We start from the raw sequence: 72,089 nt of genomic DNA on the forward strand, positions 1-72,089 counted from the left end.
AGTGCCGTACAGTGTTAAAAGTGTACTTGATATATCGCCAACCCTTGATTTAAAATCATCGGCAGGAACCCGGAGAATTTATCTTCAAATGGAAATAAGGATTTTATCTAATCCTTTAGGAACGTGAACAGAGGCTGGACGTCACTGGCTCTCATTAGTAACTCATTATCTCGATTGTAGTAGCCCAGGCGATTTATTGTACCTCTTCTGGATGAATAATATTGGCATATATACAATGGGAACTTCCTTAGCTTATCACTGAGGACTCTTTCTGAAAATAGCTTTGGAACACTGGACAAAGCAATTTGGGGGTAAAGAACTTAGAAGTAGCTCACCTTGACCTGTTCAGAACTTGAGTCCTCTCTGTGCATCTGCATGCTCATTGAAATCATTCTTCAGACATCAATAAATGTATTTTACTTTGCTTATGAAAACTGTATAAAATTTGCATATAACATCTGTCATGGGTATTGTACGAATACAAAATATCTACATAAATTAAATGTTGAATAATCCTGTTGCATGAAATCCCTAGACAGTACATCACTACGTATCATAAGTCATTCAAATTTATGTTTTAACATGCCTCAATTGAATGCCATCCTCCCTCTTTATTGAGCCAACTACACTCAGAACAGACGATGGCGTTGTAACTAGCATAGCTATAGTTACAATACTTCCTGTTCCCTTGCATTTAGATAGGTGCAATTACTGCTTTCGTCCAATTAGAAGGTACTTTTCTAATATTTCATGCTGATCTGATTACTCTATGAAGCCCTTTCATCCCTGCCTTCCCATTAAGATCTACTTGCATCAATTTCTATTGAATTATTTATTTACAAGTCCTTCCACTTCCTCAATCGTAATTTCATTAACATCATTGCCCGTTTCCCTATAAGCTCGGTTGTCCACCAAAATCAACAGAGACATTTCCATTTACTTTGGGAAGATTTTCAAAATATATCTTTCACCTGCCCAGTGATTCCCCGGGATCTACTACGAATTCTTCTCATTAACCCAAAATACTATTCATAACATTTTTCCCTCCCTTTCTAAGATTATTTATTACTGTCCAGAGGGGTTCCTCTGCCGCTTGATCAAGTCCTTAGAGGTTATTACCGAAATCTTCCCATGACTTCTTCTTGGTTTCAACACTTATTAGTTTCGCCCCGTTTATTTCATCTACGTGCAATTCCCTCTCCTCATCAGAACTTGCTTGGAGCCTTATATCATGCAACCTCGTTTACGTTTACAAGCTGCCCTTATTTCATCATGATGTTTGCTTTATCCCATTTTTACACACACCAGTTCCTAGACTTTCCCTTGCTGTATCTACTACAACTGCTTTGTATCTCACCCATTCTCTTTCTATATCTTGAACCTGATTACTGTATATTGTTTGTAAATTTCACTTATCATATCCATGTTTAATTGTTTCGCTCTGAAGATTTTCTAACCTTATTTGTCTGCGGACATTTTTCTTTTTCTCTATCCTAGGCCTAGAGGTACTCAGCTCATTACAGATCAGATAGTGGTCTGTACCATAAAAAACTCCCCGGAAAACCCGCATATACCTAACAGAGTTTCCTGAATTCGAAGGCAGGTGTGATATAGGGCCTAGTCTATAATGGATCTGGTACCCATACCTTCGCAAATGTATCGGTGAATAGCCTTATGAGTGAAGAAAGTATTCGTAACTACCAATCTTATACTAGCATATAAGTTCAACAAACGCTTCCCATTTCTATTAGTTTCCCCACCTTCCCCACATTTACCTCACCTTATTATATCCTTCAGTTCTCTGCCAAACTGTCGCTTTAAGTTGCCCGTTAGCACCCCGCTCTCTTTGTTGTTGACCCTCAGCAGTTCACTTAGTGGTTCATCCACATCCTCACATGCTGATTAGGCTGAGACAATGTTTGTCTACCCACGTCATTACGTGCCTATCAGAAACTATGGTGCGTTCAATAATATTTCTGATGAAGAGTTCTACCTTACACTCTGCCCTTCCGTATTTTGACTCCTGTTAAGAACACTTTATAATCACCTACCTCTTTTTCGTTACTCCCCCTACCCGAATATCATTAAGTCCTAATATTTCCTGACAAATCCCCTTGACTGACTCAGCCAGTTCTACTTCCTTTGGGCCGATGACCCTTTAAATAACAAACATCTACTTTCTTGCTTCCAGAAGCCCCATAAATTTAACAGTTCCCCATACAGTTGCATTTCGTTTGGCAAGTTGTTTCCAATGTGTCCCTCGCCTGTCAATATTAAGAGGGACACCCTAACACCCATAAGTCTGAGGCTTGCTTAAGACGTTTTTAATGTGCTTGGTAAAAATTCTGTGAAGCTTGCTGCTACCCATCTTGCACATAGTACCAGTGAGGAACGCTCTTCTAACGGGTTAGGGGCAGCGTTGGACTCTATAGTCCTAGCTGCCTGAGCAAAAGGAGGGCCATGACTCGGAATATATCCGAGATGCCCGGTCATTTTCCATAGCAAATGGTATCCTGATTCTCAGAAACACTTAATAGGCCACTCAGCCGTTGCCCTTGGTTCACGAGCTACGACCTTACCTCATCGGTATGCCATACTGAAAAGAATGAATGTCAAAATTACAGGATGAATTACAAGTTATTTTTTTCACACTGAACGGAACCATATAAGGCTTTTATTGGACATTCATTTCCCACTACCCATATATTGCAGAAAATTCCGTCACCAGATGTTCAACTCTTGCAATGTAGAATAAATCACTTTATCTTTTGCACAGACTTTCGGGTGTCACAAGTGTTATCAAGTATTCTGTACGAACATATGACAAATTATGATGTGTTTGAGAGGAACAGTGGAATACTAAGATGTCTACCTACCTGAAGTTCATGGACCTCAAGAGGCGTCACGTATTTTGAAGCTATTTACTAACACACATTCATGTCGACCAGTCTAGTTGACGTTATGTTCGCGGATCTTGTTGTTTCCGTTTCCCAAAAGCATACGGCTGTTCATGCCAATATTTGTAACAGAACACATCGTCAGTTTAAATATGTTTTCATGTAACTTTTTGTTGAATTCTCTTCTTTGCTATCCATACATAAATTAGCTGGGTATATTTGATATTCTCGGCATGCTAGCGGGATTTAAAAATCCTCGTCAGTATTCGAATGTTTCCCCACCTATGCAACTAGCGCACAAATTGTCCCCAAACTCAGGGATTTAATTAGAGGCATACCAACTTGGTAAACGATCCAATTTATCAAGGTTATCTACTGGTGAGCACACATCCACACTTAAACGAATTACAAGTTGTGCGATGGGAGAAAATGGAGTACAAACTGCATTACATTCTGAAGGCTATTGTTACCTCGTCGATGAATGTATTGCTCATCTCGCATAAAGCGACACGCGTTATTGGTATGCAAATGCCATGCCGCATTTGAATTATGTTTTTCTACATGATTAATTAACACTGGTACTGGAATTCTGAAAGTAATTTTCTCAGTTGGAATGATGTTCATCACCACAACAAACAATATGATAGCAAGGAAAATGGATACTGGGCTTCAAAATGAAAATAAAATACTGTATATGGACTGAGTGACAGAGGATGTGAATAATAATAATCATCAGTCAATAAGAGAACAAACTCCTCTCTAAAATACTTCTACAGTATTACAATTTCTATCTCACGCTTGACATACACACACACATTTATCGTCCTCAGTTGCAAGGATGGTTTGACAGTATCTAACGCGAAGTGTTCGATTCCGGCTGAGGTCTATGGCATTTGAGTGCGTTTAAATGCCACAAAGAAGAGTGATAGGCCTCCATCTCATTCAATAACGATATTGAGACATTATTTTGACACTTTAGCCTATCTCGAAGTCTATTATTATTACCATTACATTTATCAATTAAGAAAGGACTGTATTCTCAAACTAAATTACAGTTGCAACGGTCGGTTTTCAGGCCAACATTACTTTACAGGCCCAGAAGTTGTGTGAATAAAGATATCTTATTCATACGTTGGAAGTAACAGACATGAACATAGTTAGTGTGATTGCTGGTACACTCGAAATCTTTAGTATCTCGTAGCCAGAAATATTAATTTCCGGCAAGAAATCAGTACAGCCTTCAGAACCACCCAGTACACACTCTCTCTCATTGGTGACATCCATCAGACGCGTTAACACAAGCACACATCTGAATAGAGAATGGAGGTAGAGAAAACGGTAGTGGGAAGATATCTAGCAAAAACGAAACACACGTGGAGGGGAAGGTACTTGCTTGCCCGCCTGCCCACACGTCCCACTGGCTCAACAATGAATGGAGAGGGGAATGAAGGGAGGAATCACATTCTTCCTTCAAGGCAACAGACGTAATGTGTACGTCAACTCATTGAGGGTCAAATTCTCAAATTTCTTTGTAATTCTTGTGTGCGAGGTCTGGCTGAAATGTCACTCGACTTTGACTTCATTATCAAATGGCATCGCACTCAAACACTTTAAGAAAGAATGACCCTTACATTCGTCAATAAAGGCCCTATTAAATACTACTACTACTACTACTAATACTGATACTGATAACCTGGCATTAAATAATTATGATTGTCAGAGACACAATGGCGTTTGAAAAACCGTTCGTATGAAGTTATTGTCAGCGCTGATCAAACAATTAAATGACATATATCTTACTGGGGTGGGATTAAATCGTGCGCACTTCATCGCAATGAAATTACAGTTAATGAATTGTTTTCCTTAATTAGGAAAAGCTTGTGTATCCAGAATGTTTAACCATAGAAACATCTTAATCATTTCCCGAAAAAATGGAGTTTGGAGTGGCCTCTGAGTGCGCAACGTCGCAAGCCACACCTCCTGGAAGACAGACACACGTGGCCTTGTCTTGGTTACTTCTCCTTCATCCTCAGGGTTGGCCAAAATCTTCGCCCAAATGTTGCCGGTTTCTTTCTTACCCGAAATTCTTGTCATCGTGACTGTACGAGCAGATATGAACAATGGCAGCAAGTACTTGGAATGTGGAGATAAAGACCTAGATATAAATTAACTCTATGCATGATCGTGTTCCCAAAAACCAACTTCAGTGTTAGGACAATGTGACGGATGAAGGGGAGTAGGTTAATTAGAAAAATAATGGACTCAACCACGGAGGGTAAGAGAAGTGGAGTGAGACAAGGCGAAGAGTCTGTTTCCCCACAGGCTTACAGACGGAGTACTTAACGGCACAACAGTCTATATTGAAAGTGTATGTCGATATGTATATGCACACCTATGTATGCTCGTATAGCAAATTCTCATTATTAAAGGATAAGAGGTAGAGAACTAAAAGAAGCCACAAGGCTAGTTACAAATAGAGGATAGTGGCAGCCTTTTGCGCTCCACTGAGGTTGAGGTTACCCAAAACCTGTTATAAAATTTGCCTGTGTGTGTACGTTTAGCGAATAGAAACCTGCATTTCCTTTTCTAACTATGACAAGAACAATGTGAGTGTTTTAGAATAAATCTTAGTATAAATTATTTGGATATTTTTTGAAATATGAAACTATATCCTGGAAGTTTCGACATGATGTCATTGCCAACCATTTTCTCTCTACATTAGTACAGGTTTAGTTAAAATAGGGTTGTATGACATTGTACACGTTCTAACTTCTTTGCCGTTTGGAATATCATCTTGACGATGTTGTTAGCATGATAGAGTTAAATTTGCGCAGTCCTCCTCACTGTACAAGGAAGGATCTCTAACAGATTGCAACATCTAAAGGACTGTGGCACTTATCCCTCACGATACGAAGGTTCGCCCACAAATAGCTAACGAGAAAATTGGTTTCGTGCGAGGCAAGGGCACAAGCGAACAGATCTTGGACGTTCGACGGATCGTAGAGAAAGTCCGAGAGTACAACATCCCGGCAGCCTTGTACGTTGTTGACTGCAGAATGGCGTTTGATTCCGTGAAATTAGAGGCTTCGTGGGACATGCTTCAGAACATGGAAGTTCTAAATCGTCTGACACGTCCCATTAAGGCCCTGTAGACTAAAAACCGTGGGAAGGTATGGGTCAAGGGAATGTTCTCCAGCACCTTCGAAACCGTAGCAGGGGTCAGGCAAGGATGCATTTTGTCGCCTATACTATACTACATCTACTCTGAACACACCGTAAGGAAGGTCCTGGTTGGAAGGGAAAGTGAATTCAGACCGGGAGGCAAAACTACCAGAAACCTGAGGTACGCAGATGACACTCTCATCATAACCACACGTGTCAGGGAGCTGGAGATACTCATAGATCGGCTAATGATAACGAACAAGGAGTAAGGCCTCGAGATCAACAAGAGCAAGACGAAAGTCATGATCGTGGACGCGGCAAACAATAACCTGCCACATATGAGTAGGGTAGCTGGGTTTGAGTTGGTGGGGAGGTTCATCTATCTGGAACTCTAGTCTCGAACAAAGGAGGCTGATGGGATTAGATAAGTAGACGCCTTACCTTGGCCCGCGTGGTGACTGCCAAACTCGGAAAGCTATGGAGGTCCAGGACCGTCACCGTAAATACGAAATTGAAGCGCTGATATTTCCGATCGTGAAGTACTCTGCTAAAGGCAAGGGCAGTTAAAACAGCTGACAAGTAGGAGATAGGAGCACTAAAAATGTGGATCTACCGTGGAGTCCTGCGCATACCATGGACGGAATTCCGAACAACCGCTTCAGTTCTTCAGGAGATTGGAATCAAGCAGAGACTCATTAGTAAGATCAAACGAACATTCTTGACAAAAATTTGACCATATTTCAAGGAGGAATGAAGTCATGGAGAAGATGGTTCTAGAGGGGAAGATACCAGGAGGGAATCTCAGGGTCGGGTACCGACAAGGTGGGTCGATCGTAAACGATAATAGTTGGAAAGTCTTTATTCGAGGCTTCGCAACCGGACAAAGGTCGATCAGCATGGAAAAATCTCCAACTGCTAGTGACAACACACCGCACCTTGTCAAGGAGAGAATAAGAAGAATAAGAAGAAGAAGAAGAAGAAGGGCGAGAGAGTTGATATTATAGTTGTTGATTTGCGTGAACTCCATGGTATATTTTGTTTGACGATATATGGTGTCTATGATACAGTCGTTTGACCATCAATTCAAATTTTGAAGCAGAATTTATAATTGAGAAGGACATTAAGACTTTTCGTGTATTTTGGCTCATTATTATTGCTGTTGTTGTTAATTACAGCATGAACTGTTGAGATTTGTCACACGATGCGACGGAGAGGACAATGCCTACCCAGGTGAGCAAAATTTAACTAAGGGATTGCTAATCCTTCATATATGCGTCTTGAACGGAACCACTTTAATTATCGCGTGCTCCGACTATATTTTTGATAAATTGTTACTGAATGTGATCAGTTCATCTTAATATTTTATGACCATGGGGGCGGATTTTTTCACGTGTGGACTTAATATTTTGTATCATACGAGTAAGTTACTTCAGAATTTGATAATTATGAACCGGTCTGCGATGTAAATTTATAGTAATGAATTACGGGTCTTTTAGGCACCAAGGCTAAATGGTAAGCATTCCGGCCATCCGTCCAAGGTTCCTGGGTTCGACAACGGGCGTGGTCGCGGATTTTAAAGTTCATTGTTTAAATCTGGTAATTTGGAGTCTGGGTGTGTGCTCCGTCTTCATCACTAGAATTCATCATAGGCAGAAATCCATCTTCACAGACGCGCGAGTCGTTTGTACAGAGTCAACTCAAAAGACCTGCACCAGGCCTCTTTGGAGTACTCACGCCATTATATTATTATTACAGGACTTCTTGAAATAATTAACGGGAAACCTCATGTGGGTTTTCATTTTGATCTTCTTGTGCATGCTAGTTTTGGATTCCTTGGGAATAATATTCAGAAATGGTTTTTACCATTAATCACATTATACTGAACGTTTCTATTCGTAGAATGTTGGAGCTCACGACTGGATCAAATTCTGTCGATTTCAGGCCGTAGCCTAATTCTATTTCACGTTATGATGGTTAACTGAATATCTTGTGTCACAGATTGCTAAATATTTGCTTCATGCATATCTTCAGCTGTTAAATTGGCCCTTGACAAGAAAATACCTGTCGTACCCTATTTCAGAGAGGCTCTGCTTCATTGGAAAACACTATTATGCTTGGGAATGTGAAGGGGTCTCGAAGACGAGGGCGGCCAGCATTGAGCTGGATAGACTGCATCAAATCCAACGTGGATATGTGATGGATCTGAAGACCGAAATATCTGGAGGCAGTCCATCCATGTAGTCCACAGGAGTCGACGTCGACTTGATGGCACCTCATCACCATCCCTTCACTTTTATTCTTTTTTACTGTAGTAATGAGTAGGAACTCATAAATAATAGAATTCTTCCTACAGTCTCTACGCCGTTCAGAACAATTTTACAGACCGTCATACCACAGTGATTTCATAAATGCCATAAAACCTTAGAAAGGAAGATGGGGAAGGATCATTAAAACACAACATTTTTTCCATCTGCTGTATGTTGGACCGTCACAGATAGTTATTATGGCGACGATGGGAGAGGAAAAGGCTAGGAGTGGGAAGGGAGCGGCCGTGGCCTTAACTGAAGTACAGCCCCAGCATTTGCATTTGCGTAGTGTGAAAATGCGGAACCACTGAAAACCATCTTCAAGGCAGCCGCCAGTGAGGTTCGAACCAACTATCACACGAACGCCGGATACTGGCCACACGTAAGTGGCTGCAGCTGTCGAACTCGGTAGAACAATACTACTAAACACAGAAATGGTATTATTTGTGGAATAAATTATCGTGGCCTCTCATTACCATCCATCCATCCACCCATCCATCCATCCATCCATCCATCCATCCATCCATCCATCCATCCATCCATCCATCCATCCATCCATGCATTCCTGCATGGATATATTCATAACATGCTGCACTCTGTTTTCAATTATTAAATATTCATCTGGTACTGGTCAGTTTCTCTAAAATCATTTGAGCGACAAAATATATAGATACTAGCGGGAGTTGTGTTTCCAATATACCGGGTGATTCACGAGCCCCTTGCGATTTAGTTTTATATATCTCGCCGCGTTTATTACAATTCTGACACACATCGGTCCCACTCCCTAAACCGTAGTAATATGACGAGATGTGTGCTTCTTTCATTCTTAATCCATTTTCCGTCCAGGTTTGGCTCTCCCCTCTGAATCAGCGAGGGATCCTATCTTGATCAGATCAAGGGCAGTGTCTTGGAGCGTGAGACTTTGGGTCGGGATATACAACGTTTGAGGAGGTAGGTACCATCCTGGCATTTGCCTGGAGGAGAAGTAGGAAACCACGGAAAACCACATCGAGGATGGCTGAGGTGGGAATCGAAACCCTCTAAACAGTTGACCTTCCGAGTCTGAGTGGACCCCGTTCCAAACCTCGTACCACTTTTCAAATTCAAATTTCGTGGAGGAGCCGGGAATCGAACCTGTGTCTCCGGTTGTGGCAGCTAATCACACTAACTACTACACCACAGAGGCGGCTAGGTTTGAATCCAACGTAAGTATTTGCTTCATTTTTCATTTTGGCACCAAAATTCTTGGATGTGGTAAGGTTGCGTAGGCCTACACATACTGATTTGTGTATTTAGCCCTATCATGGGCCTTATGTAACGTTACATACGGTATTGATTTGCGTTGGTTGAGGATGGGGAGATGGTCTGTGGCTAGGACACCTTCGAACACTGTCAGCTATCCCAATTCTCATCGCGCCCCTGCCAAGAGAGCTATTGCGAGGCTTCACATGCAGCGCACAGTTTCCGGTCTATACAATACCTGCTCTTGGTCTATGTGTGCACCCGTTTTTGTAAGCTACGTGTGCTCGTTTTACAGGTTCATTCGTTGTACCAATAATCATTTAACAGTTGCGTTCACGATTCCTGCAGTCTTCTAGCACGTAAACACACATCTCATTATATTACCCGGTTTAGGGAGGACCGATGTAATTCAGAATTGTTGTAAAAGTGACGGGATGCATAAAATTAAATCGCAAGGGGCTGCTGAACCACCCAGATATAGGCTATTACGTAGTCTAGGAACGTCCAGGATCACTAGGAACAGTGCGTTTATATGGCATTGCCTAGTAATAGGTCGATTGCTTGACGAATGAATTTGCCTTTATTTGGTCTGTAAATGATTCGCCCAGGTGAGTGGGGAAGCCAAGAGGAACATTATTGAGCCGGATGTCTTGCTACGAGAAGACTCTTCCCAGTCTGAATCACGAGTTTGGGCAAAAATGATATACTCTGCGTTATTTTTATATTATTAGGACTATCCACGGGCCATATTTCATATACTGTAGGTCAATAATTGGCCGTCGTTTCTGTTACTTACCTTAGATGATTCTTATTGTACTTATCTATCAACCTCATTGAATAGAATACTGACAACTTTCAGTTCCTACAGAAAGCTATAATTACTCACGGACCGTATTCCAAACCAAGTGATTCTGTGTCCGTGTGTATAACAGTGTATTGTTTATCTTGACATTCCTTTAAAGTGGTATTGAGTGAATTATGCAGTCTTTTCTTGTTGCTGCGTCCAACTGGTTTTTTCCCACGAACAATAACGGAAAGAAAGTGTCACTTCTACGAGACAAACACAATGTAGCAGTTTAGATACTTGTTAACTAAGAACCACAACAGTGCAATTGACAATGGCATTCCTCTTTTCACGGTCCACTGACTTATTGTAGGCGGGGGACGCGGGGCGTCAGCATTGCTGGACGAAACCAATACCACGCTTGTCCGCATCCCAATGGTCGATATCTTTTATTGACATTATTAAATTGAGGATACGAGTGTGGGAAGGTAATAATGTGTACATATTTTCTGATAGAATGATACTAATGGCACTCGAGACCTCGTTGCCAGTTAACGCTTTTCGATCTGATACAACTTCCAGAACTATACTTAATGGCAAATGACTTGGATAATGGCACTGTTGCCATAATCAGTGTTACTTATTCAAATCATAATTTGTAAATATTAATAATATCCCGCACCATCACCCCCTTGTTGATGAATTCAACATTGAGAACGTGCAAATAAAACTAGGTTTACTGAAATCTCAAGCTCATAATTCCTTCGATTCTCCTTTTATTTAGAAAATATTTTAAAATAGTTCATGAATTTGTGTCCATGATGCATCTCTTAATAGTATTACTTCGCTTAAAGAACCAAGTGTTCATACACTGAAATTACTAACCTTATTGACAGTTTCTCTTCACGAAGTGCAACTCATATGCGGTTGCTCGGCTACTTTATTAGCACTTCTTGTCCTTTAAATCCACATAGCTCATAAATAAATTCAGATGTTCTCAAATGAACCTACACTGTTCATTACAGTGAGTGCTACCAGTATAATGCCAGTGATTTCACTACTTGCTAAGTGAAAAGATACTGAAACAGAATTATTTATATAGGCTGCAATGAAGAAACTGGTACGAAAATTTCCTCGTAAACTAAAATATTCTATTTTAATGTCTACAGAGAATTTTAATAATACTAATAATATTAACTAACCAAAGTTCGATAACAGGGTGCATTTGTAAATACTCCAAAGATGCAGAAAAAATTATTAACTTACTAATTTATACACCTGTAGGCACTCCGCTCTATAAAAAGTTGTTTCTGTGAAAAAACTAATACTGTTCGGCGAAACTGGTGTGTAGAAGACAGGCGTTTGTTTGTAAACTCCTATGCATACCGTCTGCGAGCTTTGGCTGCATTCCGAACGGATTCTCCATAGATTAAAATAATGTCTGTGTAACTTATTCGTCGTTGTTTAACATATTAGCCATTGCCGATATTCAGATAGCAAACGTAGAGCTAGTGAACCATACACCAGCCTAGTACGATGCGGTCGAAAACGAGGTTTTCTAATCCAAGGGGTTCCGTTAGACGGGTAGCGCTGAGGAAATGCTGCGAGTGACCGTCCGGTTGTTAGAGTACATCGGGGGAAGATGCCATACTTTTTGGTTCCACATGAAGTTAGAAGGGGAAATACTGCGATTTTCAAAACGAGATTTATCACACATGTTTGGCAAGGTTTTTTCAAACTGAAAAACCACTGTATATGTTAAAAGCATAATATCTGTATCCTGTAGTATAATATTTTTTACAGGTTAGCGTACTAGGCATCTCACCCCGAAGATGGCAAAATAAATTGGATAGAAATATATGAATGTTACCAATTTTAGTATGTGATTTATGGTCAAATAATACAAAATAACAATAATACATTGTAATTACCAACCCTTCTACGGTTGATGTTTACTGTTTTTAGCGCAGTCTTTACACATATCTGCTTCATCTGTGCATGTTTCATGAAGCTCTTTCTTACAGTGAATGTACTGAATTCAGACCACTTGTGGTTCATTTCTTTCGTAATAGTTTCTTTTGCACACAACACAGTTATTGTCTTCAGCAGTCGATTTTCACTTTCTCTCTTTTTTGCTGGTAGGAGGAGTTTTTTTTGGGCCGGTCCTTCTGTGTTGTGCTTCTTTCGAACATTTTAGGTTTTTCTGGTTTGTCAACACACATCTAGTTTTCCTTCTTTTTTCGAGTGGTTCCAAAATTGGTATCGGTGCAATCTTTTCAAACGAGGTCCCTGGTTTAGCTGCAACACTTGTAGTAGTTTCAGTTCCCGACCAGGCTGTTGAGAGCCGTTGTTCTGCAAGAGAACATCCTCTAATAATTTGAAATAATTTCCAATGTCTTCTCTGTTGGGTCCCATTACCCTATCGATGGAAAGACCTTGGGGTTTCCTCTTCACATAATCATGAAAACGTCTCAAGTATGACTGCAACCAATCCTAGCCTGCCGTGCAAGCATCCTTTGTTGAAGTGATAAGGAATATTATTCGCTTCGTCAAATTGAAATGCTAGTTTTCGCAAACCTTCTCCGGTAAAGGGAAATCCGGAAGCCTGTAGTCTCTTAATGTAGAGTACAAGTTGTTTCTCATTTTCTGCTCCAAGGCAACCTACGAAACAACACACAATATTTATTACTAAAAAGTAATATGGTTTTATGATAATTATTATTATTGTCATTAGTTCTGACTTTTATTTTATTATTTATGTATTTATTTATTTGTTTATTTATTTTCTTATTTTTTATTTTTTTATTTATTTATGGTTTGACACGTTTTTTGCCATTGTTTTTCCCTATCCGCCTCTTCACGGTCCGGTATGGAATGTCATACTCTTGAGAAGCTCGAAAAAAGTTCATGCCACCAGACTCTACACGGTCCTTTGCACAATGGAGACTTTCTTCACTCCACTGACCTCTATTTGTGATCTTACATAATTTCTAGGCAAATTAATATATATATGGTAAATTATTATGAGTGTCCATCTTGCCCCGAAAAAAATGGCGTCTTTCCCAGGGATCGGGGTGAGATGCCAGTTGAAATATGTGATCCAATATGGCAGGAAACAGGTAGTAACTTGACACACATACACTTCAAGATATACAGTACATGATAAACACATTGTTACAACTGGTACAGGGGTACATAAATCACTATTATTGTTTTTAAATGCATCTGAAAATATTTCACAGCGTAAATTTTAATACTTGCCACCGATTTTAAGCTCACAAAGGCGGAAAATGACTGTCACAACTGCACTGATCGCTTGCCGTTCGAGACACTGACTCAAGGAAGTAGTGGACTGATCAGTGCTGAGCTCTCTCGACACAGTGAAGCAACAGGAGCAAATAGGCATCATACCCTGATTACCATCTTACCCCGATACACTATATCTGTTCATATTCTGACGTAACCTGCTTGCTGGCATTACTGCCCCTGTGAAAATCAGTTAGTAGACATTCCATTCGTCATTTGTGTATGCGGGACCTTTATAAGTAGAAAGTACGGCATTCGTGAGCCGCCTGTTATATATACTCCCGTAAATATACGTAAAATTAAGCTGTGCCACATACTCTACAAAGAGACACATTAGTAATATATGTTTCGACATAGACCTTTGCATATGTTAGTCCATATATATGCATTAAATGCATTTTGTACTAATGGAATAAGGTTCCTTATTCATAGATAACGCTATAGCTTATGATATTAATGAAATTAATTATTTTGGTTCGTTGGTTGGCCGTTTTGTACAATATCTAATTCCATCAGGGGCTGCCTGGCCGAGGCGGTAAAGGCGTGCTCGGTTCGCGCGGAAGGACGTGGGTTCGAATCCCCGTCGGGAAGTCGTAAAATTTAAGAAACGAGATTTCCACTTCCGGAGGTGCATATGGTCCTGAGGTTCACTCAGCCTACACCAAAAATGAGTACCAGGTTAATTCCTGGGGGCAAAGGTGGTCGTGCGTAGAGCTAACCACTCTACCCCATCATGTGCCGCGGTTAACAATGGTGGAAGCCTTTACCTTCCACTCCGCCAAGGGCCTTCATGGCCTGTACTAAGGTGTCTTTGTCTTATCTAATTCCATATTCTTACTTTCGCTGAGTGATATATCTTGTTATTTTGTGATATCGGAAGCTACTTTTTTTCAGTTTCGCCTCAGTTAATTTACAACTTAATACTATAAATTAGAAAGGGTCTATGCGTCAAGAATAAAGAACTGAGAAAAAGCTATAAACATGTTTTATTTCAATACAAGCTGGGTAGTAAGAAAATAAACTACATGTTGTAACAGACATGCTTCATAGGAACGTGTTAAGTAAGAAAAAATCAATAATATACACTGTTCCACTGGAAAAACCTATCTCGAAACTGATATTTGAATAATTGTCATGTACCACGTGGACTAACATATACAAAGGTCTATGTCGAAACACATCGTCGTTGCCGGGACAAAACCTCCTATGGGATAATACTTTTCTAGTTATACTGACCTGCAGCACATGCATTATGAAAAGCGAGAATGTCTTGACAATATTCACACAATATCGCACGTTAGATGACAGAACTTTACCGGCCAAAGTTCTAAGCTAAAATATTTCACATAGAAGGTTTTGTCCCGGCAGCGACGATATGTTACTACTGTCTCACTTTGTACAGTACGTGGCACAGCTTAATTTAACGTATATTTACTGGAGTCTACTGTGTCATACTGTCATAAAATTGATTGTGTTCATTTGATAAGTAGGGAATTATTTACTTCAAATCAGTTTTCTTTTCAACTGTGAGGCGATTTCTGCACTCCAGTGGTGTAGTTCCATCGTAAGTAGGTCTTCTGACCACTGTTCCTTAGACTCTTCCTTTCCTTGTAAACACTTTTAGAGCCCGTCTTTCTCCTCATTAGAATTTTACCATCACCACTGGACGACATTCTGTGTTATACGCGGTACACACACTGCTATCAACTGGTCAGAACAAGCGGCACTTTGACCCTTATTAACTAAAGCCGCTGGAGATACGGGTCCTGCCATCTTCTGAGAACATTAAAAACTACGAGACAAACTTTGAAGCTATAAAACCCTTATAAACGCATTCCGCTAGGCACATAGACCTCTTTAAACCATTTAACTCAAATGCGCTTATATTGGCACTTAGACCCTTTCTAATTTATAGCATTCCTGAAAAAGATGTTACTTTTTCTGGTATAACTCTCTTATCATATGTTTTCTTTTTCAAATATTTTAGTAAATCAATTTAATCAGAATTAGCTTTAGTACACTCAAGAATATCCGGTTACTCTCATGGCATTGGAAAACTGTCTATTTCTGGTTTACCATTAATGAAACAATTATGACATACAGTAGCATCCAGCATTGTTGCTTTACATACAGAATTACATTGATGTCCACTCCTTAACTCAGTTATAACTACATCACCCTCTGAGGTGGTTATATCAGTGTAGAGTTCAATGCTCTGTAATTTCTGTGGAAGTTTAGTTTTATCTCAGCGAGTAGCTTTCTTAGAAACCATCATGCCTACAAGAGGTCGTCGTAATTCGTCAGATAACTTTTTTATATACGTATTTAGAAAATTCGTGTTGAATAAACAGCAGAGAAACATTATAGTCTTCGTTGAAACAGCATATAAGCCGTATTTTCTAATACAACTTGATGATTTTGATACATCCTGGGTGTCACCTGAGATATATTCCTTTTTTTGTGGAAGAACTCAAGAATGGTTCTACGGTAAAAAATAATCTTTCTGTTTCCAGGTCCCAGTGATGTGGGTTGATGACTGTTATTATAATACCAATATAAATGGTCCGTTATTGGACATTATAAATTCTCCAGCTAACTCATTCCTAGTTGCCAGCGTTTCGCCCCCGTGTGCTAGGTTGGGCTCATCAGTTGGTACCTAGCACACCTATCAAGACGCATGGCCAGTGCATACCGTGGAGGCAAATGCGTAGGCTACTTGGAGCCACCAGCAGTGCCAATGCACTATGAGAGACTTTGTCTCATTACCAAAAATTCATGCCTGCAACGCTGGCAACCAGGAATGAGTTAGCTGGAAAATTTATAATGTCAAATAACGGACCATTTATATTGGTATTATAAATTTAATCATTCGGGACAAATATTTCAGATTCCCTACGGGAACTGGTATTATAGTTCAAGTTATATAACAGAGCTCTACGATGAAAAGAGAGAAGGCATTTTTATCCCAACTTTTTGGTGACTTATAACATTACTTCCAGGGAACGTAGAAGGCACATCTTAAGACTCTCAGAATAAAGATGTGGATTCCGATTAGGAGATTGGTTTAAGAACTACATAAATTAAACGCATTCCACCATCTGAATTAAACGATGTTGGCAAAGGTTTGGGAATTACAGATTATTCACCAGAACTATACTGGTCTAGAAAATTAGACTAAAAGAAAGACCTCTCTGGGCTGTCGTACTCGATTGCTTGTTTAAGAAAAGGGAAATAAATTACTATTCATAAATTTCACTAGGAAATTATTAGGTTTATTCTAGTGATGTTGCCATTTTCCCCATCAGTTTGTACCAGCAATTATTCTTGCTACATTGGTGTCTGTTACTTCCAATTGATGAATAAGACAATACAGAATGAGCAACATTAAGCGGAACCAGTCCTGCATCCCAGCAGCGGAGCCTTCACGCGGGATGTGCGTGCGTGACAGCAAGTCCGGAGTAAATACATTATCGCGTAAGCTATTTCTAACAAACAAACAAACAAGCAAAAAAGCAAACAACACACAACACAAAACACTAAATTACTAACATATATCACGCCAGGAGATGTTGAAACCGCCTCCCTTCGTTGTTCAAGCATTTCTGGCACCTACTTAGGAAACTGTTCATCACTCTCTGCAGTTCCCTCAGAGAAATGGCGGCAATTCCTTCACGAATGTTAATTCGAAGTTCATAAAAATGTGTGGATTTGCTTTGCACACTTTCTCTTTCAATGTCCCCCAGAGATAAAAATCGCAGGGGGTTAAATCAGGGGGCCTAGGAGGCCATATGTTGTTAGTGATAACCTCCATGGCACTGCAGCCCATGAAGGGCCTTGGCTCTCCAAGCGACCGCTGCTCAGCCCGAAGGCCTGTAGATTACGAGGTGTTATGTGGTCGGCACGACGAATCCCCTCGGCCGTTACTCTTGGCTTTTTAGACCGGGGCCGCTATCTCACCGTCAGATAGCTCCTCAATTCCTATCACGTAGACGGAGTGGACCTCCAACCAGCCCTCAGGTCCGGGTAATAATCCCTGAGCTGGCCGGAAATCGAACCCAGGGCCTCCGGGCAAGAGGCAGGCACGCCACCCCTATGCCACTAGGTTTAGTGATAACTCTATCATCAAACACTTTATGGATTTCCTGTAAAGAGAAGTGGGATGTATGTGCTGTCGCAAAGTCTTGCTGGAAAAACGCGATACTTCATTCCCTCTCAGTTAATTCTCCGAAAAACGTCCGAAAAATGGTTTGCACATCGATAAAATTGGGCTTATTATTCTCTCGCCACTAATAGCTCACCACACTCTAATTTTTGCATCATGCAGGGGCACTTGTTGAAGATGATTGGCCTTTCAGTACTCCGATAACGATTATTTTTGTATTAATATATACCCATTTATGTGAAACAACGATTCGTCCAAAAAGAACATTAGATTAGGGTCAATTTCTCCGTCACGTATCACATTCAAAACCCATTCACGAAATCGCATTCGTAATGTAGTGTCACCCTGTTTAATATCTTGCAATGCAGTAATTTTATACTGCTTTAACTTCAGTAACATTTTACCCGTACGAATAGAACCATTGGGAATTTCCATTTCCTGAGAAAGTCGTCGAAATTATTTTTAGAAGCGCTTTTCAGAGCGTTACCAATGTTACCTTCAGTTTCCTGTGTGAGTACTGTGCGTAGTTTATTACGTTTCTCATCAATATGGCTTCCCCTCTTACGTAATTGAATTACTAATTTATGAATCGAAGTTCGACCTGGAACTTGAACATCCGGAAACTTCTCTTGAAAAAATCTACTTACGGCCCTCGCACTTCCGCTACGGACTATGAATCGTAAATGTTTACTCTTTGGGTAACACAATATCGATACCCGACTTGAGCCACCTGAGCCATTTCACTGAAATCACACACTATATTAATGCCACCAACGAAACACGTGTCACGTTTACAAACATTCATCAAAGAAAAACCTGGTCCGGCAACGCGGTCTTGAGTACATCCGGCATTTTATTTCATCACCGGTCGATTCACTCACTCAGGAATTCCCGCTACAGAATGGACTGGTTCCGCTTTATTCTGCTCACCCGGTTCAATGAGCCCATTCAGTCTTCACTCCAGCACAGCTGGATCAATTTGGAAACATGGCGTAATTTCTTACATAATACAGTTGGTCGCAACAGTGTACTCACTGTGTTAGCTTTAAATATCTTGATTTGACTTCGGTTAGTTTATTGCTCTCGTGGGAAAAAACTAAGAATATCAAATAATCCACTCCTCCAGTTTATCATTCCCAGGTCTTATTTATTCCCGTCAGTTTTCGTTTAGATGGCATCACTATGACATGGAAATGCTAATTTTCATACCACACATGGCAGTTTATTTTCAAGTTCCAAACAACTAGATGGAAAGTAATTTCAGGATAGTCTGTCACTAACACCGCGTAATATGCCTAGGCCAAAGTGTTTGCCAAATTTCCATCTAACTGAATCATTCTCTGTCAATTTACACCTTACACTAAATGATCCATGTGAACTATAACCAATAACATAGATAAATTACAGTTTTTCCTAACACATGTTATCCCCTGGAACCATGAACGAAAATGAATTCATATTGTAGCCAAATTTTAACATAATTTGACACTTTGCCCATCGTAAGCCACCTCCAGTCCCAAAATCCATGAGTTCGATCAACATCCTTTCTCTTCGTATTATACCATTCCCTCTCTCTCGATCTACGAAACATAAGATTTGCTGCCTATTTTAGTAGGACCATTATTACATTCTTTATAACATATTTACTGTTTGGTCCTGGCACCCACCCTAGGGTCTGAAACAGAACTGGATTTTCATTCTTGTAATTTTCTGATTCTAAAATGTAAGCTACATGGAAGTACTTATCCACAATGGGAGCAGGTATACTTAAGTACCTGTACGACATTCAATGAATCGGAAAGGATGGAAATCAAGTAAGGATGACATAAAAATGTTACTGCTCAACTGTAGAGGTATTGTAAAGAAAGGAATAGGATTAAATAATTTAATAGATATATACCTACCAGATATTGTAATAGGAGTTGAATGAAGGCTGAGAAATGCTATAAAGGATGCAGGAATTTTCTCACGGAACTAGAGGATGTATCGTAAAAATAGGATAGGAATGGTAGGAGGGGGAGTATTCATTCTGGCGAAACAAGAATTTGTAAGCTACGAAAAATTTAAAAATGAGAAACATGTAATTCTAGGGGTAAGGCTCATATCTAAAGATAATAGGCAACCTGATGCCTTTGGAGTGTACAGACCAGGAAAGGGTAGCGCAGACGCTGATTCAGAATTATTTGACAAGATAATCAGCTATGTGGGAAACGATAAGGAAAGAAACGTGATTGTAGCGGGTGATCTCAATGTACCAAATGTCAATTGCGAAGGTAATGCGAACGACAGGGAGCATGACCATCAAATGGCAAATGCCAAATAAGTTAATATGGGAAGGGCACCTGATTCAGAAAATGATGGAACCAACTAGAGGGAAGAATATTCTAAATGTGGCGCTGGTAAAATCGGATGAGCTCTATAGAGAAACCGAAGTAATATATGGTATTAGTGATCACGAAGCTGTTTTTGTGGTAGTTAAAAATGAATGTGAAATAAAGGAAGATATTCTGATCAGGAGTATTAGGCAGTACCACATGGCTGATGAAACAGGCATGAGAGAGTTTTTAATAAGTAACTACGATTGGTGGAAAACGGTAAATAAAAATGGAAACAGACTCTGGGATGGGTTTACAGCAATTGTTGAGGAATGTGACAACAGGTTTGTACCTTTAAAGGTGGTAAGGAAAGGTAAAGATCCAGTCTATTATAACAGAGAAGTAAAGAGACTAAGATGGAGGTGTAGGTTGGTAAGAAATAGAGATAGAAATGGCTGTGGAAGTAAGGAGAAATTGAAGGAACTTTCTAGGAAATAAATCTATCAAGGGAGTCAGCTAAGGATAACCTGATAGCAAGCATAATTGGTGGCCGTACAAAGTTTAGTGAAAAATAGAAGAATATGTATAGATATTTAAAGGCAGAAACAGTTTCCAAGAATGATATTCCAGCAATCATTGACGAACAAGGGGGTGTGTATGCGAGGATGTTCAAAAGGCAGAAGCATTCAGTCAGCAGTATGTCAGGATTGTTGGTAACGAGGATAATGTCCAGATAGAGGAGGTGACTAATACTAAGGAAGTATTAAAATGTACCTATGACAGCAATGATTTACAGTAAGATACAAACGTTGAAAACTAGAAAAGCAGCTGGAAATGATAAGGTTACGGGGGGAATATACTAAAGACAATGGCTTGGGATATAGTACCATATCTGAAGTACTTATTTGATTATTGTTTGCATGAAGGAACTATACCAAATGAATGGAGAGTTTCTATAGTAGCCCCTATGTATAAAAGAGAGGTTGATAGACATAAAGCTGAAAATTACAGGCCAGTCAGTTTGACATGCATTGCTTGTAAGCTTTGGGAAAGCATTCTTAAATATTATATAAGGCATGTTTGCGAAATTAATAACTGGTTTGATAGAAGGCAGTTTGGATTTAGAAAAGGTTATTCCACTCAAGCTCAACTTGTAGGATTCCAGCAAGATATAACAGATAACCTGGATTCAGGAGGTCAATTGGACTGTATCGCGATTGACCTGTCTACAGCATTTGATAGCGTAGATCATGGGAGATTACTGGGAAAAATGAGTGCAATTTGACTTGACAAAAGAGTGACTTCATGGGTAGATCTGTTTCAGGAAAACAGAACTCAGACAATTAGAGTAGGCGAGGCTTTATCTGTCCCTGTAATATTTAAGAGGGGAATTCCTCAAGGTAGTATTATTGGACCATTATGTTTCCTTATATACATATATCAATGATATGTGTAAAGAAGGGGAATCAGAGATAAGGCATTTTGCAGACGATGTTATACTGTACAGAGTAATAAATAAATTACAAGTTTGTCAGCAACTGAAAAAATGACCTCGATAATGTTGTGAGTTTCACAAATAGGAAAAGTCCTCTCAGATTTAATTACTGCGTTGATGGGGTGAAAGTTCCCTTTGGTGATCACTGTAAATACCTAGGTATTAATATAAGGACAGATCTCCAGTTGGGTAATCACATAAATAGGATTGTAAACAAAGGTTACAGATCTATGAACCTGGTTATGAGGGTATTTTGGGGTTGTAGTAAGGATGTAAAGGAGAGGGCATATAAGTCTCTGGTAAGACTCCAACTAGAGTATGGTTCCGGTGTATTGGACCCTCTCCAGGATTACTTGATTCAAGAACTGGAAAAAATCCAAAGAAAACCAGCTTGATTTGTTCTGGGCGATTTCCGACAAATGAATAGTGGTACAGAAATGTTGCAAAGTTTGGGCTGGGAAGACTTGGGAGAAAGGAGACGAGTTACTCGACTAAGTGGTATGTTCAGTGGAGAGATGGAGTGGGAGGACATCAGTAGACGAATAAGTTTGAGTGGTGTCTTTAAAAGTAGGAAATTCCGTGGTTTCCCATTTTCACACCAGGCAAATGCCGGGGCTGTACCTTAATTAAGGCCACGGTCGCTTCCTTCCAATTCCTAGGCCTTTCCTATCCCATCGTCGCCGTAAGACATATCTGTGTCGGTGCGACGTAAAGCAAATAGCAAAAAAAAAGTAGGAAAGATCACAATATGAAGATAAAGTTGGAATTCAAGAGGACAAATTGAGGCAAATATTCCTTTATAGAACGGGGAGTTAGGGATTTGAATAACTTACAAAGGGAGATGTTCAACAAATCTCCAGTTTCTTTGCAATCATTTAAGAAAAGGCTAGGAAAACAACAGATAGGGAATCTGCCACATGGGCGACTGCCCTAAATGCAAATCAGTAGGGATTGGTAGTGATTCCTATGAGAGCGTTGATTGTCAGCAAACTGAAGTACACCGATCAGAACTGGACAATATGCTGCGATTGATGGTTCTTGACAACCTTCGTGTACAGCAGTAGAATCTGTAAACAAGCAGTAAGTTCTACCATGCCCTATCATACTGGAAATTTGAGATAGGAGCCATCATTGGATACGAAATGTGGTGGTGAGTGTAAGGGATAATAGGATATAAAAATTTGTTTAATCGAAAGAAAGTCCTCCTTTCTTCCTTTGACATAACTTTTGGGATTCATGAGATGAATTTTCAAATTCCAGTAACTTCAGTAAGAATCTAAGTGCAAATTAAAGTGGCAGACCTACGAACCTTACCCAAGCAGACTGTTGGTATATCTGATGATTCTATCATTGATAAAAGTGTTCCAGGGCAATTGGAAAGTAACCCATACATGAAACAAGTTAGAACGTTCAATAAAATTTCATTCTGTTTCAATTCTTGTTTTGGATAACTATCAACTCTGAAATTAGGAAATATTTCAAGCTACGTGTGTTATCATACTGAGTTTTTTAAAAATTGAGGCAAAACGTTATAAACGTTAGTTTAAAATGAGAGTGATGAGCTGTTGAAATGTTCCCCTCTACCCCAACATATTGTACAATAAAAGAGTTCTACACTGACTGACAGAGCAAATGCAACACCAAGAAGGAGTGGTCAGAACTTTATGCCAATTGCAGGGTAGACTGACGTCACTGAGGTATGCTCATGATGTGAAATGCGCCGCTGTGCTGCGCACGTAGCGAACGATAAATGGGACACGGCGTTGGCGAATGGCCCACTTTGTACCGTGATTTCTCAGCCGACAGTCATTGTAGAACGTGTTGTCGTGTGCCACAGGACACGTGTATAGCTAGGAATGCCAGGCCGCCGTCAACGGAGGCATTTCCAGCAGACAGACGACTTTACGAGGGGTATGGTGATCGGGCTGAGAAGGGCAGGTTGGTCGCTTCGTCAAATCGCAGCCGATACCCATAGAGATGTGTCCACGGTGCAGCGCCTGTGGCGAAGATGGTTGGCACAGGGACATGTGGCACGTGCGAGGGGTCCAGGCGCAGCCCGAGTGACGTCAACACGCGAGGATCGGCGCATCCGCCGCCAAGCGGTGGCAGCCCCGCACGCCACGTCAACCGCCATTCTTCAGCATGTGCAAGACACCCTGGCTGTTCCAATATCGACCAGAACAATTTCCCGTCGATTGGTTGAAGGAGGCCTGCACTCCCGGCGTCCGCTCAGAAGACTACCATTGACTCCCCAGCATAGACGTGCACGCCTGGCATGGTGCCGGGCTAGAGCGACTTGGATGAGGGAATGGCGGAACGTCGTGTTCTCCGATGAGTCACGCTTCTGTTCTGTCAGTAATAGTCACCGCAGACGAGTGTGGCGTCGGCGTGGAGAAAGGTCAAATCCGGCAGTAACTGTGGAGCGCCCTACCGCTAGACAACGCGGCATCATGGTTTGGGGCGCTATTGCGTATGATTCCACGTCACCTGTAGTGCGTATTCAAGGCACGTTAAATGCCCACCGCTACGTGCAGCATGTGCTGCGGCCGGTGGCACTCCCGTACTTTCAGGGGCTGCCCAATGCTCTGTTTCAGCAGGATAATGCCCGCGCACACACTGCTCGCATCTCCCAACAGGCTCTACGAGGTGTACAGATGCTTCCGTGGCCAGCGTACTCTCCGGATCTCTCACCAATCGAACACGTGTGGGATCTCATTGGACGCCGTTTGCAAACTCCGCCCCAGCCTCGTACGGACGACCAACTGTGGCAAATGGTTGACAGAGAATGGAAAACCATCCCTCAGGACACCATCCGCACTCTTATTGACTCTGTACCTCGAAGTGTTTCTGCGTGCATCGCCGCTCGCGGTGGTCCTACATCCTACTGAGTCGATGCCGTGCGCATTGATGCATATCGGTTTGAAATAAACATCAATCATTCGTCCGTGCCGTCTCTGTTTTTTCCCCAACTTTCATCCCTTTCTAACCACTCCTCCTTGGTGTTGCATTTGCTCTGTCAGTCAGTGTAAATCACATTTGACGACTCAGTTAATTATATATTCTTATGGATTACATGAAATAAATACTTCATCCATCTACCGCTCTCATTTTATCACGCATCAACTGAAACTTCAATATTGTAGAACAATTTACAATTATATAATTTGGTTTCTTAACATTTTTTTGTTTCATTTAGCTAAAGCGATCCTCTACTGCAGTCAAAAATGTAACAGTTTGCCAGTATATTGCTTAAAAGTACTCAAAGTTAATACTACGTCGTAAAGTTCTCATTGTCGTAGCCATCATCGTATTTGTGATATTTGCGGAAGTTTCACTTATTATTTGAGAAATATGGAAAATGGAATATAAAACACATATCACTGTAGTTCTGGTTTAATGACTGGCCATAGGTCAGGGTGTACAGTTACTAAAAAGCGATATCCTATAAACTATCACCTGACTATTTAAATATAAATTACAAATTAATTAATATTGAAAATGAAACATACTGCGTACTGAGTACTGACAGCGATACAGATACTAACGTCATATAGGGATGGACAGGGATATGGAATTGTGATTCACGCAGGTAACGAAGCTTCAGCACCTAGTTCTGGAGAGAAATCCTTTCAATTTTACGTTATAACTATTGCAGTACATGGATTAGAGAGTTATTGATCGCTCTTTCCCATTCAGCGTCCGCAGTTATAAAACAGGCTGCATAACATTTCAGGTCATCGTATAATATTCCAAGCTCATATTTATAAACATGCTCTTTTTAGTGATCCATCAAGTTTCATTATGTTTCAATGCGGAATAACTCCTGCTTAACTCAATGTCTATTATGGGAATTATTTAAAATATTTCCATCCCAGCTGGGGGTGCTCGAATTCCATGGTTGTTCATTATAAAGTGGTTTATTCTACAATGAACGTAACAGCATATCAGTGATTTTTGGGAACAAGTGAGCATTAGTTTATCGTGTCAGTAACGAGATGAAATGAATATATGAAGATTAATCATTTATATATTGTACATTATTCCAAAAATAGTTCATTACTGTAAACAACGGAGTGAGTTGTGAGTATAGAGAATTTGTATGGATAATGTACAAAATGATGAAGATTAAAGATTTTTTACAACTTGCTTTCCGTCGCACCGACACAGATATGTCTTATGGCGACGATAGGATAGGGAAGGGATAACAGCGGGAAGGAATCGGCTGTGGCCTTAATTAAGGTACAACCCCAGTATTTGCCTGATGTGAAATTGAGAATCCAAGGGAAACCATCTTCAGCATGACGACAGTGGGGTTCAAACCACTATCTCCCTAATACAAACTCACACCTGTGAGGCCCTAACCACACGACCCGATTAAAAGAACAGGAGAGAATACTGCAATAGTTATACCGTAAAATGGCAATGACTGCTAAGTAAGTAAATGGGTGTATTATTCAAGGGAGTGTGTGGATGTCAGCTGAAACATGAAATGTCCTCAAAATGAACATATTTTTGTGGGGATCAGGGGTGACGACAGCTCAATAAAAGTGAAAATTTAATATACTAGGTTATATTATGCACACAAAGAAGGGCGAAAATAGAGAATGGACAGGAAAAGTGAATTTTCGCAAGAATAAGGTACAAGGTCAAGGTTAAAGCCCCAAACACCTTGGCGCAACAGCCCCGAAGGGTCATTTCCTGTGAAGCGACAGCTACTCAGCCCGAAGTCCTGCAGATTACCAGGTGTCGTGTGGTCAGTACGACGAATCATTTCGGCCGTTATTCTTGGCGTTTTAGACCGGGATCGTCACTTCAAAGTCAGATGGCTCCTCGGATGTAATCCCGTAGGCTGAGTGGACCTCGAACCAGCCCTCAGATCCAGAAAAAATTCCATAACCTGGCCGTGAATCGAAGCCTGGGCCTCCAGGTAAGAGACAGGCACGCTACTCGTACACCGCGAGGCCGGCACAAGTGCAAGGATCCATGCTCTCAGGGTCAGTGTTCTGTAGTGCAGTGGTTGCTATTTTACTCGACCCTGGATAATTTCACCTGATTTCAAGACCTGTAAGTTAATGTCTCTATATTTCCATTTTGGTGTACCCGTAATGAACTTCAAAAATATCTTCTTTGATAACATAAGGTTCACGTGGGCACGTATCAATTCGGATACTGTAGGCTATGTTGAATTTCTAAACATCACGTCCTGCGTGTATTCCAGTTTTTCGCTTGAAAATTTTCTTTCTTAAATTGAAATGCAGTTTGGCTTCTTATATTATTTTATTTGGGGTTTGAGTAAATTACTCCAATTATGTTTAATTGTTATTGTTATAATATTTTTCGCCAAACCGTTTCCCTGTTTATGGAGTTTAGTTAATTAAATTATTATTATTATTATTATTATTATTATTATTATTATTATTATTATTATTATTATTATTATTATTATTATTATTATTACGGGATTACCCGTGAAGCAGAAAGAGTTTAATGATGGTGCCGCGGTGAATGGGTCTATCTACGATATCAAAATTAATTTAAAACTTGAACTGAAAGTTATATTTAAAAAAACTCAACAAATAACAACATGTCAGGTACAAATCAATCTTGAAACAAGACTAGGAAAGTCCAAGATTAGTGATTTTTACAGATTCTGGGCTTCATGCCCCTAGTTTTAAAATTTTACAAATGGAAGTGGTATTATTTAGTTAAGGGCATAAATCCCCAAGTTCAAGAGCACTTACTCCCTAAATCACAATATCTAGCCTCACAAAGGCACACTTTACTGTTACAAAACTTTGAAAAAGAGCTAACAGGCTCTCAGTTTTCCATGCCTACACAAGGCAACATTACATCAAGATATACAATTTCTGGCCTCTGAAGCCACAATTTACAAATTGAACTGGTTTTTACACAGGGAAATCTAGTATCCAACCTACATGGCCTTCGCAAAGAAAAGAACACGTTAGACAACTGGCCCAAACACAAAATGAATGGAGGCGTACCCTGCACACCAGATAACGAAATATAAAATCCTACAGGATTCTTGGCCGAAGAAACTGGGACTATTCCCGCACTACTGAGGTGGCTCGTATGGAAATAACTTTAATATTTTAGAGGAACGAAAGTTTGCGAAAACGTAGCCACTCAAACCAAGATGAAGGGGAGCTCAAGAGGGTAACTCACTCTCTATCCCCGATTTACAATTAAAGATTTTATGAAGTTTTTACATTATCCAAAAGAAACGTTACATTTTAGAAAAGTAGGATACATAGTAAAGATTCGGACCTTCCCCTCGGAATAATTTGTGGATACAGCAAGAAAGATGGAATTATGTGGCCATTACCTTGCAGATGTTCTAGCTGCCGACTAAAGAGGCCGCCCGCCTCCTGCTTAAACACACACACTCAGAAAGACGTCGATCAATTGGCCAGGTAACGTGAAAAGCCGCAGTTTATAAACCCTCAGGGAAGGTCTCGAGATTATTCAACACTAATCAGGACACACCCTCTTAATTTTTATTGGCAGATTCAAAGTGAACAAGAAATGCGGGGTTGGTTGAAAATTAATTACCAAAATTTATGATTGGTCCGATTTAAAACTGGCGGAAAGAAAAGTAAGTTTTGCAAATTCTAAAAATAAATGAACATAGATGCAGTTATGGACAACGTAGAAATACAAAACTTCTTTAAATTATAATTTCTTTCGCCTTAAATAAATAAAAATAAATGAATACTGATCTACATTTAGGGCATTCGCCCAGGTGCAAAATTACTTAATATTTCGGTGGAGACATCATCTGATTCAGCTTCTTCAGTTCCAGCTTGTTGTGTTACTAGTTTCATTTTTGTTCCGTAGGGGATTCCTTGAAGCGCTGATTATGAATGCGCGGCGTTCAGGTGTACCTCCCTGTACAATTATTATTATTATTATTATTATTATTATTATTATTATTATTATTATTATTATTATTATTATTTTCCGGGGTATCTGTGGAACGCAGAGGTGATGGAAGATGGTGCGGGTTTGAATGGGCCTAAGTATATTCTCAAAATTATTTTAAATCTTTAACAAAGGTTATATGTTTTAGAATTTCAAAAATCAACAAATAACAACATAACAGGCACAATTAGCAATTTTGGAACAAGTCAAGGAAAATATGCAAGATTAGTGAACGTAAACGATCTTGGGATTCAAGCCCCTCGTTTTACAATTCTTGAGTTCCCACCTCAAAATTTACAATTCAAAAAGGAACAACTTTAGTAAAGGGCAGAAATCCCCTAATTAAAAGAGCACTTGCTCCTAAAATTTAAAATATCTGGCCTTCCAGAGGCACACTTTACAATTACAAAATTTGAGAAAGAGCTAACCGGCTCTCCATTTCTTTCAGCTTCCTCGAGGCAACCTCAAAAATCTTACACTCTCTGGCCTTCCATGGCCCAACTTACAATTTGAAACAGGGGTATCTCGTACCCAACCTATAGGGCTTATGTGGAAACGAACAGGTTAATTAAATGGCCCGACACACAACCTGAAGGGAGGCTTACACTGCGCTCCGAGATAGTGAGAACTTAAAATCTTAAGGGGCTCTAGGCCTACGAAACAGGGGACTATTCCCAAACTACCGAGGTGACTCGTATAGAATTTACTTTAATACATTACAGGCAGAAAACCGTTACAAAACGTAGTCACCTCAAACCAAGATGAAGGGGAGCTCGAGAGGGTACATCACTCTCTTCCGAATTTACAGTTAAAGATTTTATGAAATTTTTACATCACCCGGAAGAAAGTTACATTTTAAAAAAGGTTGTTACATACTAAAGAGTCGGACCTTTCCCTCGGGTTAAACTGCGGAGGTAGCAAGAAAGAATAAAGTTATGTGGCCATTACCTTATAGATGGTCTAGCTGCTGACGAAAGAGGCCGCTCACCTCCTGCTTAACACACACACTCCGAAAGGTGACGATGATTTGGCCAAGAAACCTGAAAAGCCGCACTTTATAAACCCTCATGGAAGGTTTGAGATCATTCAAGACTAAACCAGCCACACCCTCTCAATTTAATTGGTAGATTTCAAAAGTAACACTCAGAATCGAACAAGAAGCCTGTGATAGGTGGGAAATTAATTACAGAAATTAGGAATTGGCTAGATTCACAACTGGCGGAAAGAAGAAGGAAATATTGCCAACCCATAAATAAATGAACATCATTCAGTTACAAAAAACCTAGAAATACAAAACTTCTTTAAATTATAACTTCTTACACCTCGCACCATGGTGAATGATCATAGTTTTTAGTAGTGTCATCTGTGGAAGAATGTCCAAACTTCTTGATGAATGGCAAACAAAACAAGGATAAATTCACTCAGTTTAGGCAACTGCACAATAACAAAATTACATCATATTTCTCTGGTGACATCTTCTGAGTAAAGATCTTAGTTGGTGTAGTTTCAGTTTCACTGTTTTACGAATAGAGGAGTTCATTTAGGCGCTAGTATTGAATGCGTGGCGTTGAGGTGTACCTCCCGGTACATTTATTATTATTATTATTATTATTATTATTATTATTATTATTATTATTATTATTATTATTATTATTATCATTATTATGGTGTGGTGTTTTACCGTTTGGTAAAATCTAACACGATGTTAATTTGTGTTGAAGGTGGTTTGACCAGCACTAGGTTTACCGCAATAATTTCTTTTAAATAATCGTATTCCATTTAATTATTTTCTTCTGTTCTCCTTTTCATCGTTTAATTATTTTTGTGATTCTTTTCGTGTAATGGGATCTGCCAAATTGTCTATTGTTTTGGTATGTGGAGTTTTCCACATCGTCGTATTGTCCCCGTCAAATTTTGTCAGAATTGGATTATTTGATACAGGCCTGCATTGAAAATTTTATTACTTTCCAAGAGCTGGATTTTATCTTTCAGCGAGCCGTGTTTGTGTGTCAGGCTGGTTTTTACCGGTTCAGAATGAGCAAATGTTTATCTATTCTTCGATCGAGTGAATGGGAGATCACGTGACGGAGCGAGGCCACAGCGCGTGTGCCTGACCAGCAAGCCAGCTCAATCTACAAATTTCTGTAATTGTCTTAGCCAATTAAAAGAGACACTGGTGAACCAATGGTCGTCTTGGAAAACGACACACCCCCGATCCAAAAGGTATAAAACTTCGTGTTCACATTAAATTTCTCTCGAACTTATTCTGCTCTGCGCTGCTCTGATCTGCTGAAGTTACGTACTTGCTGCTCGCCGAACCACGTGGAACTGAATTAAATCCTACGGACGATAATCTTCTCCGCTACTTGTAACTGTAGTAATTCAAAGTAGAACTTCACCGAGTGGTACTGAAAATTTAGACGATTATATTTAAGTTTATTTCTCCACGCGATTAGTGAACATTTCGACTGGTGTGTGTACATTTTAATTCCTGCTTTGTTAGTTACAGTTCAATTCTACGTGCACATGTCGAAGATGCAGCTCAACGGATCGTCGACAGCCTCAAGATGAATCTTGTTTCATCAAAAATCACCACAATTTCATCGTGGGACGTCAACTGCTGTGTCTCCATGAGCTGCTAAATATGTAAGGCGATCCTGGCATGGAGAAGGTGAAAGAAAGGAAAATGCCGGAATGAAATGGACCTTAGCCAGGTAACATTTGAGTACCCACTTATTGTATAAAATCGTTCTCATCTATGTAATGACTAGGTGATCTGTCTTCCCTAGATAGCAGTCTATCAGTATTTGCTGTAGTTTGATTTATTTCCATTTCCATTCTTAAAGGTGGGGAGGTAGACGAGTTACATTTGTGACTGAAATTTTTGAACTCTATTAGAGTAGTTTCTGTAGTTGAACTTTGAATGGTTCCTCAAGTGCGGGATTTTTATGTGTAAAAAGCATTGACCTCGCGTTAAACTTTAATTAATTAACATGTGATATTTGAAATATTGTGATATGGAATTGTACCTAAATTTTGAGTAGTAGTATCGAATTGAGTGTCATCCATGCTTTACTTACAATTCTTTAGGATCGTGTCATCCATTTTTATGACAGTTTCAGGAGGACTGATAGACTTAATAATCATTGATAATAATAATAATTTTCAAGTATGAGACCAGATTAAAAGGTAATTTAATGGTCGTGAGCCATAAACTGAGTTAGATATTCCCGAATATGATATTCGTTGTGCTCTGTTAATAATTGTTCCTGGAATATCGGTGATCCTGAGGGATAAAATTAGAATAATTTGTTGCTAGTGCCTTTGGAACATAATGAGTTGTAATAAATGTTGGGCACGTGCTGAATCCATTTCATGAGTGTAGGGAATAATAATAAATTGATTGGGGCTCATGGACTCTGTATTTGCGACTTGATAACCCATGTGATGCTGATGTTATTCAATTCTATTCGAATTTTCGAATAATTTTCTGGAATTTAGGTGGATCGTCGTCGTTCTTGAATGAGTGACTCAATGAAAGTGATAACTCCAATTCGATCACTGGTCACTAATTAAGACGATTGTGCTAATGGAAATAAGTTCATCTACTTGATCTTACTGACCCGACGATGTATAAAAGTAATGGAATAACTAATTAAGTCAGGATTCTTTTGTAAATTATGTACATGAAATTCGTGTTACCCTTGTGTGAATGAGATGAGTGAATGAAGTAGTTAGAAATATTTTCAAGTGTTCACTTTCACATTGTACTCTAATCTGGTCATGCGTTCACCGTGATGACTCAGATTATTCCAGCATTGGTTTGCCACAGTGTTGATTTGATTGATGTGTATTTTAAGGAAACATTTGTTGAGATTAGGTCCAAGTAAGACTAGATTAAATCAAATTTTGAATTTATTTTATTTTAAAGCTGATTTAGTCGAAAGATCATTTAGTTAAAAATCAGCAAAGGCATATGATTTATAAGTGATTTATTAATGAATTTTCATTTGATTTACACGTGATTTATAATTAACTTTCAGTGGATTTATAATTAATTTTCAATCGATTTCTAATTGATTTTCAAATAGATAATGCTGTGTAGATAGAAATTATATGTCTACAGACGACATAGTTAACTTGTAAGTTAAGGAGGTAACAAATAATAGTAATAATAATAAATTTATTTATTTATTTAGCAAGTTAGTCACGATTGAATTGGGAATTTATCAAATGGAATACATCCATTTTTGAACACGATCCTGTGATGGTGGTGGTGGTGATTATTGTTTTAAGAGGAAGTACAACTAGGCAACCATCCTCTACACGATCCTGTGATTATCAGAGATAAATGTTATCAAACAATTCAATGACAATTAGTGATAATAATAATTAATTAATTGTGACTTTGAAGGAGACTCATATTCGAAAGCGGGATTTCACCTGATTTCATAAGCGAGTGATACTACCTTGAAGTAATGTAACTGATCATTAGTTTTTAAAAATGACCACGTGGTAAATCTTTAATGGATAAGTGGAATTTTCAAGTTCAACGTTGCTTCTGTAATAATAAATGAGATAACATGCCATCTGATTTTGTAAATGCTAATGTGAGTTATAGGAGGCTCAATTCATATTTTTATTTTAATTTTTAACGTCAGTAAAGGTCTAATCCAGGTTTATATTAGATTTTCCCAGAGCCTAACCGTTGTCCGCATCGACGAAGAATATTTTGATTCATGTATATTCACTACAAGAAGGCATTCTTCTTTCTTCTTCTTTTCCTACCGCTTTTCCCACACCTGTGGGGTCGCGGGTGCGAACTGTGTCGCACATGTGGATCTGGCCCTGTTTTACGGCCGGATGCCCTTCCTGACGCCAACCCTATAGGGAGGGATGTGATCACTATTGCGTGTTTCTGTGGTGGTTGGTAGTGTAGTGTGTTGTCTGAATATGAAGAGGAGAGTGTTGGGACGGACACAAACACCCAGTCCCCGAGCCAGAAGAATTAATCAGAAGCGATTAAAATCCCCGACCCGGCCGGGAATCGAACCCGGGACCCTCTGAACCGAAGGCCAGTACGCTGACCATTCAGCCAACGAGTCGGACCACTACAAGAAGACATTACACAATGAAATTGTAGCAAATTTAAAATACAGCAAGAATATTGGTTGTTTCAGAAAGTGTTTAAGTGAATAAATATCAGAAATGTTGTCTTAAAATTATTCTTTGTACTTGGTCGTCAATAGTATTCCCTTACATGCCTCTAGAAAATCGGAAAGCGATGAACGAACGTTCCCCTTTGAGATCTCTCGCTCGGTGACTTAGTTTACCCAGGTAATAATGGACAGTATATTGTTCCGGGTTTCGTGGTTCATTTGTTTTTGTTTTTGGTGTTGTCATGGTGATGGTGATGATTATTGTTGGTGTATGAAACGGGCGTTTATTATTTTCTATGTGAGACTTCCGTATTTTTGGAGCATCCCATGTTGGTACATTTTCTTCTGGGATATTTCTGAGTTTTTTTTCCTTCACTCCTTCGTACTGATGTTTTCCGCATTTATTAGCGTGCTATTGTACCTGATAGCACTTTTGATCTTGTGGATGGTGATGAAATGGTCCTTGCGGAAGCTCGGTGGAACTTTGTTGATACAATCAAAATTAGAAACAAATCTTAATTATTACCATTTTGTCTGTGAATCTTTCTGTTAGTGAAAGGAGGCTGATGTATTAATAACCCAATTTTAACTAGTTCTTCTACCTCAGTTTTATTCGAATCGTTTTATTGTTTTACTAGCATCCTTTATTTGCGTCAGCCAACCGCGTTCTAATTAGCTTTGAATTACCTCGGTTGTTTTTCTTCTTTTCTCTATTAGTGAGTTACTGTTATGTTATTTTTTCTTGATATTTTAAGAGGTGACGACATTGTTATTTCTGCTTGTTCTAGTTTCTTTCATTTTTGATTTAAATATATTTTATCGATTTTCAAAGGTAGTAATTATTTTTAAACGTTTAATAATTTATCCGTACTCGGAAGTGATTTTTCGATCCACCTTTTTTTTTTTTTATCTGGACATCGTGGCCTTCTTGAGGTAAGTTACCTGTCCTTTTACATTTTTATTTTATGCTTTGATTTTGTTACTATTCTGAGGGTGTCTGTTACTTGTGTCCGCTATATTTCGGTACCAAGGCGGCCCAGTGTAATGGCGTACGACATGAACAAGTTCTGCAGTTTTACAGGGGTTTCAACACAGCTACGACCATCAAACACGACTTTTGGCCGCAACATGTTTGTTTATCGTAGACGTAGGCTACAGCGGAAGACGATAAGGATATGCGAGTATAGTCAAAAATTGCATTTGATATATTGGAAATAACATAGCGCTGTTCCCAGGTGCTGCAGAAGAAAATTAAATTTGGAAAGCCTGTGGATGTCAAGAGAGGTGTTCGTGACAATCGGCCCAACAAGATTCCAGATAAGAGCAAAAGCTTTGTTAAAATGCATATGCAATAATTCCCCGAGCAAGAGAATCATCACTCCAGATAATATTACCGTGCAAAAAAGGCAAAGAAGGTGTGGGAACCTATCTGTATACAATACCTGGATTTCAGGTATCGTATATCCTAAGGTTTCACCGCGATATTCTCCACTCTGACTATCACATATATATATTTAGTCGCAATAAACTTTTCAACTGAACATGACTGCTACATAAGTGATTACCGGTGACATGTATTAGGACACCCGAATGGAAAACAAGTTCGAAATTTCTGTTTTTAAATGTTTGTCATCTATTTAAATGGTCGTTGAGGCTTAAACATCGTTTCATCAGATGCGGACATTGTTGTAGATCTATGATAAGATATCATTAATCAACATGTCAACATGCGCGAAATGACAAGGACAACGATGATGGAATACAGTATAATACGGGTGTATTGCAATACTGCAATCTAAGATACTTATGTGCTATAGAAACATTAATATTTTATTAAGAAGCAAAATGTGTGGGAAATAATTGTACATAATGTACGATTCCATAATCAGTATAGCAGTGTTTTTTCGCATGTATGTTATAGTGTACCGCTTTTTATCCTCAAGAATTTCGTCTCGCAACACGCCAGAGCCCTACACGTCTGTCATATAAACGCGAAAAGTATATTAGCAGCCAACCGAATGGACGAGATTGTAGAAATATTCACTCCACCTGTTTTCCATGTCCTGCTAGTGTCTGAGGCATGGTCAACAGATAGTAGCCAGTCTTTTTTGTGTCATCTTGAAGGCAACTCGCTTCTGAGAAATGACCGCACTCACAAACGGGGTGGAGGGGTGTGTGGCTATTTCCTAACCAGCCTCAAACCTAAGTTGTTAGGTCATTCACCAGGCAGGTATGAGAGGAAACCAGAATACATGTTTGTAGAAATAACAACGGACGGATTTACAGCCCTTGTAGTTTACAAACCTCCAAATACAGGTCACTTAGAAGATTTTGAAACTGACTTAACTAAGCTACTGCCAGACTACCCTCACACAATAATTATGGGAGACTTCAATACCGACTTAACTGACGCAACTTCTTCCGAATCCACACGACTCAGAACATTGCTTCAAGCCTGTAATATGGAAATCTTAACTCTCTCTCCTGCTCACCATACATCTCATTCGCACACACTATTAGACCTTATAGTTACTAGCAACTTAGACAGAGTTCTCACTGTTGGTCAAACTCTGTACCTGGTATATCTGCACACGACGCAATATACATCTCTTATAACCTCCGGCCACCGAAACCCTCCCAGAAATTTATCACCTATCGACCACTGAAAAATATAAATGAAGATAGACTCTTAGAAGACGCAGGCAAAATACCCTGGCATGACATAATGAACTATAACAATCTAGACGACAGAGCTGACTTCTTTAATAGCAAAGTAACGGAACTATTTGACAAGCATGCCCCAAAGCGGCGAACGAGAATATCGAAAGCACCCTCCCCGTGGTTAAATGACGGAATTAGCCAACTAATGAAACAAAGAGACTGCGCTCACAGACAGTCTAAAAATGACCCTACCGTACAAAACTTTGACGAATATAGGAAGTTACGAAATAAGACAACACAACAAATACGAAATGCTAAACTGCGACGCGCTTAGAGTTTAATTACGCCTGACGGTAGAACATCGACGACATTTTGGAAATCTATTAATAAGAAGAAATTACAGTACCTCTCGAGACTCTTAACGAGTACTTTACTGCTAATTGCTCCGCAGTACGCCCTGACGACAAACAGAGACTTATGAATTATTACGGTACACACCCTACCCCTGACAGATAGAAATTCTATTTCAGTCACGTGACGCCCCTCCATGTCAGAAAAGTAGTACTCACAATAAACACGAAAGCAAAAGAAATTGATGACATTGGGACTGACATGGTCAAACTAATTCTTTATTGTATATTACCAACCTTAACTCACATAATCAATTTCTCTCTTCTATACTCCACATATCCAACTCTTTGGAAGAAGGCTATTGTGCTACCTCTTCCGAAAAGTAAAACGCCTTCGAACGAAGGAGACTATCGTCCAATCTGTATTTTATCAGTTTTGTCTAAAATCTTTGAATATGTAGTCCATACACAAATGTCTGAGTACCTCCGAACGCACAATCTCCTTAATCCTCTCCAGCCCGGTTTCCGACAAGGACATAGTACAACTACAGCCTTACTTAAAGTGACTGAGGATGTTAGACAAGCAATAGACAGAGGACGATTCACAGTTCTGGTACTACTAGATTACAGTAAAGCTTTCGACAGCGTAGACATTGACATTTTACTTGTAACACTGAAGGCTCTACATTTTTTTAGAGTACGATTGCTTGGATGCATTCTTATCTTCACGGACGTCAACAATGTGTGAAAGGTAATATTGGAATCGTTTCCTCGTGGCGCCACGTGAACAGATGTGTCCCTCGAGGCTCTGTACTTGGTCCTCTTCTTTTCGCACTCTTTGTGAATGACGTATCATCGAATTTAAAACAGTGCAACTACCATACGTACGCTGACGATCTTCAATTCTACACAGACTCTACAGCACGAGACCTCCAGGAAAATATCGACTTACTAAACTTACTATCGACTTACTAAACAATAAGAATATAAAGGCTGTTAGTGATTGGTCTGCTGAGCACGCCTTGAAATTGAACCCTACAAAGTTGCAAGTAATCCTTCTTGGCCATCAAAGTCAAATAACGAGTATAACTAAACGTCCGTTGCCAAGAGTAATCCTTCAGGATTTTCGAATTCCTTTTAAATCACAAGTTAAGCATCTCGGTGTTATCATGGACGAACGCATGTCTTGGTCTCCACATGTCTTACATATCTGTCAAAATGTTTACTCAGCATTACATTCTTTATATAAATATAAACATATATTTCCAATAAAGCATAAAAGGAAATTAATTGAAGCTCTTGTAATGCCACGTTTTGACTATTGTGATGTTGTTTTCAATGACGTGAGGCCGCGATTTTCCCCAAGGCTACAGCGCGCTCAAAATTCATGTGTGAGATATATATGCAATTGAAGAAAATATGACCAGGTGTCACCATATTTCCTAAAATTAGAGTGGTCACGACTCCATGTTCGTTGTAACCATCATACTGTTTCTCTCCTCCATCGAGTTCTTACTACATTTTCCCCATCTTATCTTCCTTCGCGTTTCCATTACTTCTCAAATGTTCATGACAGACATACAAGGGCTCAAAAATCCAACCTGCTCATTATCCTTCACCATCGAACTGCCGCATATAACAGCTCATTTTCGGCGTTTGCCGCACGAGAATGGAATCGCTTACCGGACGACGTCAGAGGAATAACAACTACAGTGTCATTTAAAAGAGCATTAAGAGGTACAGCAGGATGCGAGTGACCTGTGTATTTCTGGCCTTTCAGTGATCGTGCTACTACAATATCATTACTAGCTATTATTATTGTTATTATTATTATTAATTATTATTATTGCTGCTCTTGTATGTACGTCTCACTGTGGTGGAATTTTATTTCAGTTATATTTTGATGTGTTTAAATTGTGTCTTCTCGTATTAATTACGGTAGTATTACTTATGACTTTAATGTATACTAATTGGTTTAGTGTAAGAGAAGGCCCAATGGCCTTAACTACGCCAATAAAGACATTTATCTATGTATAGTGTAATGTTTATATTGAACTTGTGTGTTGGGCAGACTGAAAAGCTCTTATGTTTAAAAAAAGTAACGAAGCAAAACCTCTCAGCGTAGCATGCTCATCATGTGCAGTATTGCGAATAAATTGGAGAGTCAATAAGAATATAAATGTGAGTCCATGAGAAATAATCTTTAAATTTTACATCAAGCTGCATGCAACTATTTCTCTAGTGTTATAAAATATCCCTAAGTTTTAAGGAGTAGGAAGTGAACAGCTTACCAGACAAAAGCATTTTTAATGTGGTTCAAAACAAAACTAAACTCTCCTCACAATCCTTGAGGCCACACAATTCATCATCATACGAATGCCGATGGGAAGATAATTACTATTAAGGAGGTGAAGAAAAGACCAAAATCGAACTACATAACGACAAAACAAATTGTGGAGATTAAATTCATTCTGAAATGATAAACTGTAGTGAAAGACACACAAGATATGGCGTAAAGAGTAATGACAAAGTAATAATATCAAAATAAAGTTGTGGCTAGATATACCTGTCATATAACTAAGGCAGTAATGGAAGCAAACTTCAAGTAGCGAAACAGGACGAAAAGTAACAACTTTCGTAATACTCCTTCAGAACTAGTTCAGGCGAAGTATTTACTGGCAACGTAGAGAAGAAAGAGTGATAATTTGTCGAGAAGAACTTATATGAAAATTACGTGTCATTTCAGACACTTAATTGTAAGTACGAGGGCAACAGTTGAATCGTGATTATGAGTTTTTAATATATTGAAGGTTCCAAGGAAAGAATTATTGTAGTAGAAGACGGTGGAATTATACTGTAGTGAGAGGCTTTTAAATAATGAGTAATAATTACCTTTTATAGGGGATTAAGGATATTAATATCGATCCTTTTCCGCAAAAATTTGCAAAAAGTATTAATCTAAGAGGTTGGAATGATTGCTGGTACGGAGGGATGAGAGATATAGAACGATGTATTCATAACTAAGAGTTATAGTAAATGTGATGTTAGAATTATTGAACACTTCAGTGGAAGCTCCACATATGAAGCAGGACCATTATTTGTACCATACGAGTCAAGTGGATAGGAGTAGATTACCTTGGAGAGCAATTTACTCGGCAGTACAGAGTTATGGTTCCAGAGGGATCCTAGAAGGTAATTATAACAGTGAGTTTAAAATTGGTCAAGGTTGGAGCTGACTAAGGGAAAGTCGTAGCAATTGCTGAAATAGGCACATCAGAGATGCCTAGTTTATTCACAGAGGCTCGTAAACACAACATTGAATGTATTTATTTATGCAAACACAAATGTATGTTCGTACGTATGCATATACCCCTTGTCAGTGGGGACGGTAAAATACACACACGATAACCGCTGTCTGTCAGAACAGGCAACTAAAGGAATCTCAGGTGCTCTTAACTAGTGAGCATGGGTTGATGAACACGATACTCCTAGCTTAGTAGGGGATTGATCTCACTCACTTGTGCCAGTCTCCCCGCTTTCATCTTCCCTGTATGGCCTCCTTTGGTCAACTCTTGTTCTTTTCTGTCTCCCACATCATGAGTTCTGTGAGGCCTATGGTGCCTTACATTTTCACGCCCATCGTGCCCCTTTCCGTTCTTTTTACCGATGTTTCAATTATCCGAAGTATCCCCCCTTATGATTAGTGTAAAGATAAGATCGTTGCTCATTTTTAACTTCGTTTGAATACAGTTACCAACATCACCGCAATGTTTATATGTATGTGCATGAGTGTATACATTGAAATGTATGTAAGATATGATACAACCGCCGAAGGACAATTACTGTCGTCTTCTGTATATTTCAGTCGGTGTAAACGAATGTGTTGCTAAAATCGGTACATATGGAGTTTGATAGCTGACGTGAAAGAACGAAGAAGTAAAGAGTAATTTCAAATATCAGTTAATAAAGAGGTTCAGAACAATTGACAAATGCACAAGGGTGATGGATTAATATCAATTATTCGTGTTAGCATGAGTACCACAAATCAGGACCTCTTTATATACGTACAATACTTGCAGAGTTTCAGGACCAAGTCACATGAACGTCAAATCCATCATATTGTAGCTCTGCTATTAGGTAGTCAGTACTTCCTCTTAAAAAAATAATTACCACCACCACCTTAGCTAGTAATAGTGACACTGGGAATGAAGAATATTTCGGTTTCGTCTTGGTTTGCGTTTCGTAGTAGTGATCATTCTAACGAACGTGAATGTTGTTTCACCAACACGTCATGTGCACTAGGTATTGGTGCAGAAAGGGTTAATTCATATCAGTAACATGTTCTTATTGTACAACTTACTATAGTGCCACAACGTGTTACTTATTAACATACGTTACTGTTCTCCAAAACACTGAGTCTTCCGCGCGTCTGGGTTTCAAAAATGATGGTAAGTTTCTTCTACTCCACAAATCTCAGGAACATACTGAACTCCTTAGAAGTCATGTAGCACTATAATTACCTGGTCTAGGTTACCAGCATGGAACTGTAGACTCTTGCATCTCAGGGTTATTTAACGGCTCTTCGTCACTTGCTGACATGACATGGACGTAACAGTTAACGTCTGTTGAATCTCGTAATATTCGCAGACGACTTCCCCTCCTCCTTAACAGGCAAGACTGCGTTCTCACAGTCTAAGTTGTGATACGCTTTACGTTAAGCCAGCGCGTGCTAATATTCTCTCCCAAACTCTGATTCCTCATAGTAAAAGTTTTACAAGACAAGTTGTAACATATGGAATGCCTCCCTGGACAACTCGTTCATATTCTAAATTTAAATGCAGACTTAACACTGGTTATAAAAATCTCGGCTCCCATGCAGCTGCTTCAAACCGACATGCTCACACCTTGAAAATCTTCCCGTGATTGGCGACGAACATGGTATGTGGTGCAATAATACCAAAAGTGATGAAGTTTCAATCTGAAAGTCTCGTCATCGTGATGATACTCAAAGTAGTCGGAAAAAAACCAGCCAATTCAAATTCAGTCCTCAAATCTCCAAAATGACGTTTTTAACTATTGAAGTCTTGAGAGTCATGAAATATGTATTTTTACCTCTGGTGATATCAATCCGCTCAGCTTGCCACTTGTGTAGAAAGGGATCCACCACTCAGAACAGGGTAAAAATGACCGCACGCGTCGAGGTCACCTCCAACCTAAAGAATATGACTAAATATATAAATTTCCAGATTCCAGCCTGGTGCTCTTTCTTGACTAATACACAACCTTTTCAAATAATATAGTTATCTTCTCTGTGACCTGTATATGACTGGGTCAATACATACACGGTTTAGATATTCTATCGTAGAGTAGCAAAATCTATTATTACTGTAGACGATGCTATGTCTTTCTGTCTCCGTCTGAGTTTCAAGTCATTGCCCCAACAAGCGAATCTGTCCATTATATGCGTTAGTGGATGTCACCTTACAGTATCACATGACAGCAGTTCTTCTCAGGCTAAATCATGGGATGATAACCGATGTTGCAGAGTGACCCTGTCAAGCAATGAAGTGTCAGAAAGTTATATTATAATTTTCCCAACGTACTATGGACCTCTTTTGTTGATCCTTCTTTGTGCCTTGTGCGCACCCAGTGGTTCAAATATTTCACCTGTGTAAGAACTGCTAGCCACACACATCAGAGTATGGTACGAGATGTCCTTCCACCAATTATAAGATAACAACACAGTCTTCTCCCCCATCTTATTAAGAGTCTTCATATTGAGAGATACTCCCCACTGTTTGAACTTGTTCTACAGATCCCTTTCTTGAGCAATATCATCTCTCCCCAGAGGTCGTCAGTAAACAGCAATGAGTGTACCCACGTATGTACTGATTTTATATATCTATCTTCATATTTCTTTGTCTATTCCAGTAGTCAGCTATTGCTTCCAAGCACGAACTACTCGTATATAACGTTGAAATTCACAACCCGCTTGGAAGCTTTTGCTAGCCTCTTCACACGTGTTGGTGCCTTATTGTAAAACTTAACAACTGCCTCACTTCCCTGGTGAATTATTTTCAACCACCCTGTTGTAGAAACTTCCTCGACCACTTTCTCGGCTGCAGCGGTTTCGTAAGTAGTTACTGTCCGGTGCTAATGTCAAATGACACTTCTAATCACCACCTGTATTCAGCAAAGGTCCCTCACTTGTCTCTTCAATTTGGGAAGTGGAGAACATGATCTTTTATTAACATCAAATCTATCACACAGCTCACACCGACGTACGTACCCAGCCAATGATGCCTCTTAATCGAAACTTGTGTACAATTATTTTCGACATGCAACGAAAATGACGTTCCTTTTTAAATTATACTAGCCGATACTGGTATAATGGATGTCATTCAGAAGTCTTTTGAAACGGTGTCGTTCATAATAACAGGTCAATGAAAACAACACAGGTATGATTCATTCAATCACTGCAAGTTTTGATTTGAATGCAATAGCAGGGATGCGAAGCTATAAATAACAATAAAGAACAATATTACAATATTACTTTTCAATATTTAAAAAAACCTTGAAGGTGAAGTTACAGTTTATTATTTGGTATTTATAAGTGTTTATTTTACAAATTCTTTGTATGAGAGAGTTCACTATGACTTTCAACTTCCGCAGGGTAAGTAATGTTTAGCCGCCTTCAGGAATGATGCACTAATGCTTTTAACTAGGGTAAGGTTAGCCTGTGAGTTGTTTAAATTTATACAGTTTGCGAATATCTAGACATAGTAGATATAAGACGTCAGTAAAGATCATTGGCAACGAAGGGAGAAAATGTAGAAAATTTACAAAGTTTTCGTCGGTAGGTAAAAGTTGTTAGCGCCACTCATTATTTCCCTGTTAAGACAAAAGTACACAGCATTTTTAAAATTATGAACAGTAATGAAAAATAAAGTTTAGATAAAATATGATCTATCTCTTTCGAGTCCGTTGTAATGATTCATTCAACATCCAATCGATATTTATGGAAAGGTACCTTAATTTCTCAGTCACTGAAAAAATTGCATGGTAGTTTGTACTCGTTTCTCTCAGCTACACTTGTCTCAGAAACACTTGAAGCTACAGATATAATGTTCGTTGCCGGAATCCACAGAGCATGTATTTACATGGAAGGTGAATTATGTTTAGATGATTATTTAAATTAATTCTGATAAAATATTAATTGCAAAGAACCTAAAATACAATGCACTCACATTTTTTTTGTTTTGTCCCCTCATAGCAATTAAAAGATTCATCACTACTGAGGTAAAGGATTGAATCCACTTCAATAGCTTTCAGAGTGAAATGCAATATTGTGGGTGTGTTTCTTTCTTCCTAGCCATTACGCTACGGAGGCGGACGAGTGAGTGGTAGTAGCTGTCAATACATTGCTGCAGAACTTAGTAGTGCTCCCGAACAATTCGATGACAATTCTAATAGATTACATAGTCGAGCAGGACTTCAGTCACAAATGGCAAGGAAACGGTCATGAGTCTATTGATTATAAATATCGACTGACCTATGAACTAGTTGATATAACCCCTTCCATCACACAATGCCCGAGAGGAATTAATTTCAACAGAGTAATGGCCTTTATTGTACGTGGTGGTGCTCAAATTATAATTGTATTTGTCTTGCTATAGACAATGTGAAAACACTAAATAGTCAAATGGCACACAGTATTCCAGTTTCAAGGAACAAAACGTACTCGAATGTGACAGTGGTCTTTGTTAAGGCTAAGAGGAAACGCAGAATGCTTACAATAGTAATGATAATGTAGTTGAAAGCGTGGTAAAATTATAATGGTTGAATTGTACGAATTAAGAACTGTGCTACGCTACGAGGAATGAGATATGGAAATGTGTGAATAACTTATTAACAGAAATGATATCCATACATGATCGAATTTAGACGCCCAGTGTGATATACGTATCTTATTCTTCTTCTTATACCGCTTTCTCCCACACTTACGGGTGCGAAATGTGTCCCACATGTGGATTTGACCCTGTTTTACTGCCGGATGCCCTTCCTGACGCCAACCCTATATGGAGGCAGGTAATCACTATTGAGTGCTTCTGTGGTGGTTGGTAGTGTACTATGTTGTCTGAATATGAAGAGGAAAGTGTTGGGACAAACACATACACCCAGTCTCCGAACCAGAAGATTTAATCAAACGTGATTAAAATCACCGACCTGTCCAGGAATGGAATCCTGGACCCTCTGAACCGAAGGCCTCAACGCTGACCACTTAGCCAAAGTGTCGGACCAGTGTGACATACATATAAATGGATTTATCCATTTTGGCTGTAAAATTCAAAATAATTTTGAAAAGTGAACATAGAGATGTATTCGTTTCTCCTTCCTGCCAGTTTCATGCAATAAGAGTGAAAAGCAACCGTAAAATGTATACCCTGTATTTAATCACTCGACCGATTGTCTGTCTCTTTGCCAGTAAACCTGCATAGTACTGAACCTGATGAAAAGTATTAGTTACACATGGTATATGTTGATCTAATTGATAATAAGCGCGTGGCAGCGTGGAATTGTATTAGATAAAGTCTGTACATTTTAAAATATTTCATTCAAATGTGTATTATGTGTATCGTGAAAGCAATGGTCATTCCAGATGTCTTACAAGTATAAGCTTAAATGGAGTGTCGTATACGGTTTGAATGATGTATGCGAAATATGGGGACACTGTATTATGATATGAGTCATTAGATCTCTTTGTAGTAACATGTTTAAAATCGAAAAATTATTAAAATTTCTAAGCAATTATCACGAAAATTGTTAACATTGTGACACAAGAGAATTGTTCTTGTAGTAATTGAGTAGAGCCTGTGAAATATGAACATTATGAGTATATCATGACTATTAATTCGAAATGAAAAACCACCGGGCGAGTTGGCCATGCGGTTAGGGTCGCGCAGCTGTGAGCTTACATCCGGGAGATAGTGAGTTTTGGGTTCGAGCCCCACTCTCGGCAGCCCTGAAGATAGTTTTCCGTGGTTTCCCATTTTCACACCAGCAAATGCTGGGGCTGTACCTTAATTAAGGCCGCGGCCGCCTCCTTCCCACTCCTAGGCCTTTCCTGTCCCATCATCGCCATAAAACCTATGTGCGTCGGTGCGACGTAAAGCAAATAGCAAAAAAATAAAATTAAAAAAAGCAAAATTTGTCTGAATGCTATCTGATACAACAGACGTTCATTGGTCAGTCCACATATATACATCTGTGAATACTATAGTAGATGAAGAATTTGATTTATCACAAGTAAGTATTTCTTATCCATGACCATTGTTCCCATTGTTTCAAATCTAATCTAAGCATAGATTTAAAGCAATAATTATATATGCTGAAGAATCATATCACGTCTCCGCAGAATTAATCCATATGTAACTTTTAGTACAGGCTGAAAACCCATCAGTCACAAATGTCAGCATGTAGTCACAAATGTTCTTATAGAGTACTTAAAATAGGAATATTTTAAATGAAATGAATTTTTGAGAAATTTTCGTGAAACAGTCTCGTAAATCAAGTTTTCATTTCCTTTCACAGATATCAGTAATCTGCTGATATTCAACATGATTTACATTTGAAAATATTAACTATAAAATAATGTTTTAAAGAAATGTTGATCGATTTAAACTCCTTAAACAGAACATAATGTACAAATTTATTTCGGAATATGCAACAGATGTTTTGATTTTGCGGTAAAATAGAAAATATGTAATTCTTATGGAAATCGCTGCCTTGATTCCGAAAATGATGCTTTTTCCTATCACGTCTAGTTCTGACGCAATTCGGTGTTTTAGAGTCTGCATGAATTCGTAAGATGTAATGTAGAGAGATGTTCTCGCACAACATTTTTTAGAATACAATTACGTGATTTGATTTCTTACTGTTTGCATTTTATTATAGGTTTATTGCTGTTTAATTTTTCATTTTGTAGTTGGGGGTTTCCTGGTAAATTCATAACAAACTCCCACAGATACGCAGTAGACCGCGAGGTATGTAGGATTGAAGATAAAACAGTTGAGCGTTTGTCTTTGATCTTAGACCACTTGAATAAACAGACGTGTTAAAAACCCCAGCCTTTATGCAATGTTTATGATGGACTGATAAAGCAGTTTCCTTTCAAAGATAAAAGTCCGAAAGTATTATACTCACGAAGATGAACTTGTACTTTGTGCGGATGTTTCAAATCTTCTACGTCAATTGGGAGAGAAAGAGTATGATCCTAATAACTGGCGTGTTTTTATTGATCCTTTGCTTCAAAATACAAATGTTCTGCCATCCGTACCACTTGCACACTCCACAAAAATGTCTGAAACATACGAGACCTTAAATTTGGTGCTTGAAAAAAAAATATATCACGAGAATGGGTGGCAAATTTGCGGTGATTTGAAGATCATTGGATTGTTGCTGGGACAGCAAAAAGGCTTTACAAAATTTCCCTGTTTCCTATGCGAATGGGATAGCAGGGCACGTGATAAACACTGGTATACAGTGAATTGACTAGAAAGGAAACAACTACAACCAGGATCAAAAAATGTCTTGAATGTAAGTCTTATCGACCGTGAAAAAATTATACTTCCACCCTTGCACATCAAATTAGGATTGTTGAAACAGTATGTCAAGGCGTTAGATAAAAGTAGCCTATGCTTCCAATATTTATGCACTAAATTTCCCTCATTATCAGATGCAAAAATAAAAGAAGGCATATTTGATGGACCACAGATTCGTAAACTGTTGAAGGATAAAAATTTCACAGATATGATGACCAAAATTGAGAAAAAGGCATGAAACGCACTCAAAGATGTAGTGACTAAATTCCTTGGCAACATTAAGGACCCTGAATACATAGAAATTGCAAGGAAAATGTTGATAAAGTTTAAGGAACTTGGTTGTAAAATGAGCCTTAAGCTTCATTTCATAGCTTCACATCTGGATTATTTCCCTCCAAATTTAGGAGCTGTCATTGAAGAACATGGTGAAAGGTTTCACCAGCATCTCAAATATGCAAAACGACGCTATCAGGGACGTTGGGCTGTGAATATGATGGCCGATTACTGTTGGTTGATTGCACGAGACGACCCTTCTAGAGATCATTCAAGAACTTCAAAAACCCGGAAATTCCACGGAAAACGGGAAAAGACGGAGGTGTGAATCTAACCTGCACATAATGTAAGTAACAAAACTATGTATGTTTAACCATGTAATTTTTATTCAAGGTACGGTTATATTAATTTAAAAGCAACTTTACAGCCGAAACTAAATAGGCGCTTTATGCTTCAGTTTCACGAAATTCAATATATATTAAAAATAAAATACAAACCATCTGCTTGCTTACAAAGCAGCATTTATGTGTATTTAATGCATGCAAAATATGATTACGTTTTGCAAGCTGAAATTTACATTAATATATCAAATTTAATCAATACTAAGTATCAACAATTTTACGTAAGAACAAAATAACATTCTGTAAAACTGCCACTAAACCAGACGTGATACGCCAAAACTAATTTTTTCTCGAATTCTGCGTTAAGAAATTCATAAAACCCACCTATTTTCATTTTTACCGCGCAAAAAGTTTTTTTGCAGGCTAGTGTAATTATTCTCAGTACAGTCCATCAGAACTACTTTCGTTTTGTTCATTTTCCTATGGTTATGTGTAAAGGAAATTGAACCTTAAATGCGCTTCACTGTAGGAGTGCTTAAATTCGCCATGAAAATAACATCCCTACAATAGTGTATATTAAGGTCCATTTTCCTTTACACGTCTGTACAGGAAAATGAACACTACAAAAAAGGTTCTGATGGATTGCATATAAATATGTGGCTGGGAGGCGTGACCATTGTTAAGGAATATATTAGGTAGGAAGAACATTGTGACGTACGAGGTTTTAGAAGTAAGCCGACGATATATCATACAAATCTTTTTATTCAATATCAGTATCGCAATCAATGAGCACATTGGGAAATGCTACGATTTTATTCCACCCACTCTGTCCGTGCATTGACTTGTTTTCACTTCATTGGAAAGTGTGATGTAACATTGATTTTGTGATGTGTGGCGTGTGATTGCAACGAAGCGCCAACGGGCCCGTGGCAGGTACAGCCAATCATGCTGCCATCAACAAAACGTTGCTATGAGTCATTGCATTTTATAAATATGTAATGAGAATTGTTGGCCCAATTTAGCTCACTCAAACACATTCCAACTACAGTGACAACACAATGTACACTGCATGATAGCGGTCATGTAACTAACCCTTCCTTCACGAAGAAACGTTTAAACCTATAATGTAAATAAAAACAGAAATGCTCTAGTTGTATGTAGCATTGAAAAAACGTGTTGAATAGAAGGCTTTAGATCGAAATAATTGTATTTTAAAGTCAATCAAGTGACGAAACTCCATAATTTCTTTCAACTTCCGTATTTGTTTATCTTAAATATTGTAGCTCTGTACTGAGCAAAATATAATTAAAAGAAGTAAACTGTGAAGATTTTTCAGGTGATTAAATTCATCCGTGGCTCTTTTATTATAAAAATGTTGAGAGGTATGGGAACTAAGCTGGAGCAAGATACAACGGTATTATTACATTTATACCGAGCACATTGGAGAATATCTTTGGATACGCAAACTTTAACTTATAGTCGTGCATAACTTCCCACTTAGAAACTATTGTGCCATTCCACTATTCCGGAAGTGAAATTCAGTCGAGTTGGAGTAAACTCAATTACCCACAAAGAAATTAAACACAGTAAATAACTTTATAGAATATCACAGAAGCTCAGGTTAACGCAATGTCGGTAAACATACAATCATGATGGCAGTGAAAAAGACGAAGGGATTCGAATTGTTAAAAGAATAACACTGTAGAAAAAAACACAAATGACTGACTAGCTTAGCGAGCAGACGTATTGCAATTAGGAAGCAAGCTGGAACGTAACAGTATATCAAAAAAGAAGTCAGTTTGGGGAAAGAAGTTATCAACAGCGATAAAACGTAGATATAACGCGGAACATATCCGAATATCATCATGAAGCACGTTATTTCCATTTGAAACACGCAACAAGATTTGGAGACCATCCATATTATAGACAGCAGGCGGATAGTATTAACCAGAGAAGTAAATGATCGAAACAGTGCGATACTATTATCAGAAAATTGATAAAGCAAATCCATGTAACGTATATATAGTGATGTATATAGAAGCATCTTTGAGGTATGATTGAGATTGAAAATCACGCAAAGAAACCTTAAAAGAAACATAATTGTAGAGTATATTACAAAGCTTCGATATGATTAACATGCAACAGCTGATGTCACAATTATATTTTATCTTTTCATTTGAGCAACACAAGATGACGATGGCTTCCTAAAAGATGGGTGGCAGGCTACACGGATAAATCCGAGCTGAACCGAGATGGACCAGCATCGCAGATGACGTCTACATAGCCAGCCATGCAGCTGGACAATCGCCCGGGAGAACGGAGCACGAAAGAGCCATAAAATCATTCCGGAAGCGAAGGAAAAGGGATAAGACTCTTAAATATGTAGATTAGTAGATGTTTTTATGTGTTGATCAGTTGTAGCTAGAATTTGGATATTGTATCGTTATAGTCTTCAAAATAACCCAATTTATGTCAGATTCTCGCGAGTGATTTCGTTATTATATCGATATAAAGGGAATAGGTAGTCTTCGTAAAGAAATATAACCAAGTTCCAGGTAGAAAGCGGGATATTCTCTCCAAATATAGTATGTTATTCCATAGCAGACATGAAGTTCTTACGGGTAGAATACTTTAAATGTTAGGTAATTAGAATCCAAGTGATATGTTAATATCTACGTAGGTGAAATATGTAGATGTTACGTTGTCATAATAAGTTAGGAAAGGGCCTATCAAACGCCTAAAATCTAACGCGTGCACACTGAGGCGTAGAGTTCCTGTGCACAGTGCATCCGTCCCAATCGGCTCGGCTCGGACCGACGCTTCGTCTCTGCGCTACTCGGCTAAGCTCGGCTCAATTCGGCTTGGATTTGGAGTGCAACGGAGCAAGTGAGGAAGGAGGAGACAAGCGGGGCGAGCGAAACGGGGCATGGGGAAAGAGAGAGACAGCGCTATTGCTCCAAATCGAGGAGTGGGGGTCTGCACTCTGGTCAACCAAGTGATGTCGTCTTTTGCACCGTACACAGTGCATGCACCAGATGCATGCACCCTGAGAGGCCCTGAGTTAGGGTAACAAGAGATATGGAAACGACAACAGACAGAAGAAATGTTGATATGATGTAAGAAGATATTGGTTCAATGGTTTAAGCATATAAAAGGATAAAATTACTTGTGCGTCAAGAGAGGTTAATATGTGGAGAGTTTAGAGTAATAAGAAGAGATATGATTTGAAATGAGTAATGAAGAAGGTGTTATGCTGTTATATGAAAGAAATGAAAAATATATTGGATGGAGATATGTGCTACGATGAAATAAAAGACGGAAATAGAATATTTGAAGTGAAAAATGGAAGGATTGACGCAAATTAGGATAATTTATATTCATGATTAAATAAAATTATATGTTGTCGAGAATGTATACACTATGGTAATGGTGACGTATTTCAACCTTCAATAGAATATTATGGCAGGATTAAGTAATCAAAAGATATCCTTATAAGAATGAGTATTCATACACTTGGACATGTTAACTTAGGATTTCTTCTGAAAAGTTGCATTCTAACGCAGTAATTATGGCATACATAGATTAATATGGATGATCATTGCTACTTTATATCGGAATATAGATCGGTTGAATATCACAAAATGTCCTTAAGAAAAATGTTTCCTAAAAGTTTTAAATTGATTCGCGCGAGGTCACATGTGCATATTTAAGCTCACTAAATAATCTGAATACCTCGTCAGACAAAATGATGAATTCAGGTTGTATAGGGAATTTAATTTTAGGCATGACTTGGAGTAATATGGTTATTTTAATTGATAAAGAGCAGATCTTTGATAATGAAAAAGGAATCTTATCGCTTTTTCCAATGCTTGTATTGAGATATGTCAAATATATATCCTGAGATAATCCAACTTAAAATTAATAAGCCTTATTTTAACAAAGTGTCCTTAGAACAATTAAGAACAGTGCCATGGACAAACAAGTGTAATACCTTAACGAAACCGTAATTTTCCCATGCTGATTTTGCAGATGTTATCAATTTTATCTATGAATGTTGAAATACGGTGAACTATTAGCATATTTAAATTGTGATTAAAAGATGAGAATTTAGACTGTTATCACTAACAGGTATTTTAGTAACTAAATGTTAACTATTAATTTCATTGTAAATTTTAATTTCATAATTTCATTTTTACTAAGATTTCTATTTTTATATAAAGATTAGTTGTTAAGATTTTACATGAGCTCTGATTTATAATTTTCTGTAATGATATAAAACAACTTAGAGTTATGGCGATGAATTTCCGGGTATTCATACGGTCGATTGATACGTCGGATGGAGACGCCATCGAGTTAGCTGGTAAATACAATATTACTTGACGTATTGGCATTCCCTCTGATCCCACGTAAAACAATTACTGTACCTGTATATATACTACCGGTCAAAAGTATTCGATCACCTATCACAACTATGGATTTGTGGTTAAAGCAGAGATGTAGTTTTAACTAATCTATCATAGCCCTGTTCTGATAATAAAACAATCATAAACATGTAAAGACGGAACGACTCTGTTGTGTATTTCACCGGTTCTCCGCAAGGAGGGTCGCTGATGAGTAACCAAAACAACACTGAAGTGTCTTTACCCAAGACGTGTCCACTCGAATAGGCCTCATCCCTTCAGCTTTCTGTGTAGCAAGCACTTCACATTAGTTTTCAGTACACTGTGTGCAGCTAGCAGTGTGTTTGTGTATCTGATCAGGTGCATATCATATTACTTCCAAATAGGGCGGAAGCAGGAGATTGGAACTGAAAAACGGGCTGATATTGTAGCTCTGCATCACGAAGGGTATTCTAGTAGGACAATAGCAACAAAAGTTGGCGTAGCCCAATCGACAGTGGTGTATACATTGCAGCGGTTCAAGCAAACCGGTGCCAATGCAAGTGTTTCGCGATCTGGAAGACCCCGTGTAACATCATACAGGAAAGATCAGTTCATATGTGTACAGAGTAAACGTCAGAGGACTCGTACGGCACCTGAAATTCGCGGGAAAGTCAATGATATGTGAGCTGCCCCAATATCTGTCTCAACAGTGCACGCCGTCTTCGTGAACGAGGTTTAAAGGGGTTCATAGCGGCCAAGAAACCTTTATTATGGACACAAAATAAGGCGAAAAGAATGCAATGGGCACAGCAACATAAAAACTGGAGCGTGCAGCAATGGTCCAAGGTGTTATTCGCGGTTATGGTGTGGGGATGTTTTGCGGGTGATAAAGTCGGTGATCTGGTGCGAATTAATGGAACATTAAAGAAGGAAGGATATCACAGGATACTGATCAACAATGCAGTTTCATCTGGCAAGAGGCTTATTGGTCGTGGGTTTGTTCTGCAGCAGGCCAATGACCCCAAACATTATTCTAAATTGTTAGAGGGTATGTCAATAGAAAAGAGAAATGTGGGGAACTGAAAAATATGATTTGGCCAAGTCAGTCACCTGACTTAAATCCCATTGAACTGTAATGGGATGAACTTGACAGAGAGGTCCAAAATCTGAGGTCAACTAATGTTGAAGAGCTATGGAATAATTTACAGGGCTGTGACTGCAATATCTACACAAACGCTACAAAATCTTATTTCTAGAATGCCAAGAGTTTGTGCAGCTGTTCGGAGGGCAGAGGGTGGATACTTTGTAGAGGCTAAAATATAAAACATATTCTATTCTACTTAGTGAGGAAATATATATTTCGTGGGTTTATTTCGTTTTTACGATGTGTTTGCACATTGAAATAAAGTATCTAGTTCTGTGCATAGGTGATCGAAAACTTTTGACGGTACTGTATGTATTCAAGAACCCTGAGAGACTAGTCGGGATTTCTTTTACGTGACCCATCCTGAACGCAGGAAGGGCGTACTATCCTCACTAAATTTCGCTAAACAAAACGATTTAACGGATTAAAATATTGCTAATATATGGAGGAAAATAAGTTGACCAAGGTGCGAAGACATTATTACTACATTTACACAAAACACGTTTAAGAAAAATGCATGGTTATTCTCTTCTTAACTTATAGACGTTCACTTTTCCCCCTGGCTAGAAACCATTCCCGCTATGTTTTATGAAACAAAACTATTCAATGAATTAAACTGTTGTTAACATTTCATAGTGAAGTCCATATCAAATGTGGAGGAAAATACTTAACATTATCAAGGCTGTCAAAGGGTACTGTAAAGGGAATGCTACTACTTTGGAGCCAGGTACTTCGAGATTTAATTTCAATACTTGCAGATTGGAAAGAGAGAATATTACATCAAGTAATAATTCACCATCATCTCCGATGATCGTGTGTCAGGCTGTGTTCAGCATGGTGGTTATCCGTTCATAAGCCCGCTAGTTTTAATCTCTGCTCGATCGTGGGATTTTAACTAAGTACGATTTATTCATGTAGCTAGGGGATTGGGTGATTGTGTTCTTCTCAATAAACGTCTTCATTTACAACACCACATAACACCACCAGCCGCCGTAGAAAGACACAACAATGAATACATTCGTCCATTATACTAGGGATTGTGTCAGGAAAAACATCCTGCCTTTTAACTGGGCTTAATCCGCATATACGGAAGTCCCAGAGTAATTGGGACAAGGATAGGAAGAAGAACAACAATAAACATGATGATATTCCTTTATACTCCACTGCTCCAGTTGTTCCGCTTATAAAATTGATTTTCGGATGCACGACATGTTTTTTCGCCCTTCTGCTACACCAAAAGGAAATGAAAATGAGTATGTTCAATTTACTTCAAAAATGAAACACTTCAAACATCAATAATTTTGAATTGTGAGAACAATTTAACTTTATTGCTTCTATAGGTCGGAAGTCATGCAAATGTAAAGATTTGAAGACAGCATTTAATATCAGTACGGAGGGAGGTTACATGAGAACGAGTTTATTAGTTGGTAACAAGATAACGGTACATTCCTCAGTCATTTTCAAAGTAGAAATGAATGAAGTAAAAATAAAAATAAACTGAGTTGCTTCAACGTTGACTCATCGTAATGTTAAAATATTTGAACTATTTCATAGGACTATTATAATATTCTGAAGAGTGTGTCGAACATGGGGTACTTAGGTACAAATCCAGGTCAAGAGTATAATTGAAGTTTTAAACAAGAATTTCAGTGCTTTGTACATTACTCGTTTAAATCACATGGGTTATCATATTAATCATGGCTTACTGTACAGGGATTTACATTCCTGTGTTTACAGACATATCATACATAGCCAACCTGTACTAAACGACAGAGTTTTAGGCTCTCATAAAAAATAATTCCAAGGCTAATTATTCCTAAATTGTGTGTCATTTTATGACAAAGATTAATTGAGTATTAAACAATAAGATACAGAAGTCACTGTAATGAGTTTAATTTCGATGTTACAATGTATATTGCCCAATGAAAGTACAATAGCGAATTTCCAGCAAGGAGTTATTATTCACTCTTCATGCAGGGAAATTATTATATTATTATGTGAAATATCTAAAATGATGTATCCCTCGGACGTTTCGTAGTATTGATGGAAACATTTCAACTGAAACGTGAAATGTACTGTAATACGCGTATGTACCGGACAGAGTTCATCTTAATCCCTTAAGTTTGGACAGATAAAGACATAAGTGACACAGGATAATTTAGTGAAATGCGTAACTAGTTTCTGTGTACATATTTTCCCACATAACTAGAGGGGAGAGAGAAATCCTACATTCTGATGGAAGTTGCACAAATTGATCTAACAAAGATACGTCGTACAGTATTCGGTACGTCGGATTAAATGTGGGATTCACTTCTTTTAGACAGGTCTTCCATATTTCATGAAATGTAGAGAGTGCTAATAATAATAATAATAATGATTATAGAAGCAATTGACATCCTACACCAAGCCATTGTAGATACATGGGAAAAAAGACAACTACCAGAGGACTGGAAGCTAGCCTTGATCCATCCTTTACACAAGAAAGGAAATATAAGAGATGTGAACAATTACCGTGGTTTCTCTTCTGTCAGTAGCCTACAAGATCCTGTCACTATCCATACATGAAAGACTAGAACAGCAAGTTGAACACAAACTCGGGGAATACCAAGCACGTTTTCGGACAGGCCTATCAAGTGCAGAATAAATCCATGATAAGATACCATAAGGTCGAACCTATGTTTCTACATTTGTAGACTTCATGAAAGCATACGACTCCATCGACCGTGATGTGTTGCTTAACATCCTTGCAGAAATGGGAGTCAATGAGAAACTGCTGGCGATAATAAGGGCAACACTAACTAATACCAAATCCAAAGTAAAATTCCAAGGATGTCTCTCTGAACCCTTTGAGACCAAGACAGGCGTTCGACAGGGAGATGGGCTGTCACCTCTTTTGTTCAACTGCGTACTTGAGAAGCTAATACAGGAGTGGCGACAGACGTTGAAAGAAAGAAACATTTACAAACCCGTAAGGATTGGGATAAAGCAAAATGAAGTGGAAATAGATTGCTTAGCGTTCGCTGATGATATAGCCCTTATGACAGAAAATTTCGAAAGTGCAACAGAACAGATCAATGTGTTGAAGGAAGTAGCAGAACAAACAGATTTACAAATTTCCTTTCAAAAGACAAAAGTAATGTCTAATATCAAAGATGATACGGCACAACTAAACACCAAATATGGAACGATAAACCGTGTTAGTAAATTTATTAAGAGACTCTCTAAATTTCTTATACCTCACATCACAAAATTAGTTAACAAATCTCTATCAGAGGGTAAAATACCAGCCAAACTTAAAATCGCCAGAGTTGTACCAATCTATAAAGGCATGGATAAATTTAATGTAAGTAATTACAGACCAACCTCAGTACTACCTCCCTTATCTAAGATTTTAGAACAAGTGATTTAAAAACATTATTAGATTTTTTGTTAAATAATAAATATTTTTATCAATTTCAGTATGGTTTCCTACCTCACTCGAGTACCAGTAATTCTATTGAAGATATTATTATTATTTAACTACAACAAGATTTAGACTCAGGTATGTTAGCAGCTGGTTTATTTATAGATCTTAAAAAGGCTTTTGAAACAGTTGATCATTAAATTCTATTACACAAATTAGAAGTAGCAGGCATTAGAGGTATTGCATTGGATTGGTTTGTTGATTACCTCTATAATAGGGAGCAGTTTGTTACATGTAATAATACTCAGAGTAATGTAAAGGTGATATCAATAGGTGTGCCTCAGGGTTCTGTGCTGGGGCCTTTATTGTTTCTTATCTTCATTAATGATATTGGTCACTTTAAATTAAATGGAAGACTATCCATTTTTGCTGATGACACTAATAATTTTATACAGGCTCTAGCAATCATGAACTTGAACTAAATATGCAGCAGGGTATTAGATTACTTGAAACATGGCTTAATTCCAACCGATTAACTATAGATCTAACAAAAACAAACTACATTAATTTTCACAAACCTTTATATGTATTAAATTTGGATAAAATCTGCTTTTCTTTAATCAGAGAGTAATGAAAGTGCACAGTACTAAATTCTTAGGACTGATTATAGATGAAAATCTGTCGCGGAGTAATCACGTGGAGACTATTTGTAATAAAATTATCCCTGTGACTGGTATCCTCAGTAGATTGCGATATAAGTTCTCTCGTGGGTTGTTGAAGGGTACTTACTATGCTCTTATTGAAAGCCACATCTCTTATATGATACATGTCTGGGCATGCTGTAATAAAGAATTATTTGGAGAGGTAGAGGTCCTTAGGAAGAGAGCACTAAAATAATTGTCAAACTGCCCATTCTGACACGGACTAAAGATCTGTATAAACATTGTAATATATTATTCACTTCCAAACTTCCTCATAAAGGCTTCTATAATTATGATCTATGAAATTCAAAACAAATTGGTCCGCTCAAACACATCAGTAATTACTAATTCACAGATTCATAATTATGAAACAAGAATTATTTATAATATTAACTACAATCAGATTCATTCCACTAGTTGTGGTCAAAATTCTCTTTGGCATTTTTCTATAACTATGTATAACTCGCTTCCAAGATATATAAAAATGTTACCAACTTTATCTATATTCAAGAGTAATGTAACTAAATAATTGAAGTAGTATGCTAATTATGGTTAGGAAGCTTTGTCCTATCTTATCTAATACATCATGTTAAATTATATACTTACTGTATTTTATTTTGTAATTACATTGTGAATATAGCTGCCATTGTAATTTATTTATATTGCACCAAGAAGAGCCTTGGCCCAGGTGCCTATATTGAAATGAAATAAATAAATAAAAAAATACCTTGGGGAATGGGTTCAGCAGAATGGACTAGACAAAGAGGCCATAGCAGCAAGAATCAAGGAAATGGAAGTCACTTTCCAAACCACCCGCAACGTATACAACAAAAAGTGTTTTTCCCTGAACACAAAAATCCGTCACTACGACACTGTCATGAAACCAGTATCGCTGTATGCATCTGAATGCCTTATCCTCTCTGAGAAATGATTCCATGCGGATTTAGAAAGTAAAGAAAGAAAGATCCTACACACCATACTTGGTCCAAACTACAAAAATGGCATCTACATTAGAAAATCCAGGCAAGAAGTATTCTCTAAGATAGAGAAGATCACGGACACAATGCGTGAAGGCAGAGTTCGCTTCTACGGTCATGTACGACGGATGATCGACTCTCGATGGACTAAACGTATCTTCAGTATATTTGACTCAATACCAAAAACGGCAATGTCAAGAAAGATCTTAAAGAACTGGGCCTACAAGCAGAAGATGCACAAGACCGAAATCTTTTCAGAGCAGCCATCAAGACTTTTGGGGCTTTCCGGGACGAAAAACGGGCAACTGGTGCTAAATGGACAGAAGAACGTCGTGCTAAACACAGTGATCTAATGAAGACGATGTGGTTCAAGCAAAAAACGAACAAATGCCAGAATGCAAAGTGAGGCTCATCGCGGTCCCTAGTTGGCCGATTAGCGATGTTAAATGAAATGAATTAATAATAATAATAATAATAATAATAATAATAATAATAATAATAATAATAATAATAATAATAATAATAATAATACAAAAGCCGAGAAGAGTGACTCAGACGGTTGAGAAGCTGACCTTCTGACGCCAACGTCGCAGGTTCGATCCTTACTCAGTGCGGTGGATTTGAAGGTGCTCAAATACGTCAGCCTCGTGTCGGTAGATTTACTGTCACGTAAAAAAAACTCCTGCGGTGACTAAATTCCGTCTCCGAGAACCGAAAAATTAGTAGTTAGTAGAAGAATGAGTCATTGTTTTGTAAAATCGTCTTTCGCCTGTATTTTTTAATATTAACTTGATTCTTGGTTTATATACCAGGCAAGACACATATTAGCCTATGTCGGGACAACTCAATTTTAGTGCGTGTTTATTTTCATCTCTTACAGCTTCACGGAGAAACTGATAAAGGATTTTTTATGGAACTTCGTATTTTAGTATATGATAAGAAAGAACGGGATCTAAGTTATAAGTTGCAAAAAGGAAAATCAGCACCAGTGACGCTTCACAGGATGCCTAAGACATAAATTATAACTTACTTCCTTAGGATTGTTTTTAGGGGAGAGTTGCTTATGAAAAGAATATCTAGACCCTGATTTTCAAACTGCTTTGTCCTATACAGTGTAAAAGAAGAAAAAATATCAGTAACGGTCGTCTGAAAGTTTAAGTCCAAGTGCCGATAACTAACTCTCTGGAGAGTTGCTATTGAAATCATAGCGCGAAAGTTTTAAATGCTCAGTACATTTTGAATATTAATCTGATACTTGGCATTTACATCAGAAGGGTGGAGATCAGATGTCAAAAAGCTGGAACTGCACAAGGTCAGCGAGAGTCAGGAAACGATCACGTTACGACAAACCGCTGACAGGGAGAGGCTGTCCACCTCAGAATCTCAGCGATAACATTAGGTGAGGACAGAAATATTATCACGCACATGCTAAGTGATGGTATATCTGCTGGTCTTATAAATAAAATTGTAGAAGTCTTCTGTCTCTAATTTGATTTATTTTGCCTTATTTTTATGTATCTATCCGTTTTAGGTCAACTCAAGGCCGTATCATTTGCTTTTTCTTTCGTGTCTGTTTTTTTTTTCAATATCACGGGCAAACGTCTATGTAGACCTCGATCAAACTTTGTATTTAGAGTTAAATAATTCAGTAGCTGGTTTTGTTATCCATATCATTTAAAAATCACTGAACAGACTGGGGGTTTATTGGAAGACCAAAAGAGGTTTTTCCCAATTTTCTTTTACAATATTCATTATATCCCTACCGAACTTCATATTTGGAGTCTACTCATCCAGAAGCACATTTTATATGCATATCCTTCAAAAATCACCTAACAGTCTGGGGTTTTATACGAAGACCAGAGAAGATATTTTCAATTTTCCTTTACACTAATGATTGCATTTCAACTAATCGTCATATTTCGAGTCTAGTCATCCAGAATCAGGTTTCAATATGCATATTATTTAAAAATCACTGACCAGTCTGGGGGTTTATTAGAAGACCAGAAGAGATTTTTCAATTTTCTCTTACACTGTTGATTATTTCTCGACCAAACTTAATATTTAGAATCTACTCATCGAAGAGCAGGTTTTGATATGCATATGGTTTAAACATCACTGCACAGACTGGGGATTTATAGGATAACCAGAAGAGACTTTTAACAATTTTCTCTTACAATAATGATTCTCACTCGACCAAACTTCATATTTAGAGTCTGCTCATCCTGGGCAGGTTTCGATATGCATGTCATTAAATAACTGAATATACTAGGGGTTTATAGGATGACAGTCCGCCTCCGTAGTGTAACGGTTAGTGTTATTAGCTGCCGTCCTCGGGGGCCTGGGTTCAATTCCCGGTATTACCACAAATTTAAAAATGGCAGGAGGACTGGTATGTGGTTGAAGAGGTACATGCAGCTCACCTCCGATGGGGGTGTGCCTCAAAAGAGCTGCACCACCTCGGGATGAGGACACGAGTTTACTTTATAGAATGACAGAAGAGGTTTTAGAATTTTCTCTTACACAATAGAGTATATGTAAAATCTGTGTACTATATGTGAAACGGTCGTTAATTTTAAATCATTTATGTTTTGAACATAATTTAGCTTAACCTTCAAATGACGGAGAAAAATACTATTTTCTATGGGTATAATGCTCTGTAGCCATTGACTAAATCACCTACAGTTATTTGTAGGATACATAACAGGAGAAAATCAGTGGATGCATTACATTTCGCTGGGTTTGAAAATTAACCCTTCTTTATGAAACTGAACACAGATGAAACATGGGATAGAAATTTTCCTTTTGGGATCATTCTGTCTGTCTATCTGTATGTTTGTTTATTCCTTAAAGTGGAAAACTAGCTGGACTTAATTCAACCAAACTATTTATTTGGAATCTTCTCACTCAGGATTGTGTTGTCTTGGGTATATGATGTCACGGTAATCACATGGAGTTGGTATTTATAGGAAGACTAGAAATTACCAGCGGCTTCGCTCATGTGGATGTCGTAATTTGATCAAAGTAATCGTTCCTGTGGCATTGGACTACCTGAAAATTCCTGAAGTATAAAAACTCATCCAAAAATTGAGTTATATTTATCCCAGAAACTCTTTGTAAACCATGTTTGTGGTATTACCTTTTGGGGCTGAGACGACCATGCGACAAAGAACTGTATATGTGAGAAACATTCTTCTCTTCAGTCGAAAAAATAAATGCGAGTTTCTTTATTTTTAAAGGAGATTCCAAGTACTCATTCTCAAATCTTCAGTTTTTGAGATATAAGTATCCTCATTAAAAACAATTAAACTATTTTTCACTTATTTTCAACCCCTGTTAAGTGCCTTCTCAGAAAACAGTCGTGAACGAAGGGTGTAGTGTAGTCAAGTAAATACAAATAAAAATCAGCTGACCTTTTATTCCATTCATTTGTACTTCTGAGTAGGTAGTTAGTATCCGAAATTTATATTTCGCTCCCTCGATCTTTCAGTATTTATGAGCGGTTAGCTAATAATAATAAAGTTCATATATCCCAGTAATTGCAGTTCAAGTCCCTGGAGTAGTAGTAGTAGTAGTAGTTTTGATAGAAATATTTGAGAAATTATTGTAGACAACCTCGTATTTTTCAGTAGGCCTAATTAAGGACACTTTTTTTTTCTCCGTCCCGTGGAGTATGGAAAATAATAGTAATCCACCAGCTGTAATAATCACATAACCACATTTCAGTAGAATTGTAGTGAAGATAAGGTATAATATATTAGATAGTATCTTGTCAGGTATATTCGTGTTTTTCTTCGTGTACGGCAATCCTTTTTATACTTAAGCATTTAACCAAACGCAGTGTAGTGTAGTGTAGATACATTGTAGTATAGATACAGTACATTTAGATAGTGCCGTATCTTGCCTGCTATATTCGTGTGTTATCTTTCGTGTATATCTATTAGACCGTAATACTAATAATAATTTGTCTAAGCATTTAGCTTCGTTGGTAATCTTTGAGTACAGTAGTTCTTGCAAATTTCATTTCTGTTGTGCTTAGTAGTGACATACGGTACGGTACCGGTATTGTAATTAGGATACGTCTGAAAGTAGTTTAAAAATTACTGTAGTGTACTGTACAGTAGTATACGAGTAATATCCTATTAGAATTTAGTGTGCTTATATTATTATTGTAAAATATTTGTGTAGTACTGGTGTAGTAGAGGTATCCGTAGAAACTCTTACTAAAATATTGTTGAAATTAGGATAGGCTTAATTGCAGTTTGGATTTGTGTAGTTCTTGTGTAGGCTATTACTTTCGCTATTCAGTAATTAACAGCAGTTTTTATCCTGTTAGGGGTTGTAGGATAAAAAAATAGAGCACGACTAAGTAGTATTGTAGTGTAGTCGTATATTAATTACCTTATTGTTGTGTACTATCCCAGACAATATATCCCTCCGTTCATTTATTTTTTTGCAAATAAGTTATTTTATTTTATAATTTAAAATTTCCCCCCGTAAAGAATGGCTAAAGAGTGCGAGTGTACTTATTGTGGGTGTGGCGAGGCATTGAGGGGTATGAGGGAGGAGTTGGAAAGTTTGAGGGAGATAATTAGGATTCTCACAGAAGACAGGAAGGAAGATAGGACTCCCTCAAACAATGTACAGGTTACAGTAGGTGTACAAGAGGGAGGGGAAGGAAAGGGAGGAGTTGTAGAACCCAGGTGGTCTAATGTTGTAAGGGGAAGGAGATTGCAGGCCAAGGGCTCTATTCAGGATCAGAATTCAGGACAGGTGTCTGTGCGAAATCGGTACGAGTCACTCCAGGTAGAACAACAGAGGGAATATGAGGGACAAGGAACTGTTGCTGAGATGCGTGGAAGTAGGAGGAAGGGAAAAGGTAGGAAAGGGAAATGTAGAGTAGAGGATAGGAAAAGACAGGTGGAACAGGGTCATGGGAAGGAGAAAAGGGAGGAGGAAGTAGCTTCTGCAGCTATCAGGAAAGATAGGGCTGACCAGGAGGGCAGGGGATCAAATGAGGTGGGTAGGGTTGAGGCTCTGGTCATGGGGGATTCCATCGTTAGACACGTGGGGAAAGTGTGTGGAGGAAAGGGAACCAGGGTAGAATGTTATCCAGGAATTAGGTTGAGGCAGATGTTGAGGAAAGTAGAAGAGAGGGAGGAGGGGAAGGAGAAGGTGGTAGTGTTTCACGTTGGTACCAACAACGTAAGGCAAGCTGATATAAGTACCAACATAGTTGGAGATGTGTGGGATCTGGTAAATGCAGCACGGGTGAAGTTTAAGAAAGCGGAGATTGTTATTAGTGGAATACTGTGTAGGAGGGATACTGACTGGAGGGTGATTGGGGATTTAAATGAGACTATGGAGTGGGTATGTGGGAAACTGGGAGTGAAATTTCTAGATCCTAATGGGTGGGTAGGAGATAGGGATCTGCGCTCGGATGGCCTTCATTTAAACCGCAGTGGTACGTATAAGTTAGGAAATTTGTTTGGAAGGGTAATAGGGAGGTACATTCAGGGAAACGGGATGGCCTAGGGAGCGGTGATAAGGGAACAGGGAACTGGAAATCAAGTAGGGATGACATAAAATTGCTAGTGTTGAACTGTAGAAGTATTGTAAAGAAAGGAATAGAATTAAGTAATTTAATAGATATATATTTACCAGATATTGTAATAGGAGTTGAATCATGGCTGATAAATGATATAATGGATGCAGAAATTTTCTCACGGCGCTGGAGAGTGTATCGTAGAGATAGGATAGGAAAAGTGGGAGGGGGAGTTTTCATTCTGGTGAAAGAAGAATTTGTAAGCTACGAAAAAGTTAAAGATGAGACACATGAAATTCTAGGTGTAAGGCTCATTTCTAAAGATAATAGGCAACTTGATATATTTGGAGTGTACAGATCGGGAAAGGGTAGCACTGATGCGGATTCGGAATTATTTGATAGGATAGTCAGCTATGTGGGAAACGACATGGAAAGAAATGTGATTGTAGCGGGAGATCTGAATTTGCCAGATGTGAATTGGGAAGGAAATGTGAACGACAGGAAGCATGACCAACAAATGGCAAATAAGTTAATATGGGAAGGACAGCTGATTCAGAAAGTGATGGAACCAACCAGAGAAAAAAAATATCCTGGATGTGGTGCTGATAAAACCAGATGAGCTCTATAGGGAAACTGAAGTAATAGATAGTATTAGTGATCATGAAGCTGTTTTTGTCGTAGTTAAAAATAAATGTGATAGAAAGGAAGGTCTTAAAAGTAGGACTGTTAGGCAGTACCATATGGCTGACAAAGCAGGTATGAGGCAGTTTCTAAAAAGTAACTATGATCGGTGGAAAACGGTAAATAAAAATGTAAACAGACTCTGGGATGGGTTTAAAGAAATTGTTGAGGAATGCGAAAACAGGTTTGTACCTTTAAGGGTGGTAAGGAATGGTAAAGACCCACCTTATTATAATAGAGAAATAAAGAGACTAAGAAGGAGGTGCAGACTGGAAAGAAATAGAGTTAGAAATGGCTGTAGAAGTAAGGAGAAATTGAAGGAACTTACTAGAAAATTGAATCTAGCAAAGAAGGCAGCTAAGGATAACATGATGGCAAGCATAATTGGCAGTCATACAAATTTTAGTGAAAAATGGAAGGGTATGTATAGGTATTTTAAGGCAGAAACAGGTTCCAAGAAGGACATTCCAGAAATAATTAATACACAAGGGGAGTGTATACGTGAGGATCTTCAAAAGGCAGAAGTATTCAGTCAGCAGTATGTTAAGATTGTTGGTTACAAGGATAATGCCGAGATAGAGGAAGAGACTAAGGCCAAAGAAGTAATAAAATTTACATATGGTAACAATGACATTTACAATAAGATACAAAAGTTGAAAACTAGAAAAGCGGCTGGAAATGATCAGATTTCTGGGGATATACTAAAGACAATGGGTTGGGATATAGTACCATATCTGAAGTACTTATTTGATTATTGTTTGGTCGAAGGAGCTATACCAGATGAATGGAGAGTTGCAATAGTAGCCCCTGTGTATAAAGGAAAGGGTGATAGACATAAAGCTGAAAATTACAGGCCAGTAAGTTTGACATGCATTGTATGTAATCTTTGGGAAGGCATTCTTTCTGATTATATTAGACATGTTTGTGAAATTAATAACTGGTTCGATAGAAGGCAATTCGGTTTTAGGAAAGGTTATTCCACTGAAGCTCAACTTGTAGGATTCCAGCAAGATATAGCAGATATCTTGAATTCTGGAGGTCAAATGGACTGTATCGCGATTGACATGTCTAAAGCATTTGATAGAATGGATCATGGGAGACTACTGGCAAAAATGAGTGCAATTGGACTAGACAAAAGAGTGACTGAATGGGTTGCTATATTTCTAGAAAATAGATCTCAGAGAGTTAGAGTAGGTGAAGCTTTGTCTGACCCTGTAACAGTTGAGAGGGGAGTTCCTCAGGGCAGTGTTATCGGACCTTTATGTTTTGTTATATATATAAATGATATGAGTAAAGGAGTGGAATCGGAGGTAAGGCTCTTTGCGGATGATGTTATTCTCTATAGAGTGATAAATAAGTTACAAGATTGTGAGCAACTGCAACGTGACCTCGAAAATATTGTGAGATGGACAGCAGGCAATGGTATGTTGATAAACTGGGCTAAACGTCAGGTTGTGAGTTTCACAAATAGGAAAAATCCTCTCAGTTTTAATTACTGCGTTGATGGGGTGAAAGTTCCTTTTGGGGATCATTGTAAGTATCTATGTGTTAATATAAGGAAAGATCTTCACTGGGGTAATCACATAAATGGGATTGTAAATAAAGGGTACATATCTCTGCACATGGTTATGAGGGTGTTTAGGGGTTGTAGTAAGGATGTAAAGGAGAGTGCATATAAGTCTCTGGTAAGACCCCAACTAGAGTATGGTTCCAGTGTATGGGACCCTCACTAGGATTACCTGATTCAAGAACTGAAAAAATCCAAAGATAAGCAGCTCGATTTGTTCTGGGTGATTTCCGACAAAAGAGTAGCGTTACAAAGATGTTGCAATGTTTGGGTTGGGAAGAATTGAGAGAAAGAAGAAGAGCTGCTCGATTAAGTGGTATGTTCCGAGCTGTCAGCGGAGAGATGGCGTGGAATGACATTAGTAGACGAATAGGTTTGCATGGCGTCTATAAAAGTAGGAAAGATCACAATATGAAGATAAAGTTGGAATTCAAGAGGACAAACTGGGGCAAATATTCATTTATAGGAAGGGGTGTTAGGGATTGGAATAACTTCCCAAGGGAGATGTTCAATAAATTTCCAATTTCTTTGAAATCATTTAGGAAAAGGCTAGGGTGCAACAGATAGGGAATCTGCCACCTGGGCGACTGCCCTAAATGCAGATCAGTATGATTGATTGATTGAACAAAAACGTACAGGTTCCAGTATTCTTAAAAGACCTTCCAAATACTAAGTTTCTTGTCTCTAACATGTTAAGTTTTTGACATATAACGTAGATATAACGGTACTCTTTTTAAAAATACACGCGCTTTTCAAATTCTTTTCAGCCCCGGAACTGGATTTTTCGAGAACCAAGAAATACATGTTTCATTATTTTTAAAGGAGATTCAAAATGCTAATTTCCACGTCTGTAACATCTTCTAGTTTTTGATATATAAGTATACTCATAAAAGTAATTCAACTCCATTTTCACCCCCTTCCCTACCCGTTGATTCCCCCTGTCCAAAAGTACGTGTTTCTTCATTTTTAAAAGAGATTCCTAATACCAATTTTCACGTCATTAATATTTTTAGTTTTTGAGATATAAGTTGTTGTTTGAGTCATCAGTCCATAGATTGGTTAGATGCACATCTCATTGCCACCCTATCCTGTGCTAATCGTTTCATTTCTACGTAACTAATGCATCCTACATCTGCTCTAATCTGCTTGTCATATTCATACCTTGGTCTACCCCTACCGTTCTTACCACCTACACTTCCTTCAAAAACCAACTGAACAAGTTCTGGGTGTCTTATGATGTGTCCTATCATTCTACCCCTTTTCGTCAAATTTAACCGAATCGATCTCCTCTCACCAATTCGATTCAGTATCTCTTCATTCGTAATTCGATCTATCCATCTCACCTTCAACATTCTTCTGTAACACCACATTTCAAAAACTTCTATTCTCTTTCTTTCTGAGCTAGTTATCGTCCATGTTTCACTTCATTACAATGCCACGCTCCACACGAAAGTCTGCAAAAACATCTTTCTAAATTCCTATATCAATGTCTGAAGTGAGGAAATTTCTTTTCTTAAGAACGCTTTTCCTTGCTTGTGCTAATCAGCATTTTATATCCTCCTTACTTCTTCCATCGTAAGTTATTTTACTACCCAAGTAAAAATATTCATCTATTTCCTTTAAGACTGCATTTCCTAATTTAATATTTCATGCATCACCTGCCTTCGTTCGACTGCACTTCATTACTTTTGATTTGGACTTATTTATTTTCATCTTGTACTACTTACCCAAGACTTCGTCCATACCATTCAGCAGTTTCTCGAGATCTTCTGCAGTCTCAGATAAAATAATCATATAATCGACAAATCTCAAGGTTTTGATTTCCACTCCTAGGATTGTGATTCCCTTTCCAAATGCCTCTTTGATTTCCTTTACTGTCTGTTCTATGTTAACATTGAAAAGGAGGGGAGACAAACTGCTGTCTTGCCTCTCTCCTTTCCGGATTGCTGCTTCTTTTTCAAAGCCCTCGATTCTTATCAATGCAGACTGAATTTTATAGAGATTGTAGGTAATTCTTCGTTCTCGGTATCTGAAAGCTATCACCTCCAGAATCTTAAATAGCTTGGTCCAATCAACATTATCGAATGCTTTTTCTAGATCTGCGAATGCGATGTACGTGGGCTTGTCCTTCATGATTCGATCCTCTAAGATCAGTCGTAAAGTCAGGATTGCTTCACGTGTTCCTTCATTTATTCTGAAGCCAAATTGATCTTCTCCCAACTCAGCTTCAACTTGATTTTCCATCCTTCTGTAAGTAATACGTGTTAAAATTTTGCAGGCATGAGATACTAAACTAATAGTGCGGTAGTTTTCACACCTGTCAGCACCGGCATTCTTGGGAATAGGTATAACAACATTCTGCCGAAAATCGGATGGGACTTCTCCTGTCTCATAAATCTTACACACTAAATGGAATAACCTTGCCATGCTGGTTTTTCCTAAGGCAGTCAGTAATTCAGAGGGAATGCCATCAATTCCAGGTGCCTTGTTCCTATTTTCATTAGCATCAACAGCCTCTTCTTGTTCTGGAACCAAATTATGTACATCTTTACCTTGATACAACTGTTAGATATGTTCCTGCCATCTTTCTGCTTTGTCTTCTTTCGCTAAAAGTGGCTTTCCATCTGAGCTCTTAATATTCATATACCTAGATTTCCTTCCTCCAAAGGTTTCCTTGATTTTCCTGTATGCAGCATCTACCTTTCCTAGGAACATACAACCTTCGACATCCTTGCACTTCTCCTTCAGCCAATCTTCCTTAGCTACCTTGCACTTTCTATCCACTTAATTCTTTAATCGCCTGTATTCCTTTACGCCCTCTTCATTTCTAGCATTCTTGTATTTTCGTCGTTCATCAATCAGGTCTAGTGTCTCCTCAGTTATCCACTGATTCTTAGTTGATTTTTCATCCTTCCTAACATTTCTTCAGCAGCCCTACTGACTTCATTTCTCATGGCTATCCACTCTTCCTCTATTGTGTTTCCTTCAGTCTTTTCATTTGAGATATAAGTATCCTCACACAAAGATTTCAATTAATTATTCAATTCCTTCACCCCCCCCCTTAAGCGGATGCTCCGATAACAAAAGATCACGTGTTTCTTTACATTGAAAGAAGATTCCAAATACAAATGTTCAGGCCTCTAACATGTTCAGTTTTTGAGATATAAAAATCCTCATAAAAATAATTCAACTACTTTTTCAAACAAGCCCATTAAATTGATTCAAACCGCCCTCCAAATATGCGTGTTTTTTATTTTTAAGGTGATTCCAAATACAAATTTTCATGTGTGTAACCTTAAGTTTTTGAGATATAAGTTTCTACATAAAGGAATTAAAATTTTCACTTCCATTCACCCTCCCCCCTTAAGTGAATTTTCCGAACACCAAAAGAACTTGTTTCTTTATTTGTAAAGGAACTTCCGAATGCCAATTATCACGAACGTATCTATACTCAAAAAATGGGAATTAAACTCCTTTTTCACCGTCCTCACACCCAAGTTGATTTCTGACCCCCTCAAAATGCGTGTTTCTTTATTTTTAAAGGAGATTCCAAATTCTAATTTTCACGTCGGTAACATCTTTAATTTTTGATATATATCCTCATTCAAAGAATTCAACTAATATTTCAATTATTTCACCCCTCCCCCTTTAAGTGGATTTTCCAAAGACAAAAGATTACGTGTTTCTTTACTTGGAAAGAAAATTCCTAATACAAATTTTCATGTCTGTATTATCTTCAGTTTTATAGATAAAAGTATCCTCATGAAAAGAATTCAACTATTTTCATTCCACCCCCGCCCGTTAAGTTGGTTTCACCCCACACAAAATATGCGTGCTTCTTTATTTTTAAAGGAGATTCCAAATAACGATTTCCACGTCTGTAACCTTCAGTTTCGAGATATAAGTTTCTCCAGAAAAATAATTCAATTTTTTTATTTCCTTTCACACTCCCCACTCAAGTGAATTTTCCAAAATCAAACAGAACCCGTTTCTTCAAATGAGCTTCCAAATACCAATTATCACGAATATAACAACTTCAGTTTTTGAGATAAATGTATCCTCGTAAACTCCGTTTTCAACTCCCCCCCCCCCCGCCAAATTGATTCCCCCCACCAAATGCGTGTTTCTTTATTTTTAAAGAGATTTCAAGTACCAGTTTTCACGTGTGTAACACCTTTATTTTTTGGTGTATGTATATATTCTCATACAAATAATTGAAATAATTTTTCAAATCTTCTCCTCCCCCCCTCCGGTTAAGGGTTTTTCCCTAAAACCAAAGAATACGTGTTTCCTTTTTTAAAAAAAAGATTCCAAATACCAATATTCACGCCTGCAAATGTTAAGTTTCTGAGATATATTGTAGGTACGCTAATTTTAAAAATTCTCCCCTTTCTTCAGTTCCCCTTAACTGGGTTTTCCAAAACAATATTTGTTCCTTTACTTTTACAGGAAATTACAAATACCAGTTTTCAAGTCTATAAAATGTTACGTATCTCAGATAATTAGCAGATATAGTCATTTTATAAATTCACCCCGTTTGTCACTCCTGCTCACCCCCTATTCATCGGATTATCCAAGACGCAAAAAATACGTGTTTCTTTATTTTCAAAGGAGATACGAAATTTCAATTTTCACGCCTGTAACATCTTCAGTCTTTAGGATATAAGTCTCCTCATAAAAGGTTTTCAACCAGTTTTCCCCCTTTTTTCACCCGCCTTAATGGGATTTTCCGAAAACAAAAAATATGTGTTTGTTTATTTTTAACGAAGATTCCAAATACCAATTTTTACGTCTGTAAACTTTTAATTTTTTGAAATATAGATATCCTCATTTTAAAATTCAGCCCCCTTTTCACCCTTTTAGCGACGTAATATCCAAATATCCTCTCTCAGCGAGCACCTACATGGTAATATGAATATATCCGAAAAATTTCATTTCCTTATGTCCAGTAGGTTTGGCTCGGCGATGATGAGTCAGTCAGTCAGTCAGTCAGTCAGTCAGTCAGTCAGTCAGTCAGTCAGGACAAGTTATTTTATATATACATATAGAGAGAGATTTTCCTCAAATACTTTCGTTGACATTAGGTCTATCATAAGACTGTATATAACAGATGTTTAAGAATGTATTATTTCAGTTCCTTTATACGTATTTATCGCTCGATAGATAATACCGCAGGTGATTATGAAATATTCGATTTTTTGTTAAAATCCCCTGCGACAGTGATGCATGTCACTTCAAGATCGGTAACGGGAAAGACTAAACAGCTATTTTACTCTTTTCGATATGGCTAAGCGACATATCATCAACGTCAGAGCGCCACACCAGTGGTCAGGCATAAAATATGGAACCTGAGAACTACGGATAATTTCGCACATCTTCTGACCATGAACTCTACCGTACAATAAATTCGGAAATCGTCCTCATTCTTTCTTGACATTATTCAGCTTCATATTTCTCCTTACCGCCAAGTGTTGTCCTAGGAAAATATCATTTTAATATGTCGCATTCAGCGTGTGAATATAGCCACGTTACTTCGCATAAATTCCTGAATGCAGCGTGTAACCCACTGCGAATTCCCGTGTGAAGAACGGGTATAAATGCCAGTTGTTTATAAAATTAAATAATAATACGCTGCACCACACATATACCCCATTGACGATAAAATTCAAGTACAGAGTGAGTAGGTGTTAACACTTTAA

This window comes from Anabrus simplex, chromosome 2, assembly GCF_040414725.1.
Source record: "Anabrus simplex isolate iqAnaSimp1 chromosome 2, ASM4041472v1, whole genome shotgun sequence".
NCBI lineage: Eukaryota > Metazoa > Arthropoda > Insecta > Orthoptera > Tettigoniidae > Anabrus > Anabrus simplex.